Genomic DNA, 72,089 nt, shown 5'->3' on the forward strand with positions numbered 1-72,089 from the left:
ACCCTTTCAGGTATTTATTTTATGTTATTTATTTATTAATTTTTCCCCTTAATCACAATTAATTGTTAAAATAAACCCTTTAATTCACCCACCATGGCACGCGCATTCGCGCTAAACACACATTTTTTTTTAATTAAAATAAACCAGCCGTTCACTTAGCACGCGCTACGTGCGCTACAGAGGCACTCTAAAATTTTAATTAAAATCAACCAGCCGTCACATGAGCACGCGCTGGCAAAAAAGCGCTCCACATCACCTTAAATTATAATCAATGAATTGCATTTAGAGACCCAATCGGGAATCGAAGTCCGGAAATCGCATAAAAGCACTGGTTTAACCTAATAATTGGTAAATAAATTTATAATAAGGAACCGCAGTTTTCTTGCTAAGGTTTATCACCTAATAAAAATTCACCCATTTTTAATAATTGATTAAAATCAACCCTTCATTAAATTAATTACCCCCTCACTGCACTTAATTCCCCTTTTTAATGAACCGTTTCGTAGGATGGGTATACGCAGTTCTTAGTGTTATTTTCCATGGTCCAGTCTTGGTTCTATCACAGATGTCGTATTGATATGTGTCGGATATGGTATGGTTTTGGTTTCCTGTCTTAGTTACGGTTACGGGTACGGTATGCAGTTTTTTTTCTTTTATTACCTGATACGGGGTTTAGGGTGTTTGTTTGATGCATCGCATGAAGCTTTCGGTCGCATTTTTCTCGAGGTCATGTCAAATTTTTTCTAGGATGTGGTTTGCTTGGGGTTAGTAGGTCGGGTCACGTCTTATTTGGTAATTCTCTTATCCTTGGTTTTTGTCTGTTGCTTTGCAAGCATTCACCTTGATTGTCTGTGTTTGTGGTGTGTGTGTAACCATCTGAATGGCGCATTCTCATGCTCCTCCCCCTATCCAGTACGTCCCACTAGTTAGTAGGGATTACTCGTCCCTACTTACTTTTGAGCCCCTCACGAAGGCAGGACTTGCTGCTTTTGTGGCCACTCCTTTTCCATTACTTCCAGAGGATCCGTCCGTATGTGATGAGTTCCTGGCCTCTTACAGCAAGAAGACAGGAGTAGTCCAAGGCATGTCTATGACATTGACGTCTCGAGGCTTAGGGAAGGCTCTGTCTTTACCCTTCAAAGGAGAACCTTTTGTGACCACTCGCCAGCTCTTCTCTAATGAAGAGATTCTCAAGCTGTTGCAGAAGCAGACAATGGAAGTCCTTGATGTTAAGAAGGTGATAAACTCTTCAGGAGTTTCGTTTTCTATGATCACTGATCCCGTCTGGAAGACGATGTGTCAGTTCCTTCAGGACAGGTTCATGCCTGCCAAAACGCCATCCCACTATTTGTCCAAAGAGCTTTTCACAGCTTCCAGGATGGTGCTAAAAGGAGTTGCCATTGATTGGAGCATATACCTCCTTACTAAGATGGATCAGCATTTTGTTAAAGTCACGAGGGGTAATGTTACCAATGTTACCTACGGATCATATTTGTCTGCCTTCTTGACCTATTCAGGTTTACAGAAGACTGTGCCTCCACCTCCTCCATCAGATCCAGTACCTCCTCCTCCACCTTCAGAAGAGTCCGCACCTATTGACATTGAGGATGATGATTCTCCGCCTCCCCTGATCATACAGCGCAAACGCTTGAAGAGGGTAGCGGACAAAGCCCCTGCTGTACTTCCCTCAGTGTCTATCCCTGCTACTTCTGGCAGTGAACTCCCTGGGTATCTCACTTGCAATAACCTGTTCCGAGCACATAGAGAAGGATCCTTGGAGATCTCAGTTCCTTCCCTGAACAGTCTCGTCTCAGGAGATGCCATTCCTTTCCTCTGCAAGGATATTCAAAGTTCCATTGAGTTGTCAGTGACAGCCTGTGTTCAACAGCTGTATGTATCTTTCTATGAGAAGCTCATGCAGTCCAAAGACCAGTTGCATAAGGCAACATCTGAGTTAGCATCTGCTAAGGATACCCTAGCGGATCTATTTAAGCAAATGGAACAGCAAACCCAACTGGTTGCCACCCAAAGCGATGAGATTTCTTCATTGAAGACCCAGTTATTCGAGGCTCAGTCACAGGTTACTAGCCTTTCAGCAGAGAAGGAGAGGATGTCCAGTGAAGCGAAAGAATTCCAAGTTCTTTTAGATGACAAGCTTTCAGCTTTACAGACTGCTAATGACACAATGGCCAACCAAGCCTCCCAAATCCAGCAGTTGCAAGATCAGCTTGCAAAGTCCCGCTCTGTTCCTCCAAGCCCTCTTGTTCCATTAATTTCCTCTTTTTCACAACAGGACTTGGCTGCCTTACAGAGACAGGCTACTTTGTGCCCTCTATTCCAAGACAAAGTGGAAAGATTGTAGTCCAGAATGGACTTGTTATGGTCTACCTTTGAACAATTTCAGGACTTTGTCTTACCAGACCATTCTTTCTTTGTCCACTACCACTTGCAGAAGCTGGTCTTTTACATAAAGCTTTCCACGATGGATTTACCTTTTCCAGAGGATGGCTGGAGTGGGGCTTGGTCTGCTGAGTTGTTGACAGAGGTTATAAGCTGGGGTCGTGGTGGATGGATTCTTTGTGAAAAGATATTGAATATCAAAGTGAAGCTTTTCAATGAACTTGTATTCCCTTTTTCCTGGGTCGCGAGGACGCTTCCTTATTAAGTGTGGGGATATGTTGAGTATTGAAATGACTTGTTTTTTGGCTGATTTTTGTTGTTTTTGAGAGCTGAATGGTTGATTTTGTGGGATGATTGATTGGTTTGGAAGTGGATTGAGAGTGTTTTGGATGGTAATGATGGTGTTTTGGAAGATCGTGATGTTTATTGGTGGTTCTGTGATGTTCTGATAGGTTCTGATTGGTTCTGTATACCTTCTGTTTCGCTCTGTTTTGGTCTGTTTTGTTCTGATTGTCTTCTGTAAGGAGGGATGGAGTATTGATTGATGAAGAATGAGATATTGTGAAAGCTTATTGAATGGTTTGTGAGAGTTTTGAATAGTTTGAGTATAAGTTATGTGGTTTTGATGACCTTCTGTAACCTTCTGTAGGTCTTCTGTAGAGCTTCTGCTTCTGTTCTGTTTCTGTTCTGTACTGTAGCTGTTCTGGTACTGTTCTGTAGACTGTTCTGTATGCTTCTGTAAGTGTTCTGTGGAATGTATGTGTGATTTTGGGAAAGCTTTCTAACCTTGAAAAGAGGTGAATACAAGTGCAAAAGAGCTGAAAGAAGTGGAAGAAGTAGTTGCTGAAGACTCAAGAGAAGACTAGAGTGAAGTGACAGTAGTGAGCTGTGAAGAGACACTGTAGTGGCTCTGGTGACCCTTCATATCAGACATACCTCTTGGGAGGGGTGTCCACGACCTAAGAGTGATTATTGAGAGTGATTTTTGAGAGATTGTAGTGAGGATATGATGTATTATTGATGGAGTGTATGAGAGAAAGTCAGAGATAGCCAATTCTATTGAAACAGAGTGATTGTATATGAGAGATTGAGAGAGAAGACTATGAAGATATTGAAGATGAATACTATGTGATGTATTTCCATTCAAAGATGGTGTACTTCTTTGATTTCTTTATTCTATTGATGGATTTTGTGAAGATGTTGAAGAATATGGTTGATTCTATTAAAAACCGTGGGAGATTTACATGATGTTGCATGAAGATTTGTTGTGCCTGGTGTTCTTTTCTTCATTGTGATAATATGAAACATGATAAACAAGCTTGTTGATGTTACAAGATAGATTTTCTTGCAAGAGAATTCTCTTTTCCTTGGTGTTCCTCTCGGGGCTCCACATTCGCTTGAGGGTAGTACAGTAAGGATTTTCGGTGGATGATCAGAAACATGGAAAAGAGGTGAGTGATCACTTCATTGATGAAGTGCATGCTCTGATCACCAACAAGTTCCACAAGGTAGCCGAATCGTGAGATGACTTGCTCCTAAAGGAACTTAGTTGTGGTCCGAGTGTTTCCTCATAGCTCGTACTTCCGCCCATTTTGTGAGATAGTTGTGGCAACAATTATGTACTTGGCTTGTGAGTACTGTGCTGTTGTGGGACTAATAGGCCCAATGAAGTCAACCCCCCACTTCTCGAACAACTATCTTGTAATAATTGAGCTTAACTCCATTTTGTCCTTACAAATAGGTACCTTGGTCCATTGTCACTCGTCGTAGTGCTTTACGAATCATGCTACATCTCGAAAAAGGGTAGGCCACCATAGTTGAGACTGCAGCACCTTGCGGGCTATCATGTCTCTGTTGAAGTGTCCTCTTGCAATTCCCTCGTGTGCCTCTACAAGTATGTCATTCATTTCATGCTCACACATACATCTTCACAGCAACCCGTCTTGCCCTAACCTGTAGACTTGGCCTGCTATCAATCGATAGGGTTGGACTTTAAGACAAAGTCACCTAAGTTGGGCTTTTTCGATGGGTCTTTTAGGCAGTCCATGTTCAAGCACTTGGACTATGTTGTCTGCCCAATATGGAGTCAAGTCATCTCTAAACAAATCTTGTTCACTAGACATGTTAAACAAATGTGCATTTGAAAACTTGTCTGTAATACCGTGTCCATTAGCTTCTCCTGTGGGTATGCGAGACATATGGTCAGCCATGTAATGTTGCTTCCCTTTGTGTACAACCACAGAGAAGTTGAATTCTAAGAGCAGCAATAACCATCGAGCAATGTGTCCTTATCTGTAGCGCGCGCACGGTTTATTCACGAGATAAAGCAATGCTTGATGGTCAACAAAGAAGGAAAAAGGCGTAGCCAACAGATAATGTTGAAATTTCTTTACAACAAACACCATGGCTAAACCCTATCTCTCTATCATCACTCGAGTAGTTCATTTCCGTATCCATGAGTTGCATGCTAGCAAAGCTCGCTGGATAGTCTAGATTGTGTTCACCAGGCTGGCACAACACAGCTCCCACAGCAAACTTCGAAGCGTCAATGTGAATGTGGAAGGTTTTAGTCCAGTCAAGGGCTTGTAGGATTGGTGTTGTGGTTAGAGTCTTCTTCAATTTCTCATATGTGCGTTGGCATTCCTCGGTCCATTCGAATATTATCAACAACCTGTATAGAGATCTAGCAATCAATGCATAGTTCATTACAAATCTCCAAACCGTAGGCCTCTTTACCAGCTACTCACTCGAGCATATGCTCAGTGTACGGCAATGAATAATTGTCTCTCTTGGTAGCTGCGTTGACTTTCTTGTAGTTAACGCACACTCTGATCTTTCCGTTTTTCTTCAGTATGATCACTATGGGTGAGACCCAGTCTGTGTGCTCAATCTTGTAAATGAATCTTGCTCTCAACAGTTTATTGATTTCTTATTTGATTGTGTGAGCATGCTTGGGATTCATAGAATACGGTCACTGCTTGACTAGTGTTGCATCGGGGGTCATGGGTATATTATGAGTCACCACACTTAGATCTACCCCTTTTAGCTCATTGAGAGACCAAGAAATGGCGTCTAGGTGCTCACGTAAGAGAGCAATGAGGTTGGCTTCCTCCTCACTCAAGTCATTGGCTATAAAGACAGGTCAAGGTGTCTCCCCTTCCTTAGCTAGATTAACCTCCTTGACCTTGGTTGGCCCTTCTATTGGTTCACTATTCTGCCCATGTCATTTGGCTCCTAGCAAGATCACTACCCTATCGCCCTTCTTAAACTTCGTGATTCATTTTGGTAGGTCTTGTAGTATTCTTTGCTCCTCAGCTTCTTGTGGTTCCTTGGACCATCCCCTTCGTTCCTCCTTCAACCTTCGGTGCCTTAGGTGGACTAGTAGATCCCCCTTGGTACATCTGGTCTTAGGCAGATGAGGTATCTCACCATCGCTATCTAAGCCTTACTTCCGACTTAGAATCGAATTCTCTGTTTTCGCTAGAAGAGGGAGTCTCTCCTAGTGGTCGAAGCTTAGATGGTGACTCTATCTTGAATATGAGACGGCACTTGGTTGGGGGCTAGGCATGCTTGCTCATAGTCAATTGTACCTATGTGCTCTAACCATGTGCGATCACAGTCCATGCGCATGACTCCTCTCTTGATTCTAAAAGTGTTCTTCTTTTTAGGTTTGGAGTATACCTGTATTTGCTCAATTTCATGTCCCTCAGTGTCGTATTCTATCGTGTCCATTTCCCTTTCAGGTTTCTCCCTGGTAGAATAGCAATCTTCGTACTCATCATCCGAACTATTTTCCTCTGGCTGCTCATCATCTCCTAGGCTCTCGTCTCTAGCATCACTCTCATCGGTGAGACTATGGCCCAATTATACATCAAGTTTAGGTCGTGCACCTTAGTCCACTTCCACTTAGGTTCATTCATGAGGTCCTTGAGAGGTTTCAAGTTAGCGGCAAGTTTGCCGGCTAAGTTGCCCGTCATGTACTCCAAGACCTCGTGGAGTTCAATCCTATTGCTAGGGACATGGAGTGTGATAGATTTGGATCAGCTGTAAGAACCTCTGGCCATCATGCAAAGTGGCGCTATAGGATCCCTATTGGGCACTTTCACTTAGGGTCCTCAATTACCTGTCCAAGTTTCAAAGTCTTTTACTACTGGTGGGTTCATTCAGTTTCTTAGGTGTGAGTGAGTTCCTTGTTATTTGCGGACAATCCTCAATTTACCATCACTCTATGTGTGTATGTGTGTATGTGTGTGTGTGTGTGTGCGCACCCGCGCGTGCGCGCATTCTTTTTCATGCACTATGCGAAATCAGGCTTTCAGCTTTTCTTCAGATGCACTTCCAGTGTCGAAAAATCATGTGGGGTGCAATGCAGAATGGTGAATTTAGCTTCAACACTCCCGTCTACGTTCTCAGCCTAATAGGGCTTTAAGGACTGCTCTTGCTAGTCTCTAGGGTCTGTGTTGCATCCTTTCGCTCAATCAAGGTCTAATTGAGGGTCTATGGCTCAATTTGGTGCTCTTAGCGGGGTGGATAGCTGGCAACTTGGCTAGCATCGTTGCTAGATCTGCAATTCACTAGTTCTCTTGGTTCTTGCGCTAGAAAGGTCATTTGTTCATCTGTATCGCTCTCAAGGGTTCGTACGACTATGGTCAAGGTCAGTCAGGATCTACAGATGTCAAATCTAACAGATTCTAGATTCGGCCTAGCTGGTCCGAATTATAGGGTCTGAGTGTTAGATTCAGCCCGTCTAAGTAGCTGAAGGCTGAATCCAAGGGCCGAGTGTTCGAGGGCCAAACGTAGAGCTGTTTGAATGCCACCTGGCAAGGTGGGCTGAATGGCCGATCATCCGAATCGGTTGGGCCAAATATTGTGGTCTGAGTGGTTAGGGCTGAGTGGACCAAAGTTGGGCCAAATCGGCCAAGCCAAATGACCGAGTGAAAAGATTCGAGTCGAGTTGGGCCGAGTGGGCCGAATGTGAGCGACCGAGGACCGATTTTGAGGCTCAACTCGAAGTGGCCATCCAAATCTGGGCCGAATGTGAGCGACCGAGGGCCGATTTTGAGGCTCAACCCGAAGTGGCCATCCAAATCTGGGGGTGTCCAAACTCTAGGAATCGGTTGCAAGAATTGGACCCCTATGAATCGCGTCCAATTCTGTCGGCACGCAAACAACAGCAACAAAAAATCAATTCATGGCAACGATTTTTGCCACACCCACAAGCAAGGTTCTCTAAAATCCAAGGATAGATACACATGAAGGTTTCTACATACCTGATTCAAGCGGAAAACTCTTGGAAACATGGATTGATTCGCCAGAAGCTCAAAGTCTTGCTCTCACTCTTAAACTCTTTCTCTCTGTACTGCAAAACCGAAGATGAGCCTTCCAACCCCCTTTCCTTGGGTCTTAAGCCCTTGTCCTAATGTCCAAGTTCTACCCCGTTAATGCTCATGCCTTGTCAACAGATTGCAAGCCCATTTTTTCCCTGATTTTACCTTGTTTTGTCTTGTTTTACGATGAATATCCTAAAGCTTTTTCCTTCGATTTCTTAATCTCATCCTACTCTAAATGTAGCAAAAATCAAAACACATACTAAAATGAATCCTTCTACTTGTAACCCAAATCTCCTACCTATCTCAAGCTTCGATTCAGGGATGAAACCCTTACTTCGTCGCTCAATTTGAGGCACGCAAGTGCTCAAGCTTGAATCCGTTTATCCCAATAACAACGAAACCAAAATGTAATGGGAGCTCGCGCTCAACCACCAAGACCCACACACCTCTTATTCTTTCAACCATTTCAAGTGAGCACAAATGGCTATCTTCCACATAGTCGACACGCCTTGGATTCTACGAGAATGTAGCGAGCTTAGCTTGATGCCCAAACGAGTAGCCTCCTTCCTCAAGTAGCCCAGTAGCTCCACAATTCTAGATGCGAGCTCAAGCAACCTCAAGCCTCCACCTTCAAGCTCCATCCTCTATAACTGCTTGCGAGACGAGAAGAGAATAAGAGAGGAGACGATGGAAAGCTTCTTCTTCTCAATCCCTCACCCTCACACGCTCCCTCTCTCAAGCACACACAAGCAAGCAAGAAGGAGAATATAAGAAAAGAAGAGAAGAAGAATAAGAAGAATAAGAAGAATAAAAAGAAAAAGAGATCACATTTGCTACACACCAAAGAATGAGCTTCTCATTCACTTTTTGAGTTTCTATACAAAACCCTAATCACTTATAGGCGGTCATTCTCTTTTTTACATGGCCAACCATGGCCTAGGCCCACTTTCCTATTGTTCTCTATCTTCTTAGCTTCCTTTCTACCACCCTTCTATCCTTACAATTTGCACAGGAAGGAGCCTGGCACTCTCTTACAAAAGTTTCAAGGGCGCCTTGCATTTAAAAATACACTTTTGCCTTTGACTTAGCTTTTGAGGCTGCCCTTGTGCGCTTTCGGCTGTTTCCCTTCCTGCTTCTTCTTTTGTGTCTGATTTCTTCTGGGCCACCTCTTCCAACTATCGACTTGCGCTTTTTCACTTATTCTACTTTTTCTTGTGTTGAAAGCTTGGCAACATTGTTCTTTTCACACTTCCATCATTAATAGTGATTTTGATCACTCTGACATTACCTTTGAAATCTATTGTAGATCTATAAGTTCCCAAGGAAGCTCAAAATTTACCCAACAACATTAAGTCCAATATCAAGATCTTCAAGACATAGTATCTATTGATACTCAACTAGTGCTTCTTGGCACTTAGGGTTTCTAGCTTACTCAAGAGTAACTCCTCTTATGATTTCATTTCAACTGCTTCAAAGCCTATTTTTAGTTTGTAATGATTTGAAATTTTATTGATCCAATTCCTTGTAAGTCTCAATCTCATTGCAAAAAAGGCTTTCACACCTGGAAGGAGAAAACTATATACCATCTCATGAGGAAAGACCTCTGGGATCTCTTTAAGGAAGATGATGTAGATGTTTGCAAAGATGAAGCATAGACAAGTTGTGGTGAGCTCTTAATGAGAAGATATTAAGATAATTAATTTTACAAATTGCCATAAATATGTTGCATAATTTCATTGTGTATTGGTGGTTGTGGTGTCCTTATCAAAAAGATAGTCATTTGTATGATTGGAGAATAATTACCAATGCTAGAAAATTGATTCATTTTATTTATCATAATGGTGATGATAAAGATAGCATGAAAAGCAAGACATTGAAGTCTGCTCCCTCGTCGATCAAGGCGTTGAAAAGTGCATGTTTGTTTTGTCGTGACCGTAATATGGAGGTATGCGGTTTCTACGGCTTCCTCGTCCTCATCATCAACCTCCTGATTGTGGCCACTTGTATCTTAACAGGCAGTTCTAGCATCGGGGGCTCGTGCAAAGGATGGGTGGGGGGGCAGTACTTCTTGATACGACTGTTGTTGAAGAAGCCTATGCCCTCACCATCTAAGATCTCAAGCTCGACATTGCCTATGCGGTTGATCACACGAACCTTGAAAGGTCCAAGACCTCTAAATTTCATTTTCTGCTTGTGCCCCTTAACTGAGTAGAGGAGCACTAAGTCGTCATGTTCGAAGTCGCCCTGCTTGACATGCTTGTCAAACCAAATTTTGCATCGGGCCTTCTCACATATAAGCGCATGGGTGGCTAGAAGAAGGCGAGTCTCTGAGAGGCGCTCGAGTTCGACCAGGCATTGCGTCCATGCCTCCTTCCCTTCCCATCATTCTTGGAGTGCTATTCTCAGGCTAGGAATGAAGATTTCTAATGGTAGAACTGCTTCAGTTCCATAGGTCAGCCTGAAGGGGGTTTGACTGACAGTCGTTTTATAAGCTGTGTGGTAAGCCCACAGAGATGCCATCAGCTTGTTGTCCCAATCGCTGCGTGAGACTGAGACCACCTTGGTCAAGACATTGATAAGAATCTTATTTGTGGATTTCGCTTGGCCGTTCGCCTGAGGGTAGTATGGCGAGGATTTGTGATGGATGATGAGAAAGGTGGACAGGAGATGTGCTACCACTTCGTTGATGCAGTGTGTGCCTTGATCACTGACCAGTTCGATGGGGAAGCCGAATTGTGAGATCACCTGCTCCCATAAGAACTTGGCAGTCGTCCTAGCATCATTTTTTCGTGTCGCTCTTGCATCTGCCCATTTCGTGAGATAGTCCATGGCCACAACACCTATATATATGTAGATTGTGAACAATATGATATAGCTCACCCTATTTAGATTAGGTCTCACCTATATATATGTAGATGTAGATTGTGATCAATATGATAGTCTTTGAGAGTGTATATAGTGTGTCTCTTCTCTCTATCGTGTCTCTATATATCTTCTCTCTCTACATTTCAACATGACTTAGTAATCAAGTTGGTTTTCGCCACCTTCTTCGTAAACTCTCTTTTTTGAGACTAGCAAACAATTTAATTGATTTTCCTATTGAGGGCATCCTACATAATGATCTTATGTTGATCCACTTGGAAATGGGCCTGTCTTTGAAAATGAGGATTGAATGCAAATATCATGTATTACAAAACTTAGATTCTGTGTGTGTGTGTGTGTGTGTGTGTGTGTGTGTGTGTGTGTGTGTGTGTGTGTGTGTGTGATCTCTATTGATTTGTCCATTGAGAGTGTCCTATGTAGTAAACTTGTGTTGGACCACTGGAAAATGAGCCTCTTGCTCAAAATGAGGATCAACTAGGAATATCATGAACATATGGGTGTGTCCTATGTAGTGATCTTGTGTTGTGCCAATGGAAAATGAACCTCTTGCTCAAAATAAGGATTGACTAGGAATATCATGAACATAGGTGTGTTATCACAATGAGCTTATCCATTGAGAATGCTTGACTTCAGACAAAGTGACACATTATATTAATATTTGTTATATTTTTATTACAAAAAGTGCCACATTGTATTCATACTTTTGTTGCCCATGTTCAAAGGAGTAAAAAATATTTCTAAAAAGTAACATGATGTCTTATTTTGCTAGTACTTTAAACATTGACTTGCACCGGATGAGAAACATTTTCCTCCAAGTACAATTCAATGTGTACAAAAGTAGCTTTTATTTAAAAAGATTTATACATTACCCATTATAAAAAATTCTTGTTTACAATAATACTTATATATGATGATAAATAGGTAATTTGATGAAGGTACATAAGGATAAAAAATTGCAATTTAGATGGAGGATCTATATTTACTAGACACTCAAAGTGAGTGTAACTAAGCCATAAAAGAGTTTTTTTCTCTCACAAGGAATACACCAAGGAAAAGTGAGATAGAAGGGATGACATTAGTGGTTAAAAGTCAACTCCTAGCCAAATTGCTAAAATCGAAGTTGTTAAGGTAGGCTCACTACAAAACTTTTGATATACACTTGCCTCAAGGTAAGGGGTTGAGGTAATGGAAGAAGCAACTATAGAGAAAGCATGTAAGGTCCTTTGTCTTAGAATATATCCAAACCCTTAGATAGTCAATCAAATCCATTGTATTGTAGGGCTTTCAATGTATTTCAAAAGGCATAAGGAAGGAGAAACAAAGAGAGGAGGGTGTTTTTTTGGAGGGAAAAGAGACACAATATCCATATGTGCATATATAAGACACATATAACCTAAGTGCATTCATTTTGGGTCACACACACATAAGTGGATACAAATTCACAAGAACATGTCTATATTGTATGTAGCATTAGATGCATGCATGCAAGTAACTTATGTATGCATGTACATCTCCATATCATTTAGTGTGGAACTTTGTGATATACATAATGTATGCATGCATAGATCTATACCACCATTAGACCTTTGTGATTACATGACATTGTCATTAATACATTGGCTTGTCAAGGGAAAACTTTCCAAGAAATGTAAACACATGCTTTTCAAAGTTGATGCTAGGGTTGATAAATACAAATAACATTCAAGTATTGGGCTATGCTTTGTGTCACATCATAGAGTACAACATTCACAACTTGTTATAGAGTTTTGGGACTAATGAAAAAAAGATGAACCTCATACATATATGTACGCACAAAGAGATGCACATCCACACATACAATGAGTGGATGAATGCAAATCAATTACATGAACATTCAATGAAGAGACAAGGTCTAGGCTAGCTCTTGGAGTGCCTTAACTTTTTCACATGTATTACCTAGGTTCCATTCTTGCTTTTGATTCCTATGACTAGATGACCATATAGATGTATGAATGAAATGTAGGTATTGCCTAGATGAAAGACTAATTATTTGCAAATCTCATAAAATACTTAAACACATCCTCATAAGTGTTAAATTATGTACTCAAAATACACCATAGGCATAGACAAGATAACTTCTCAACTCTTATCTATCAAAGGACTTATTCAAAGGTTCGACACAATCAAAATAATGGGTTTTAATTGTAGATATGCTTAGAGTATCATACTCTATGGTGCCTTCCTTTTCAATTGACCATATTGAATTTCATGACACGTTCTTTCAAGCTATAACGTGGACTAAAGAAGACTTAAAGTATGGTATTTAAAGAGTACTTGGTTGTTCCTAAATAAGCCAAATAAATTATGTAGTGTAGGACAAGTGAGGAGTATTTCCAATAGTTACAAGGGTTGAAGGTATAACATGTCTAACCTATCAAACAAAGAATTTGGCCTTGGAGCTTATGATTGTTGGATAGAGTAATAGTAGTGTGTATAACTTGTTTGTCAAATTTTCCCATCAAATTATTTATAAGCTAATTGAGAGATGATGCACACCTTTAAAATAGCAATTTAAATATTTTTGAGAGAGATTATGGCTACACGCGATTAATGCTTGAAATCAAAACAAAGGATTTTAAGGCGAAAAATGTTCTTCCTTGTCTATTTTTCCATCTCGGACCTTGGGGTCAAAAATGAATTAAGGGTTAGAGCTATAAGTTAATGAAAATTAAGTTTGTGAGCCATTCTACAAACAAATGAGAACCTAATGTAACAATTTGTTCACTGTCATGCAACACAATACAATATGTAGATGAGCTAATGAAAAATCAAAGGAGATTATTCTTGGAAGACAATTGTATACAAACCACAAAGTACCAAAAGCTAAGGATAATATGTATACAAAGAGAGAGAGCCCCACAATGACCCTACCACTAATTCTCTAAATAGCAATGCACAAAGTAAAAAGGATATATTGAATGTTTATTACAAGCTAGACCAATGAGGATTTTGTTTTTCTTTCTTGAAATTTAGAAAAGAAAATCATCCGCCCCATATCCACCACTAAAGCTAGGGTCGTACAAGCCAAAAAAACATATATACATAAGATGTTGGAACATGCACTTGCACATAGACACACAAGTGATGGTTGAGAGAGAGAGAGAGAGAGAGAGAGAGAGAACATAGATCAAATATGGCATAGTATAAATACTAAGAATATTCAACTTACTGTACTCTATTGATGTGTGTGTGTGTGTGTGTGTGTGTGTGTGTGTGTGTGTGTGTGTGTGTGTTAGCATTCAACTTATTTGGTTCCTCCTTTTGTACTCTCTACTTATCTAATGTTTGTATGTGTGTGTGCGCATGTGCACACGCACGTGCACACACGTACATAATCTCTATTGATTAGTTAAGGAGAGGTGGGGGGCAAGTGCCACGTGGCAGCCCCCCACCTCCCCCACAAAAAAGAAAGAGAACGCGGGGGCGGGTGCCACACGTCCAGCACCTGCCCCCCCCCCCCCCCCCCCCCCGCGCAAAAATCGCGCCCGCCCTTCGCCGGGGCGAGTATAGGCGCAGAGCGCCTAGTAATCTCTATTGACTTGTCCATTGAGGGTGTCCTATGTAGTGATCTTGTGTTGGGCCACTGTGAAAAGAGCCTCTCTCTCTCAAAAGGAGGATTGACTAGGAATCCATGAACGCGCGTGCGTGTGTGTGTCTGCATGTGCGTGTGAGAGAACGTCTGAGTTTAATAAACCATGATATTCCCATTCAATCCTCATTTTGAGACACAAAGGCCATTCCCCAGTTGTGAGGCCCAACAACGATACTCTCCATGGATAAATCAACAACAATTTTTGCTACGGCAAGCCAAAATTAGTCTGACAAGAGTAGAAAAGGAGGGGCCAAATAAATTAGATATTCTTAATCTGAGCCAATAACATCATGCCACGTACACACAGACTTATGCTAGGTCTCAAACCCAACCTTCATGACTTCGGCTCGTATACAGAGGTCTGGTGCGTCTCACGCGGGACCAAACTTTCAGAAGGGAATGTGAGATCCCAAGCCATTATGGTTTTTGTTACAGGGGTAAAGTTTTCGTTACACGAGCGAGTTCACTTTTACAGAAATGCGAGGGTACATAGAGCTCACCTTCCAATCCCTGACGGGCTGCCTGACACCCTCTGATGGTTCATTATACTCCTCGGCCAGTCCCCCCCCGTATCAGATGAGTTCCCTGCAATGCAACTCGCAAGGCACAAGCTTTGCAGATTTGAAAAGCATCACTGTGGGCCTTGGAAAAAGAGCTTAAGCATCAGGCGAAGTTCTTTTGAAGATAGCACATAGCCTCGAGGGCTTGAAAATCTGCACCAAGTAGAATCTCTCACACAGTAAGTTCAAAGAAAACAGAACTCGCAGCACAAGCCTCAAGGTCTTCGAATTCTGCAGATAAGTAGTATCTAGCCATTAAGTAAGAAGTACCAGAAGAACAGAAGTAACAGCAGAGGATGGACAGCTCACAGAAGTAAGACCAAAAAGAGGGCATATTAGGCCATGTCAAGCCAGATATTTCCAATCAGAACACTGGCAAACAAATGCTCCACATCAAGCAGTCCCCCTTAAAATTAATCTTGAGGTTCCTGGCCTGGCAGGACTCTCCTACAGAAAGAGAAAGGTCGCCCTCTTAATAACCGGCAGGTGAAGTATAGCCTAGACAATGATGTAGCTGTGCATGTCATGCCTAGATATAACAATTTTCCTTATAGAAGGCCTAGAAGAAGTCCAGAGATGCACAGATTTGATAGAAAACCTGTCCCCGTGCTACACCTTGAATCCTCAGACGAGAGCCCCTGGACCAGGAAAGGACCCAAACCTTTTAAAAACTAAGAATTGGAGTGACCGCAATAAGAAACCTCCTGGAGATGGCAAAGAGACACACATAGCAAACAGCACGAGGTAAGTATAAGTGCCCTGGGAAAAAGGGACTTGAGCGACCTCATGGTTATGAGCCCAAGTCCTAGGCTAGCAATTTGGGGACGGTTTATATAGCACATCTTCTACATCAGATGATATGCAGGTCTTGGGTTTCCAATCTCTTTAAAATGAAAAGGCGAGTTGCTCTCAGGCCTTCCAAATGAAAAGTTGAGCAACCCGTCAAAATTGGCCTGAAAGTGCAACTGGTGTGTATGGATTTGCAAGTAACTCCAGGCTTACTCAGGTTCAACAATCAATGTGCTTCTCAAACCTCTCCATTTCACCATGTTGTCTGTCTCTGAAAATTGACGACTTTGGACACCGAAATGCCAGACAAAATATGAACAGCCTTGCAATTAAAAATTGGTTGACACCAGGGTGGAGGTTCTGATAAGTGGTATAACAGATTAGATTCCTTCAAATTAGTTCCCAAAATTATATTACTTCCAATAATACTCAGAAACTGTAAGTGCCTACAGTGTATCCCATCTTGAGTTGAACAGCTCCATGATGATTAACTTGCAAATTGAAAAGCATCCATCGACATTCATTTATTGCCCGGATTAATTAACAACTTACTGCTTAAGACTAAAACATAACAGGGGAACCATGATAAGGGTTGAAACTTACTTTGGCCTGAAACATGAAATTTGGAGGAACATTGATGATGGCATAATCGGGATTGCCAAAATACTTCTCGAACTCCTAACATGAAGCCCAAACAAGGCATGTCACAACTCAATCAAATCAACAATGAATCCACTAAGCTGCATGAAACAAGCCAGATGTAAAGTTGAGACTGAACAGTTGTCAAAGTTGAATGGTGGTACACTCTAGATCAAACAGTTTTGTATCTACAAAAAGTTTTCAAGTCCCCACTTCTCATGGATAAAATCCTGGTGACACTCCTGCAAATTCATGTGATGTAGCACCACTACCTTGAATATTGTGCACCATTCAAGGACAGAAAGACACATTTGACCACATTATTAAGCTACCTCGAATTAGTTCGGAGAAACATTTATTCAATCAAAACAACAGACGGGACTTTTCAGTAGGAAACTAGCTCAGAATGTTTCTACAAAAGGGGGGCTCAGTTGCACTGCCACTTTCATTCCTTCATCCCAGCTTCAGTGCCAGCTCTCTCCTACTCCATCGTCATCTGCATCATCTTCTCCTCCTCCCAGCTGCTGCCCTGCCAAGGGAAGATGCCACCCCCCTGCTGCAAACTGATGCCCATCACTTGGTTCCTGCCGCCCTACCTGCCTCCATCCCTCCTGTGAGTGCATAAGTGTAAGCAATGAACGTGTGAACACACACAAAGAGAATGAACACAAAAAAGAAGGAACCAAACTAATCTGAATCTGAACAATGGCAGCATGCAAGAGAGAAGATCTTGCACATGGAAGGAAATCCACATCAGTGAGGCCTGAGGGCACCATTTTGCTGTGGCAGGATGAAGAGAAGGATAGGCAATAGTGACAAGAAATGATGACAAAAAACATGGAAAAAGACAATGTGATGCATGCTGGAGGGGCTGCCATAAATAGGCATGAATCTACAGAAGAAATCGGCCAACCTGCCATGAAGATGGCCAACTTGCTGCCCGATCTGCATAAAGGCAAAATGACTGCCACCAAAAATGCAATGCAAGGCATCATAAATGCTAAAATGGTCAATGCTAAGGCAGGGAATGCATCAAACTGAAAATACATGCACTGATGACAGAGTTAAAGCTCTAAGTTTCCCTTTCAAGCTCTGAATAGGGCTCACAAACAGGAGATGACCAGCAGAAATACTGTATACAATCAATGCTAATACCCCCTCTCAGATCCTGGCGATTCTTAGGAGAGGCTAAAGAGCTAGAAGATGCATGTGATGAATGATCAAAGGCAAAGGAAGAGCCTTTGTGAAGACATCTGCAGCATTGACCTTTGTAGGACAATAGATCAGCTCTAGCTCTCCATCCAGCATATGCTCTCAAACAAATGGTACTACACCCAATGTCCACTAACATCGTTTGAAGCCAGCCTACCTCCTGAGCTAAAGAGCACACTGCATGGTGTAAAGAAATATTCAAACACAAAAGATAAACACAAGGGTATGACAACACACAAAGTAATAGCCAAGTAGAACTTGGAGGTGGAGAGTAACTTAGAGATAATGAAGAATGAATGAATGAATAATACTAGAAGCTGTAAACACACTATGCAAGAGTGAATACAAAACCGCATCTCACAATGGACCGGGGCAGGGATAAACTGGAGAGAGTGCCGTATTATGAACAGATCCCAAAACATAGGAGGTAGCTCCGGAAGACAAGCAGCAGGCAAAAGAGGGGCAAGATGATGCAAGCGGCAACTAAAAATGCAGCCTATTGTACCCTCTGTGAATGCTAGCAACAAATGGCATGCTAATGTCATTTGCCTTGGGATGGCTTGCTGATCAGGAAGCCCTTTAAGAGTGAAGGAAACACAACAGTATCTGATGTGGGGCTGATAAAGAGGGTGTAACTTGCTGTAGGGGGCCTGAATCTGCTGCAAAAACAGCCTCCATAAAGTGGCTGATGGCTAGGAACTGTCGCCTGGGTGCTAGGGTGTCAACAAGAGCTGCAAACACACTATGATGATCATGATGATGATCTGTTGTACCAGTCTAGAGAGGAGTGAAACCAGCAAACATAACAGTGAAAATGATGAAGAATAGGTCACTAGGTGTTGTGAACTCAAAACACAGCAATGTGGAGTGTCCAAACCTGATGGTGATGTGAAGAAGACCTCCAAAATGAAATCACCTTGCTGGTATGGCCTTGTGATCAGTTGGACAATACCACAAACTGAAGTATCTACCAAGGTAGAATGAAATCGCCTCGCTGGTATGGCATCACGATCAGCTGGACAATACCACAGACGGAGATATCTGCCATAGTAGGGGTGTGGACAATAGTGGTAGAGGGCTAGGCTTGAAGGTGTGATGGAAGAATGATGGAGAAGAATGAATGAGAGTAAGTGTGGAGTGAAGATGGATGCCCATGCATGGCCCATACCCATTTTCGGACCCTGAGTGTGGAGTGAAGATGGATGCCCATACATGGCCCATACCCATTTTCAGATCCACTATGCACACACCCCGAAAGCATGGTGGGCACTCTGGGGATAATTTCCAAGTGTACTCCACTCCCCCACCCTACCCACCTACCTATTCTATTCCTCATTTAGACACTCTTGTTGCTATGGCCAAAAATGCCTTCACGAGGAAGACTCGTTTCAATGGGTCGAATTTAACCACTTGGTCAAATCTAATGCAACAAGTGCTTGAATCTCAGGGTCTTTGGGACCTAGTAGTTGGTTTAGAGCCTATTTGAATCCTCGATTGGCCCACCCTCACCACATTCATCAATGGGGAGCTCACAATGCTATAGCAAATGTCAAGTTAATGCAAGGGTTACTTCCTGAGTTCCATTCCCAATTACAGTACTTTCCCTTAGCATCCAATCATCGTAGTCATCTCCTTAACCACTATGTGGCCCAAGATCGAACCCAACATATCAATCTCCATTATGAGCTACATAAATTTTCTATTAAGAAAGGGGATTGGTTTGAAAGTCAAGTCGGTTGAATATACGTGGTTACTCGCCAAGTTCCTAGCCACTACTAGCTCACCAAAGTCAAATGACGATCAGGTTACATTTTTCTCAAACAAGCTACCTTCATTAAACTTCCAATGTATGCAACATATCATTTCATTGCCCCGATTGCCAACTTTCTATGAGTTTGAATGCAAATTCTTGCATTATGCGAGGTTGCATAACCAAGTCCACAAGAAGACCCCATTTTCCTATTCAAAGGGGGCTTTGGTATCCACTTCTATGCAAGAAGACTCCAGCTGGGAAGGCAAGTCAAACCAAGGGTGACACCCCTTCTTTAGACGAAACTAAAGACACTAAAGAAACCAAACCTGTCTGGCAATAGCTCCCTAAAAAAAAAATAGGTTTTGCACACATTGCCAGAGATCGGTCCATGTAGACGAGGAGTGTCATATTAAGGCCTAAGGTCTCCCAGCTAAGAAGCCACAGTAGGCTATGACTACCTTGACTCCCCCTAGACAGTCAAATGGGGCTACGCCTCCCACAACTGCCCCATTTGATCCTCCTGGCACACACGCCACTAGACACATGGCACACAACAAGCCTCATCCACCCCCGTCTTACAGTACTCCTAAAGGTTTGGGTGACTAGTCTACTAACACCACTCCATTTGCACTCTGCGCATCCATTCTGGGGTCTCCTCTTGCACCCCCACCTAGGACCATTTTCCCGCCTTCACATGAGTTCCATTGGCACAAGCTTGTCGATGGTAGTGCATGATCACCAATGGTGGCCACACACTTTGGCTAGCACCCTTAGGGTACACCGAACTTGTCAATGGCAGTGCGTGATCGCCGATGGTGGCCACACACTTAGGCTAGCACCCTTAGGTTACACCACACTAGTCTCACATTACTTAGTACTCTAGTTCCTTAAGCTAATGACTCAAGACTCATGCCTATAGGCTACTTTGTCCTTAAGCTACTTAGGCTTTAGAATTTCCTTCCTTTGTGTTTTGCTACATTCACACTCACTCATTCGTACATATCTTTTCTTCATTCATTTTAGCTTTATTTTTTGTTTTGTTTTGCTTTGAAACATCTCACTATGAAGCTCTTGTTTTTGCAGACTCTAATCTCTTTTGCAAGGTTTTGTATTCAAGTCTAGGACTAATATGCAAGCTTGCACTGATACTTCCTAAACTAGAGACATGAGAAGTCCACCACTCCTTTGTGGATTCATCTTCTCAGGAGACTCACTCTTCTACTAGCATGGAGGCTTCCCCTCTGGAGATAGATCTTGCAACATCTCTTAATACTATCATAGCAATAGCTTCTCCCTGGCTCCTCTAGCTGCCATACTTCATCGACATCCTTCTTCATGGTTCTCGGCACTACACCAAGATCAATATCAGATTCCTATTCCTCCTTCACCATTGACATCCATGGTTGAGATGGGGTTCCTACCCTTTCTTAGTATTCTACAAGTTTCAGCATTTGTCTTTGACATTGACCTCCCTTCCCTGTTATACCTACCCTTTGCATTGCATGGTCATCATCATCTTTGTCAAAGGGCACTTCGGCAGGTAGACAATTTCCTGTGAGGGACATTGTCCAAGTGACACCTACTGCATGCGCATTCTCATCATGTAGTATCACTCTTTGTATCTCATTGTGCAAAGCACCCCTAAGCGAACCCTAGGCTATTTCCACCAGCCGATTCTTTCACCACCTTACCACCACACCTCCATGTGCCTTGGATTTTGCATTTTGTATTTTGTGTTTTTGCATTATTGTGACAATTATTGTGTTTTAGTCATGTTCCTACATTCTATGTTTTCTCAGTGCAAACCCTAGCATACCTTCACAACCACACCCTCTCCGGCCCCAAGCGCCTGGTCTACAACTGCCACCCTGCTCACCGGCAGCTCCATACAGATACATTTTCAATGTCTGTGTTGAGATCATCTGCTGCACCACATCTGCCACCTCATCAGCCTATGTTTTCAGCTCCTCTTGCCAAGAGGAGAAGATTGGATGCTTCCCTAACCGCCACACATGCTGCAAATGCATTCTCCATAGCTGGAACTCAGAAAACCAGCAGCAAAACTGAATGAACAGCCAAGAGGCTAGGCAGGGGACTGGCAAAAGGAAAGAGAGAGGGCTGAAATGGCAACACATGCCTTTCTAATTGCACTTTTCCTCTAGAATTCCGTTAAATTGTGAAAGGGCTGCTTGGCTTTTAATAGGTGCTCATTGAATGAAACTTTCAAATGTAACCTAACTCTCTGAGGTCCAAACTTTCAATTTAAAGGAAGTTTCAATCTTAACCTTGTTTCTTTTACTTTGCCCTTGTTTCACATAGCCCATACACTTGTCTACTATATGCCCAATGTCAAATCCTTCACCGTCAGTGCAATGGTCACCATGCCTAGAGTTAGGGGTATCAAAATTAGAATTCATTTTTATTAAAGATATTAGCTGAGGTTTAATTGACACATTTGACATCCTTTCACATTGGTCATGCTTGTGGCATACTTCCCCCCCCTCTTGAAACATTGCAAGCAAGCCCCAATTGCATGTAGTTAAGATCCAGCACAACATACTAGTAGACCAATACCTGTGACTAAGTAACAAAGTAATGCTAGCGTTACTACATGTACAACCAACGTATAGTTATGGCTCTCATACAAGCTTGAAATACCCCTCTGCTCCAAACCACGACTCTACTTTGCTCTAGTGTAAAGAACACTCCATTTGATTCAATATATTCCACAATAGTATTGACCATCAAGCCCTCAATCAAGCATACAAGCTTTTTAACAAAACAATGAAGTCTTAAACTGCATTGATTCTAACCTTGTTCATTCACTAAGCAGGGAATTGTTGATGTGGATAGATATTTATCTCAAATCATGGAGCATCAACATGGAAAAAGAATCAAACTTCAAGCCAATCTTGAGCTACAATGCATTAGCTTCATTGAAACAACCCCAAAACATTATTAATTAATGAATTACACCTTTGAATAAAAAGATATGTGTTCCTAAAGTGTGTGTGTGTGTGTGTGTGTGTGTGTGTGTCCAATAAGCACAAACCCTAATTGGAAGGAGCCAAACTTTCTATAAAAAGGCATGTTGCCCTCCATTCAACTACAATCTCATTTTTGCAATTTACAAGTGCTAGAGCTTTGTTGTTTACACCCTATACATAGAAGATATCTCAACTGAAGTTTTCCACCATGGTCTTCTACCATTTGGTGCCTACTTCTGAGCCATCCATCGAAAAGTCGGACTGTTTCCAACCATCTCTTGTTAGCCTACCATTCTATTCTGTCAGTCCATCATCTCCTAGTTGTGAGCTCCGTCAGAGCCTAACATAGACATTAGAGCACCGACTATGTTTTCCATTCAGTTTTGTGTGCATTTCTTTTCCCAGTCAATGTCAGGTCTGTTCACACACTATCTACAGCCATTTCTTATGTCTTGCCAGAGGTTGTGCAGCCTGTTTATCAGCGATTGGCTCCAGATGGTTGCGATCAGCCCCAAACTTGCCACTCAGTATTTTGCACTACATTAAATGCAGTTGGCCAAGTAACAATCAACCAGTTTCAGCATATTGTGGCTGTTTATCAGCCATTGTCAAGCAAGGACAAGTCGCACTTTTTTGTCTTTTGTAAGTGCTCTCAGATTGCAACATTCTTCTCCATCTCCATCAAGGATTGCTGGCTGCACTCTGTCTCCATCACTGTCACTACCTCCAATGCTGTCATCATTTTCCAACCTGATCCGGTGCCCTCACTGACACTTTGGGCTATGTGCAAGACTGATCAATCTGCCATTGTACTCGGCATTCCTTACAGATTCGATGCAGATTTCTCTTCTCTTCCTGCTGCCTATTCTCGTCTCCTTTTCTCTCCATGTTCGTATTCCTCTTCTCTTGCACATTCTCACATCTCCACCCTGCTAGCCAACCAGGCAGCTTCTGTCTACATCTGATATTTGTGTTCAATGCTGTTCATCGTCAGAAATCTAGTGTTTCAACCAGATCTGCAGCTTCCCACTGTTGGTGATGGCTTGGACAGCTGCGTTTTGCACATAATGCTGCTGCCCAGACCCCCAAGAGCTGCATTTGCTGCATTCTACTGCCACCCAACCTGTCCACAACCTCCTGGTGCTGCGTTTTGCTGATTCAGGTCATCTACAGCTACCACATCATCATCTCCTTGCTGCATTTGCAGTTTCCAGCCTATTTTTTGCCTGCTGTCTAACTATAATCTGACATCCTACTACTCTATTTGCTGCTGCTAGACACATTCGGAGGCTGCCTTGCTGCATTTCAAGATCCATCAGAGTACAACACACTCTAGCTCATACTCTCTACCTCGATCCTCAAGACAAGGAGTTCAAGGGTCAGTATTCTTCACTACGTGATTTGTTTGCTGCATTGATTACTATATTCTATTCAAGATTCATTCATTATCTTTCATTGTGTTCATTGTCTCTCAATTACCCTAACCCTATGTTCATTTATCAGTCTTTGCACTTATCATACGGTTGTGTTGTGTTTTTTGTGGTAGAGCATTTCTTTAACAGCCAAGAGCATGGGAAGTAAAGAATCCAATCAAATGGCACAAAATCTGAATGCAATTGCTAGTTTTGGATGATCAACGCAATTCACTAGAATGTTGTTGTTGTTGCATACAGTAACAACAATTTTGGATGCTCAACAAAACTCATAATCCATCCATGGACTATTTCAAAGGGAAGGCTGCAAGTTTTGGGACTATTGGTAGCTCATGATAATACATATCACTATACTACTTATGACATTGCCAAGAATGTGTTTTGGTCTACAAAATGGCTCTTGAAAATATATGCTAAGGATCAAGCTTCCTTGCTCCAAAAGCCAATTCTAACTACTTTGTAACTTTTTTCTTTTTACTTATTACAGATAATTTAAAGTTTTCCCTTTTTTAAAAAACCAAAACAAAACAAATCCCAACCTATTTCTTGCTTTTCCTCCAAGAAACCTGCCTTTTACAACCCTTGTGGCTAGTTGCCCACTTACTCCATAGATCCTAGGTCTACACTCTTGCTTTTTTCACCAAGGAACCATCAAACACTTAATATTTATGAGTTTGCATCTCTAAGCACCAATCCTAGTGTTGAAACCACTATGTGTTTTCCCTTCCCTTCCTCAACACCCCACGCAAGCCCTTGCTTTTATTGCAAGATACCTTGCCTTTATGTCTCCTTGCTATGTCCCCCCCTTCCTCCATCCATCCCCAAGCTAAACCCTATTAGCAGATTATCCAACACATGAGTGAGTCAATACATGTGGATTTGGGGGCTAGGCATAGGAGCATATTTTATACATTTTTTTTGTGCTTATTTTTGTGATTTTATGTCATTATTTTATGACCAACTAGCATTTTATGATTATTTTATTGCTGGTCAACCTAATCCAAATTTAGGTATATTTTTGCCTATTTATTGCTAGGCTCCCTCCTCCACATTCATTCATCATTTGCAATTTTCCAGAGCAAGTCCTTTTGGAGAGAGGGAGCCGATGCCAATGCGCACACAACAAATGACTCAAGGTTGTATACGACTATCTCATGTTTGGTATATGGATTCCATTTTCCAAGCATATCTCTAAGTTCTCTCTTTGCAATGTTCCTCTGATTTTGTGTTTTCTCTTTTCTCCCTCTTCTCTCTTGTGTTGTGCAATCTATTACAACAAGCTTCTATGCTTCCATCACTGCACCCACTTCTAACAAGGTATCAAACGTTCGTGTTAGGTCTTGGAGTGTTGTTTTCTGTTGTTGCAGGTCTATCCACTACTGCTATTGATTTTCCCTGACTGCTACAAATCCCAAAAAGCACGCAAATTTCAAATGTAGGGCCGTCCAAACCATGAGATTTCCATAATCTTCATTACTACCAAGGCATCCTTTGAATCTGCTTTCATGAGAGACTGCCCCCAAAGCCCCTCTAATTGCCCCAATAGCCCTCAATGCTCCAAATTGCCCCAAATACCCAAAATTGCCTCAATTACCCAAATAGCTCAAAATTGCCCCAATTACCCCAACTTCCCTTGAAATTAAGCAATATAAATGTGTGATTACCTTGGAATTGAGCATCGTGAGCTCTCCTAGCAACCAACATATCATCCATATAAAGTACCAAGATAATAAGGTCGCCATCTTAAGCCTTCTATGTGTAGGGCTTAAATCAAATTGCGATTTGCAAGAGTTGATACATTGAATGTGAACCCTACATGGACTCGTGATTGGCTTATGACTTATCTTGATGCTTTGAGTCTTCACATAGAAAGAGAGAGAGAGAGATGCGTGAATATTTTTTTTAAGAGAGATACATGCACACTAGGCAATGGAGACAAATGAACATGTGACACGAGTGTGAGTCGTGACACAAATGAGAAGAAAAACACAAAAAAAACATCAAATTTTGGCCAACAAGCTTGGAACAACCATTCCAAACATGGAATGGCAGGGGGAACAACAAGAAACCGGCTTGAGACCTATAGGTCGAAACGGCCGTTCCCTGTTTCTATGGTTTTTGCATTCATTTCCTGTTCAACTTGTCTCTACACTATTTGGGAACTCTTGGTAAGTGCAGTTTGAGTTGTATTTTGGCTATTCTCTCTCTCTCAAATTCTCTTCTTTGCCTTCTCTTCTCTTCCTATCCGAATGGCATCTCCCTACTACTCTATTGTTAATAAAATTCATGGCCCTAATTATCTCACATGAACTGCTATCATGAAAGCATGGTTTGTGCAAAAGCAATTATGATATGTTATTTTAGGAGCTATTGACTTGCCCCAACATCCTACCATGAAGAAAATTATGGAGTAGCTGCTAGGTTTTGCACTAAGGAAACATTAAGTGAACGACCACAACAAAAACACAACAATACAAACACAAACATGTAAAACTCAAACCCTAAAAGCAAAACTCAAAACTCAAACATAGAAAGAAATACAAGCTGAAGGAGAGAGAAGGAAAACAACTCTGAAGTGAATGAATACTATAAATGAATGTAAGAGTATACAGAGTCCCCAAGGTAGTGTCAAAGAGTGACGTCCACCAGAGACAGATCCCAAGTATTATGACCACCAATCAGAGTGTCAGAGTGAGAAAAACAATCAAACGCAGATGCAAGTTGTTGCAACAACTGAAGTCAACAATAGAGATATTGGAGGAGGCAATCAACACCGGAAAGCTGCAAACACAAGCTTGGGAGGAGTCAACTGCTGATATGGAAGGTCAACCCACTATCGCCTAGGGCAAATGATGCCAAAGGCAAGGAGTAGAGGCTCGCTAGATGGAGGAGGGGCACAATAGACTAACACCCAGTTAAGGAGCATCAAACGCAAGCAACAAAAGATTATTTGAAGGCTGGCGATGGCTGAAACTACCAAATACAGCAATGATGGAGGCCGCAAACAAAGGGTGGCAACACTAAAAGAAGTCACCAACAAAACCGGAGCACCTGGAGATGGAGTGGCAACAATCGCAAAGGCTAGACAACCGTGTGGAGGAAGGCTAATGGCTGAAAATCAATGCACAAGGGTCAAAAAATCTGCACAAGGAATGATGACTAAATGGGGGCAGCTTATCTATTTATAGATGACGATGGATCCTCCCAAATCAAGGTTTTGCAAAAACTCCCTCGAACCACGCCTTGTTTTAGGGTTTTTCATTAGATAAGCATGTTTTAGGGCTATCTAATTGCCTAATCAGCATGTAATGCATTTTTTAGCTCAACATCCCCTCTCAAGCCCAAAACAGGACTAGAAAGGAAGACCAACCCAATTTTGCCGAAGGCGTCCCATCCCAAAACAATCAGAGCATCAAACAAAGAGTACATGATGGCTGCCCAATGGCCTATCAAGACTATAGAGGCGATGGTTATCTCACCAAGGGAGTCTAAGACTCCAAGTAGTCATCCCATAGAGGACAGAGCATTGGACAAAGGGTACTCGTCGGTTGCGCAATGGCCTACCAGAGGGTGTTGATGACAAGGAAAGGGTGATGAAGTAATGGTGGTGAGGTGTGCAAATCACCAATAGAAACAGCTTAGGATACATCTAGTGATGCTCTACACAATGAGTATGATACATGCTGTAAATTGCTCATACAACATGTCCCACTTAGATAGTGTTCCTCATGGGGAACTTGTTCACTTGCCCATGTTGTGAGTGCACGGATAGAGGAAGCATGAAGATTTGCAGCAAGAGTGTGCAAGTGCGATCTGATTTGGGTGTACCAACAAATGTGTTGATATACAAAGAATAAAATGTATTTATACTTAGGGCATGTAAGTGTGCATTCACATATACAACATAAAAATACACGTATACAATACATGGAGGTGAATAAAGGACCTTTACATTCCAACAACCTTCCACTTAAAGGTCCGAAGTGAACCTTTAACCAACACCCACTAGTCGATGCAATGCTCATGCTGAGCCTTGCTTAAACTTTTAGTGAGAACATCTACAAGGTTGTCTTGTGTTTTGATCTTGGTCAATGTGATTAGACCATCTTCCGGAATCTATCTGATAAAGTGATATCGCACATCTATATGATTTCTGCGTGAATGATACATGCCATTCTTAGCCACATACACAGCACTCTAGCTATCACATCCCAACACTGGAGTACTCATAGACATGCCGAGATCCTCTCCAAGTCTACTCAACCATATAGCTTCCTAAGAAGTTTTAGTAGCTGATATGTATTCAGCTTCAATAGTACTCAGTGCTACGATGTTTTGCAACCTAGAGCACCAAGAAACGGCCCCACCAACAACTGTAAAGATATACCTACTAGTGGACCTACGAGTGTCCAAGTCGCCTGCCATGTCTGCATCATAATAACCCTACAGACTAAGTGCACCCTGCCCATAACAAATACACTTTCTTTGTGTACCCTTTAGATGTCAAAGAATACACTTGACAGCCTCCCAATGTGGTTTGCCAGGATTTGACATAAACCTGCTGACAACTCCCACTGCATGAGCAGCGTCTGAACGAGTAGCGACCATAGCATACATAAGAGAGCCACAAGCTGATGCATAAGGAACTCCCTTGATAGCATTGGCTTCCATGTCATCTTTTGGGTTGTTGGCTTTACTAAGCTTAAGATATGGAGGTAAGGGCACCCCAAGAGGCTTAGCTTCAGCCATGTTAAATCTCTCCAGTACCTTTTCAATGTACTTCTCTTGAGATAAGAACAGCAATTTCTACGTTCTATCCCTGCGAATTCTCATGCCCAATATATGCTCTGCATTCCCCAAATCTTTCATGGAGAAAGCTGATTTCAACTGATCTTTGAGAGCATCCAAGCTAGTATTTCTTTTCCTAGCTAGTAGCATATCATCCACATACAAAACAAGTATGATGGGGTTGCCATCTGTATCCTTTTTCATGTACAAACAATGATCTGCATGGCTGCGTGTAAACCCATGAGAGAACCCATGAGAGAGTATAAAAGTGTCAAACTTTTTGTACCACTGCCGTGGTGCTTGCTTCAACTCATACAAGCTACGTTTTAGTTTACACACCAGCTGCTCTTTTCCAAGAACTACAAATCCCTCGAGCTGTTTCGTGTAGATTTCCTCATCAATGTCACCATGCAAAAAAGTTGTTTTCACATCCATTTGGCTCTAAATCCAATACAGCAGTGAGAGCAAAAAGCACACGTAGAGTGGTCATCTTCACAACAGGTGAGAAGACTTCTTGGAAGTCAATCTCTTCCTTCTGTGCATATCCTTTGGCAACCAATCTTGCCTTGTACTTGGTTTTCCCATCAATTGTCTTTACTTTATAAACCCATTTGTTTGAAAGAGGCTTTCTTCCTTTAGGCAATGACACAAGATCCCAAATATCATTAACGTACAGAGATTTAATTTCTTCCTGCATAGCTAGCTCCCACTTATTGCTGAATTTGCATGACTTGACCTCTTTATATGTAAGAGACTCACCCTCATCTGTAAGCATCACATAGTGCAAAGGGGGGTCATACCTATATGGCTGCCTTCTTAAGCGTGTAGACCTGCGTACCCAATGATCTACATTCTTAGGAATCGGGTCTACATCAGAATGTATATAATTTTCAACATTTATTGGCTGCTGTAAGACATTTTCAACATGCTGTTCATGCTGTACAGCACCTTCATTTTCATTTCCGGCACCTAAATTTCCATAATCAACAAGTCTATCTTGTTGTTCATGACCTCCTTGTGCTTCTATTTGTTGTCCATCATCATCTGGCTCAAAAATAACCGGCTAATCATCAGTTTCAGCCTGAGGTACAGCATCATGAGGCTCGTGATTTGAAGTGATAGGTGGCTGCAAATTCTGAAATTTGACCTTTTTCATGTCTTCATCAAAGGCTAAAGTACTTTTCAGCAACTTTGCCTCATTAAACACGACATTACGGCTATAAACAATTTTCCTGGATTGCGGTAACCACACTCTATAGCCAAATTCACCCTCATCACCATAGCCCATGAGAATGCCTTTGGTGGATTTCGGGTCAAGTTTACTCCTTAGCTCGTCTCTAGCATCCACAAAAGCATCACAACCGAATATCTGTAAATGGTCATATGATGCCGATTTGCCAGACCAAACCTCCTCAAGGATGCCATTATTTAAGAACCTATTTGGAGAGTGGTTGCAAATGTGAACCGCCGTTTTAAGTGCCTCTCCCCAAAATTTATGAGGGAGATTAGCAGTGGACAGCATGTACTGAACTCTCTCACATAAAGTCCTATTGTATCTTTCAGCCACACCATTTGAAGAACGGTTGTAAGGAGTTGTAAGCTCCCTCTTGATTCCATGCAAGTCACAAAAAGACTTAAACTCAGTAGATGTGAACTCACCCCCATTATCAGTTCTCAAGCATTTCAACTTTCTACCTATTTGAGTGGTCACAAATGCATGAAAAGTTATAAAAACAGCAAACACTCCACTTTTTCTTTTCAACAAATAAACCCAAATCTTACTGGAACATTCATCAATAAAAGAGACAAAATATGTAGCACCACCCAACAATTTCACGGGCATACTACATATATCAGAATGCACTAAGTCCAAGACATTGGACTTACAGGAGACACCAAAGTAAAAGGAATTTTTCATTTGCTTTCCAAACTAACAGTCATTACAAAAATCAAGTTCCATCAACCCTCTTCGAAGAGTTAAGGACATATGGCCTAATCTCTTGTGCCACAACTCCAAATGACAGCCAATTTCAGCAACTACAAGAAACTTGTCATTCAAAGATTTATCGTGAAAACAATACAAAGTGCCCTTCTTGGTTCCTTTTGCAATCAGCATGGAACCCTTTTTCAATTCCACACACCACCACCAAACAATGTAGTGTAACCATGCAAGTCAAGCTAACCAACAGATAGTAAACTCTTCTTGATGCTAGGCAAATATTTGACATCTTTTAACACAAGCTCTTGCCCATTATCCAAAGACAAGTGTACAATGCCTATCCCATCAATGTTGCAAGCATGGTTATTTCCAAGATATACTTTTCCATAATTGCTTGCATTGAACATAGCAAAGCACTCCAAGCAAGGAGTTACATGGAAAGAGGCACCAAAGTCTACAATCAAGTCTGAGTGACACCATCATCAACTGACAAAAGTGCATCAATCACATCAGCCTTGGTAATCTGCATATCCTACATGTGATATACAAGGACATCATAATCTACTGCACATAGTACATCAACCTCTGCATCTGAGAGCTCCTCTATGACTACACTGGAGGCCACATTGGCCTTTTCCTTGCCCTTGGCTGCCTCAAATACATCTGTCTTATCTTCTTTCTTCTTTTTGTCTCCTACATCCTTCTTTCTCTCTTGTTCCTTCTTGTACTACCTGCAATCAGGCTTCTTGTGGCCCTTCCGACCACAATGATAGCAAGTAATATCACTCTTCTCCTTCCCTTAGCTCTTGCTTCTACTTCTCTGTCCAGCATTTGCATTTTTCTTTTCAGCCTTGCCTCTAACATTGTAAGCTGAGTTACTACCTTCTCCACTAGACTTATGTCTAATTTCCAGCCGCATATTCACCAACTTGCTCATTAAATGCACCTAATTAACAGGTGTGGTAATCTCATAGGTAGTTTTCAACTTCTCCCATATTGCATGACCAGTATCTAAGCCCTTAATATCAATCAAAATGTCATCAGTGACACCCATCTTTATATAAGCCACAACCTTTTTGTTAACTCTAGCCCAATTCCTGCAAAGCATCCTCACAATCTTTTAAGAACAATATGCCTTGCATACGGTCTTTCCAAAGGTCAAAGCCCTAACCATCAAACCCATTTGATTTCCATCAAACTCTTAATGTCAAGACTGAAAGAAGTTGCAATCATTTTTATCACAAACCCAAGTGTAAATGCACTGAATTGCAAGATTATAAGCTAAACCAGTAAATACACTGTTGTTCTTGCCCAACCAGCAATAAACCTCTACTGTTTTTACATAAACCAGTCACCACACGGGAAAATACTGCAGAAATTTACCAAAATCTGTCCAAAATCCCAAATTTCCAAGTCCAACAGTGCGTAAATGTAAGCCAATCTAACCTTGCTGAGCAAAATTTCATCAATACATGAAAAGCCCCAATGACCTGCCCTCCCGTCGTGTCAGTCATGCAACGTGGCCTGTCGCCACGTACAGCCTCCTCTGTCGCCTGTCTCGTCCCATTGGTCTGCCGCGTGCGCCTGCATCCTGCGTCTCCTATCGCCTGATCCCCGCTGGACCCCATCGCCCAGTTCGTCTGCCCGTCTTCTGCTCGTTGGTTCTCTGCACGACCTGTTCATTGGTTGCCTGCATGTCACCTATCAGTGTGCAGCCTGGTTGGCAGCTTCTCGTCTATCGAGCTTGCAACTGGCGACTAATGCCTGTGGCCTACGTGAACTAACCTGACTCTGATACTAGTTGTTGTGAGTGCACGGATAGAGGAAGCGTGAAGATTTGCAACAGGAGTGTGCACGTGAGTGAGAGCGAGAGAGAGAGAGTACGATCTGATTTGGGTGTACCAACAAATGTGTTGGTACAAAAATAATAAAATGTATTTATACTTAGGATACATAAGGGTACATTCACATGTACAACATAATAATACACTTTTACAATACTCGGAGGTGAATAAAGGACCTTTACATCCCAACAGCCCAAGCACCCTTTTGCAAATATGATGAAATCATGCAATGCAAAAGCAGGAGATATAACAAGGTGGGAAAGGCTGATGTCGAAGACAAGCGCTGAAACCTGTCGAATACCAAGAAGGATAGCAACTACCTCTCAACCTTGGATGTCGATACTGAAGGAGGAAGAGAAGCCAAATGTTGGTCTTCGTGTAGTGCCGAGAACCATGATGTGAGGAAGCATCCCAACTAGAAAAACAAGATAAAAGTCACCACCATGATAGCATCAAGAGACATACAACACAATCCGCCTTAAGGAAACATCCATATTGGTAGAAGAACAAAACTCCTAGGATGATGAAACCATAAACAAAATAGTGCAAATCCCACATCTCCATCCCAAGTAGAACTAGTGCAAACCTACATGTTAGTCCTACACTGAAAACAAAACCTTGCAAAAGAAATAAAGATCTGAAAGCAGCACAGAGGTCAATAGTGAGATGCTCCAGAAAACAAAACAATATTGAAATGAAAAGCTAACTGAATGAACAGTGCAACGATGCAAATGTGTGTGTCTGTGTGTAACTGCAGTAGAAGACTTAAGGATGAAAATCTAAGGGCTAAATCTTATCGGCCCAACTCAATAACCTAAAGACCTAAGAGTACGAAGATTAAGCTAATTTGAGAAAGTGGCCACCATGCGTACACCCACTAACAAAGCTCTGCCAATGAAACGCCTAACGAGATGGTGAGATAGTCCTAGATGGAGGTGGATGTGAAGTGGATGCGTAAAGTGCAATGAGATCAGTACTCATAGACCAATCAGATAACCCCTCCGGAGTAGAGAAAGATAGCCATTGAGACTTTCCGTGTGCCACATGTCCAGCACATGCTAAGGGCAAAGGAGTAAATGGGGCAATAGTGGGAGGCATAGCCCCACTAGACTATCCAACAAGAGTGGAGGCAGTCCCAGCAGTCTAGTGAGGTTTCTTAGGAGAAAGACCTTGGGCCTTGGAACAATGCTCCTTGTTCACATGGCCCAATATCTGGCAATGTGTGCAAAACCTATTTTCCTTAGGGAGTTATTGCCAAATGGGTTTTGTTTCTTTGGTTCCGTCTAAAGAAGAGGAGTCACCCTTGGTTTGGCCATAGTTGTCAAGTACGAAAAGTACGATACGATACGGTACGATAAAATACGGTACTAAATGGTACCTTAAGACTTTATAAGGTATGGTACGATATTAGTATGAAAAAAAAAATTAACTTCATTATTTTGAACTATAGATGATAGAACAGATGTTTAAAGTCTAAATAGCAATGCTATTGGAGTATATAAGATGAATACCTAAGGATAACACGCCAAAACCTCTATGGCATATGCCGCATGCGCAACATGCGCTACAACTTACAAGTACATACATAGGAGTGGATACATCATACATGAATGATCATACAAATAAGAGGCATGTATGCTTGAGAGAGAGAAGGTTGAGAGAGAGAGAGAGAGAGAGATGAAATGACATGAGATGCTTATTAACGTCTACAAGAGGCCAAAATGACCTGTGAGACCAACAGTTACCAAACAAACCACCAAAGGTTTTGGTAAAAGATTTATGAATTTTGTTATGGTTTTGTTTGACATTGTTAAGGCTAAAGTAGCTACCGATGGTACATTCACTAATTCGTGTACTCTCAGAAGGTACATTAGACCAAGCTATCCTCTGGCCTAGTTTTATTACCAATGTGTACTAATGCTTTGGGTTGGGTAGTGCAAAATCAGCTGTGAACAAAGGTAAAATCAATAGGATTAAGCTACTTGATGATTCTCAAATGGTGCTGAATTTATTTATTGATGACACTAATATATTGTGAAAAATGATGGGACATCAATTAGAAACATTTGGAACTGCTTGAATACCTTATATATGGCCTTTGACTCTAGGATAAATCATAACAAAACATATATGAGGAGTCTAATCAAGCTTCCACCCCCTTTCTTGGTTGATCGATCAAGGCTACAAAATCACCACCATCAACACAACAACAACAGTCAACAACCCAAACCACCACCAACAACAACAACCACGCAAAAAAAAAAAAACAACAACAACAACAATAACTTGTTTTTTGATACGAATTCGTACGGTACGAACCGTATAGTACGAACCATTTCGTACTACGTACGAGTGCAACTATGGGTTTGGCTTACCTTCGCATCTTGCGAGTTCTTGCTACTATTGGTTTTACCTTGCGAAGAAGATGCAACCAGCCTCCTCTCTGATTAAGTATACATGGAAGATTTCTTGAAGACTTGGTTCTGCAACCTTGCGTAACGCAAGAACTAGCACTCAAACTCATAAAGATCGGCAATCTAGATAGTGAGATAATATACTAGATAGAATAGAAATATTTTTCGAGCTACTTTTTCAAGAAAAACGTGACCTAATCATCATCTGGCTTCATGGAGCCAATAGTGGCAAACTCCACGAGTAACCGTCGATATTCAACCAACTTGACTTTCAAACCATCTCCTTCTTTAATGAAAAACTCCTAAAGCTCAAAATCGAGATTGATACATCGAGTCCAATCTCTTGCCACATTGTGGTCAATTAGATGACTCCAACGCTCAGATGCTAGGGCAAAAGATTGTAACTAAGAGAGGAACTCAAGAAGCAATCCCCGCATTAACTCGACATTGGCTATAGCATTGCGGGCTCTCCATTGACAGATGTAATCAAGGTGAGCAAATCAAGGGTCCGACATAGGCTCTAGACCAATAACAAGGTCCCAAAGTCCCTGAGATTTAAGCACTTGTTACATGAAGTTCGACCAAGTGGTAAAATTCAACCCGTTAACTTAAACACGTCTTATCCGTAAAGGCATTCTTGGCCATTGCAACAGGAGTGGTAGTGCTAGGAGATGGATAAGGTGGTTAATAAGGGTAGGGTCGATAGGGTGGGGAAGTGAAGTCACTAGGAAAATTAATCCTAGAGTGCCCACCATGCATGCGGAAAATGTACACAATGGATCCAAATGTGGGCATGGTAACTACATGAGGAGCCCATGGAGGAGGGATAGAGACACGTGGAACAAAGGCATGTGGCACACTTGTAGAGTTGCAAGTAGTAGTTATTTACACCATCATTAGAAGTTGCAAGAAGGGAGTTTGAAGAAGATGGATGCGACCTAGATTATATTATTATTTTTTATCCATAAGAACAGCTACTAATACAAGAGTCTTGAATATAGTAAGTGGTAGGAAAGTGTGAGTATGGAATGGAGAATGAGAATGTGCTAGGAACAAAAACGGAGGTTCCAACTCCCAATGTGGGGGATGTGGATATGGAGTGTAATCCAAGGTTTTAGAATGAAAGGGAGATGGCTTCAAGAAAAGAGGATGCAATGGGAGAGAGTGAAGAAGAGTAAACTTGCTCAAAAGAAACAAAAGGTGTAGATATACCTGATGACGGATATCTACTAGTACATCCCCCTCTTTTAAGGTTTACATACATGAAACCATCCTCATCCTACACGCCAAGAGGCAAAACAGGAGATGATTTTGATTTGAATGACTCAAAAGGATTGTACGAACCTCACATAGGACCTGGCCAAGGTGATGGAGATGAATCGCCAAGCGTCCTAAATGTCGTATTAACTCCATGATCCAAAAGGTGGCCAGCCTCAGCAACCGGTCCAGAAGAAGTAGCAAAGCTGGAAGGGGTGTCATTTGAACCATACTTATTGTGTAGGTACTCTTCAAATTGCTCCTCTTTGAGATTAATGAAATCTGGAATATATGCCATGGGTGTAAACACAAAACGTGAAGGTAAAGGTGAAGGTGAAGGTGGGATGTCATCTTCTTTGTTAAGTCCATAATGCCTTCTCAAGGCCTCCACTGATGGAAGGCCTAATAAGACATCATCGGGTCCCAAGAAGGTGTCTTCGACATTATGCTTTGATTTCAAGTTGTTCATGTGCCTCATGTAGAAACTAGCACTCCACAATATCTGCACGATACTCTTTAAAAGAGCACCAGCTCTAATACAATGTGAAGAAAACTGTGGGGTAGTTCCTAAGGTTTATACTAAGAAAACACTAAGTGTACGACCACAACAAAAACACAACAATATAGACAGATATGCAAAACTCAAACTCTAGACGCAAAACTCAAACACAAGCAAAAGGAGAGAGAAAGAGAATAACTCTAAAGTGGATGAATATTGTAAATGAATGTAAGAGTGTACAAAGTCCCCAAGGGCAAAGTAGTAGTATCGGGCAATGATGTCCACCGAAGATGGATCCCAAGTACTGTGACCACCAATCGAAGTGTCGGAGTGAGAAAAACTGTCAAATGCAAATGCCAAAGGCTGCTACAATACTTGACATCAATAGTAGAGATGGTAGAGGAGGCAAGCAGCACCAGCAAGCTACAAATGCAAGCTAGGGAGGAGTAGCCAACTAATGTGAAAGATCAGCTCATAGTCGCCTAGGGTAGATGATGCCAAACACAAGGAGCATGTAGTTGGGCACAGAGATCGAGACAGACAGCCGTTATGTGCAACGAGAGACAGAGAGAGTGAGATAGAGCAGAGTAGAGAGTGAGCACATTTTTAGGTACAATGACGAGTCAGTACCTTTAGGTTTTTAGATAGATATATGTGTGTAAGTACAAGTGCTAAGGGTGTGTTCATACCTGAGCACATTTAAAGGCATAAGGCCTTTATTCCCAACAACCTCCCACCTAAAGGCAATGTGCCTGAAGAGGAGAAAAGAATTAGCTAAGTCTAGATATGTACAAAGCTGAAATACATATATCTATCCAACTCCCATCATCTGTCGACAATGAGGAAACCTCTCTGCTGGAAGACCCTTCGTGAGAAGATTTGCAAGATTATCATCTGTGTACACTTTGACAAGCTCAATGCTCTTGCTGTCAAGTACATCTCTAATGAAGTGGTACTTCACCTGTATGTGCTTTGTCTTTGCATGAAAGATAGGATTCTGTGCTACCATGATAGCACTCTGACTATCACAATGGAGAACGGGTAACTCTTGAGATGCCAAGCTCTCCCACCAGATGCGAAAGCCATAAAGTCTCCTTGCATGCCTCAGTGGCAGTCACATACTCTGCCTCTGTAATAGACAATGCACCTTGCTTTTGTAGCCTGGAGATCCAAGAGACTGCTCCTCCTATGAAAGTAAACACATACCCAGAAGTGGACTTCCCGAAATCCACATGACTAGCATAGTCTGTATCTGTAAAGCCAACAACATATGCCTTCTACTTTCCAAAGTAGATGCACAACTCCTTTGTGCCTTTGAGGTATCTCATAATACCTTTCACTGCATCCCAATGCTTCTTGCCAAGGGTTGCCATGTATCTGCTAACCACTCCCACTGCAAAGGCAATGTCAGGACGTATAGCAACCATAGCATACATCAAACTGCCAATAGCTGAAGCATATGGTATCTTGGCCATTTCAGCCTTCTCATCATCAGATGTAGGATTGTCCTCTGCACTGAGTTTCACATATGGAGGCAATGGAACCCCAATTGGTTCCCCCCCCCCCCCCTCCATATTGAAACGTTGCAAAACTTTGGAGATATACTCCTGCTGAGATAGATAGAGTAAGCCTTTCGATCTATCTCTGAGTATTCACATGCCAAGAATGTGATTTGCATCGCCAAGATCCTTCATGTCAAATCTGCCATGAAGACTTTGCTTCAATGAATCCAAGGCATGAGTATCCCTACCAGCAATCAGCATGTCATCGACATACAAAACCAAGATAATCAGGATGCCATCTGCTGCCTTCTTGGTGTACAAGCAGTGATCCACTTGTCTTCTATGAAAACCTTGGGACTGCATGAATGTATCAAACTTATGATACCATTCTCTTGGTGCTTGTTTCAGCCCATACAAACTCCTTTTGAGTTTACATACCATTTTTTCTTTCCCTTGTTCAACAAACCCTTAAGGCCGCTACATATAGATGTCATCATGCAGATCACCATGTAAAAACGCAGTCTTTACATCCATCAGTATGAGCTCCATATCCTCAACTGCAACCAAGCCCAAAATGGTTCTCAATGTAGTCATCTTGACTACAGGAGAGAAAATCTCATCAAAGTCAATTCCATGCTCCTGCTTCTATCCCCTTTGCAACCAATCTTGCTTTGTACTTTGGTGAGGAACCAGAAATGACTTTCATCTTGTAAACCCATTTGCATGGAAGTGTTTTTTGCCCCTTAGGCAGCTGCACCAAGTCCCAAGTGCCATTTTTCTCAAGAGATTCCATCTCTGACAACATAGCTTTATACCATTTCTTCTTGTCCTGTCTGTCCATTGCTTCCTTGAAGCAAGACGGTTCACCACAATCTATCAACATGACATAATCAGCCACATTGTTTGCACCAGCAACAAATCGGTCAAGTTGTCTAGTAGCCCTAGACGATCTCCTAACCCAATGGTCATTGTTTGCTGACTGTTCCTGCAAATTTCCATTTTCAGCATGCTGTCCTGGCATTTCGCCTACAAATCAGCATTAATAACTTCTTGTCCCGGCTGTTCTTGCACATGTAGTGGCTCATTATCATGGGCAATAGCTGGCTAATCGTTTCCAGCATCATTTCCTGCATTTACAGGTTCATTTGCAGCAGGTATTTGCTGCTGTACAGCGGGCACATTTTGTTGTCCAAAAGGTATTCCTTCCCGGAATACAACCCTATGAACCTCCTCAGTCTTTTCGGGCTATTTGTGCATGCAATCTTCCCGGAAGATAACGTCATTGCTGCGTACTACTTTCCTTTTCTCGGGATCCCACAATTTATATTCCATTTCACCCTCGTCACCATATCCTAGGAAAATGCATTTACAAGACTTTGGCTCAAGTTTGCTGCGTTTCTCTTTACGAATGTGCACAAAAGCCTCGCAGCCAAACACTTTCACATAAGCATATAAAGGTGGTTTGCCCGACTACGCTTCTTGGGGAACTCCCCCCTCCCCAAAGACCTGTTTGGTGACCGATTAATTAAGTGAACGGCTGTCATAACTGTTAGCAGTCATGTTTGTCATGCCTTGTCATCTCCTGCCTGTGAGCCTCAGTCTGAGTCAGATGAGGACTTTAGGAGCTCTGACTTGTCTATCACTTGTTTTGACGGAGGAGGTAGCTCATTCTAGAGCACTCAGTTTATTGCATTTCAGTGCATTTTCTCCTCCAATCGGGATTTTATGTGCATTTCCCGGGGCAGTTTCTGCATTCTTCAGCCTGCCTCACCTGCCGGACATTGTCCACCCTTTCCAAGATTTTTTTGGGCATTCCTGGCATTTTTACCAGCATTAAATGCTGGTCGGATCAGCATTAAATGCTGGTCGGACATATTTATGGCCTCAAATTTCAGGTCGGCCAGTTTTTGGGTTTTTTGGCTATTTATAGCCATTTCCCACTTGGCAGTCAATTGTATTATCATCTTCCCTCCTTCTTTGGCAGGTGCACACTCCGACTCCGTCATCTTCCTCCGTCTTCGGTGCTGCCGTCATCATCAGCCTGATCTGGTGCCCTCACTGATGCTTCAGGCTGCATGCAGGGACTGATCAGTCCATTTCAGTGTATTCAGCATTCATTACAGTCAGTGCAGATTTTCTTCCTTCATTTTCTGTTGTCTCTCTCTCCTCTTCTGTATTCGTGTTCTTCCGTTGCGCACTCTCACATGGTATCAGAGCCTAACTGAGAGCACGGAGGACCTAACCTTGTGGAGAGATACCTCACCCCTCTTCTACTTCTGTCGCCTCATCTCCAACTGCCCAGACGGCCCCTCCAGGTGGCCATTCTTCTTGCGTTTGCTGCAGACGACTTCTCCAAAGGCTGCCACGTCATCAAACGACCCCTCCTGCTTGCGTTTACCATCAGGTGGCCCCTCCTTCAGCTGGGCAACACATCATCAGGCTGCGTTTTCCTGATCTAGTGGTCGTTTCCACTCCTGCAGCTCATCTCCTGCTGGCAACCCACTCCCAGGCTGCGTTTTGGTGCTGGCGGTTTCTGTTCTGGTGATCTTCATCAGATACCCTTGCGTTTTGCAACTCCAGGTGTTTGTAGGCTATCACAGCCTGCGTCTTGGTGGTTGGTGACCAGACTGCTGGTCCTACTTCGGCTTCGGCACAATTTTCTTTGGTGTTTGGTGTTTTGCAAATTGGAAGATGTCTTCTCATCAGTTTACGGGCTTTGATGACTCAGATGACGAGCTTTTGTCTCGACACTCATCTGAACGAAGGCGTGATTTCTATCACGAGGACCGTCGTCCGGAGTCTATTCCTCTTTCCCGTCCCCCTTCTATTCATGTATCTCGGCGAGCCCCTTCCAGTGGGCCGAAGATGCAGCCTTTGGTACCCCCTGTACAGGTACCCGCTCTTCCTCAGATGCCCAAAGAGGACCGGTTGGATGGCTCCAACTTTTCTCTATGGTCCTGCAAGGTGGAGTGTATCTTGGACTCCTTCGATCTTTGGGAGCTTGTTTCTATTCCTATTACCCGGCCTAAGGTGGATCCCGCAGATGGGACATCTATGGATCGTGTAGCCTTATGGGATCGGCTTAATTCTAGAGCCAGATCTTTCCTCTTTCTGAGTTTGCAGGATTCTGTCCTTGTTCATGTTCATAGGTTGAAGACTGCAGCAGACGTGTAGAGAAAGCTCGCGTCTCTCTATCAACAGAAGACGTTTGCCCACCGGATATCTCTCGAAAAGAAGTTGCGGATGCTCACTATTGATGATAGTCCTTCCATGAAGAACCACATCAACAGATTACAAGATATGAGGGATGAGCTTGCATCCCTCGGTCGGACGATATCTTCTGAAGACATGGCTATGACTCTTTGGACTCAGCTGCCATCGCCTCGGTTTGATGTCTTCTACACCAGCCTTCTTACATCGAAGACCCGTGAGAAGCTTCTATGGGAGGAGCTATCCCCGCTTGTCTTGGAGCATGACGAGCGACTCAGAGAGGTCAGTGCTAGTGGATCCGACTCCACTAGAGCCTTTGTTGCAGGTTTGGGAGGACAGAAGAAGAAGAAGACGAAGTCAAAGGCTAAGAAGCAGGACAATTCTTCAGGCTCTGACTCAGATTCAGAGAGACCGAAGTGCCCACACTGTGGGAAAGGGACACATCCCGAGGAGAAATGCTGGAAGAAGTACCCTCACCTTCGTCCGGGAGCGAAGGGTGGCGGAGCCTTCTTCTACCTCTACACTAGCTGTTACCCATGAGTCAGTGTTCCTTCATATCCATGCTTTGGAGGAGGATCCTTCTTCCGTGGCTGCAGTGTCTTCTGCGCAGCCTTGGTTAGTGGACAGTGGTGCTTCGAGTCATATGACTCCCCGAGGTGATTTGTTACAGGAACTCCGTCCATCAGAGGGTTCAGTCACTGTTGGTGACATTTTATCGGTGCCTATTAGTGGTGTTGGCACATTGCCTTTGTTTACCGACCGACCTTCGAGCTCCTTTTCACAGGCCCTACATATTCCGGATTTGGGCCTTCCCCTCCTCTCAGTTTATGGTCTTACAAGGCTTGGCACACGAGTGATCTTCACCGAGCATGCCGTTGTTATTGAGGATTCTTTTACAGGAGCTGTCTTATCTACAGGTTGGCACGAGAGCGAGCTTTACAGGCTCCATTCCCCTTCTTTGATGCAGGGTCCTCCGAGGCAGCCTATTGCTACACCCGTTCCCGCTTGTGCACCTTCTATTCCACAGGTTCCTTCCCATCCCCCACCCTCTCCTCCGGTGGTTCCCTCGTACCTCCCATCCCTTTCAGAGGGGGACGATCTCGGTAATGCGGCTGTGGATTCCCTGGCCCCTAGTGTTTTAGAGGGGATTCCCAGGATCGTGAGGAGCTCCTTCAACAGCAGTCTACATCGACGGACTTCATCGACCTTGGCATTCCTCTTGCCACCCCAGGATCCGTTTCTCCCTCGGCCTTCAGCCACATCCAGGATATGAGAGGGGGTGTTAGCAGTCATGTTTGTCATGCCTTGTCATCTCCTGCCTGTGAGCCTCAATCTAAGTCAGATGAGGACTTTAGGAGCTCTGACTTGTCTCTCACTTGTTTTGACGGAGGAGGTAGCTCATTCTAGAGCACTCAGTTTATTGCATTTCAGTGCATTTTCTCCTCTAGTCGGGATTTTATGTGCATTTCTCGAGGCAGTTTCTGCATTCTTCAACCTGCCTCACCTGCCGGACATTGTCCACCCTTTCTGGGATTTTTCTGAGCATTCCTGGCATTTTTACCAGCATTAAATGCTGGTCGGAGCAGCATTAAATGCTGGTCGGACATATTTATGGCCTCAAATTTCAGGTCGGCCAGTTTTTGGGTTTTTTGGCTATTTATAGCCATTTCCCACTTGGCAGTCAGTTGTATTATCATCTTCCCTCCTTCTTTGGCAGGTGCACACTCCGACTCCGTCATCTTCCTCCGTCTTCGGTGCTGCCGTCATCATCAGCCTGATCTGGTGCCCTCACTGACGCTTCGAGCTGCGTGCACGGACTGATCAGTCCATTTCAGTGTATTCAGCATTCATTACAATCAGTGCAGATTTTCTTCCTTCATTTTTTGCTGTCTCTCTCTCCTCCTCTGTGTTCGTGTTCTTCTTCCGTTGCGCACTCTCACAATAACAGCCTTTGCCCAAAAACCACGAGGTAATGCAGCATGAGACAACATCGCACAGACCTTATCCTGTATGGTCCGATTCATACGCTCTGCAACTCCATTTTGGGGTGGATTATGATGGGCAATGAGCTCCCTCTTTATCCCTTTGCTGTCACAAAATGCCTGAAAGGCCTTGGACACATATTCCCCACCATTGTCAGAGCGAAGACACTTAAATGTCTTGTCTGTCTGATTTTCAGCCAATGCCAAGAATTTTTTAAACTTGTCAAGCACTTCATCCTTGCTACGAATAGGGTAAACCCATACCTTGTATGTAGCATCATCGACAAAGGTGACAAAATATTGCTTTTTCCCTAAAGATAATCCTAGCATTTGACATACATCCGAATGTACTAACTCTAGAGGAGAAGATTTCAAAGAAAGAGACTTTTTATGAGACGTCTATGCATATTTGCCATAAATACAATGATCACAGTGCTCAAAATCAGCATAACGAAGACAAGGCAAGTAATCCAAACGAGAAAGCACTTTCATTCATGTTTGACTCATGTGTCCCAACCGGCCATGCCACAAAGAAACGCTTGGCTGCTCAGTCACGGCAACAACATGGTCACGCACACTAGATACATGAAGTGGATACAAGGTATCACTCTTGCAACCTCTGGCAATAACCCTAGATCCCTTACAGATCTTCCATTTTCCATCACCAAAGGTGGTATGAAAACCATCATCATCTAGCTGCCCTGTGCTAATCAAGCTCTTCTTGAGCTGAGGTACATGTCGTACATGAAGTATAAAGATAGAGCCATGCTGAAACTGTAGCTGCACACTGCCAATACCTGAAATGTCACATGCATAGTTGTCCCCAAGATGGACAACACCATGTCGACCCCCTGTATAGGCGGAGAACCACTCACAATGAGGGGTGACATGAAAGGAAGCACCTGAATCGAAAATCCAGATATGCATGTCATCATCAGTATCTGCAAGTAAAGCATATGCACCAAAGTGTGAAGAGACAAAGAGTACATCACTCCCACTATCACTGTCATGAGTGACTACATTCACCTCTTCAATTTTTACATTGCTCCTCTTAGGCTAACTGTCCTTCTTTTCTTCCTTGCTATCATCTGTCTTCTTGCATTTTCATTTCTCTTTCTTCCATTTGTAGCAATTACGTTTAAAGTGACCCTTCTTGCCACAATGATGGCATTCAACATCTTTGCCACGTGATTTACTGCGTCCCTTGCTATCATATTTGTCCTTTTGTTGTGATCTGCCCCTAGTATGCAAAGCACTGGAAGACTTACTAGATGCATTGTTTTGCTGATTCATTTCTTCCATAAGTAAAGCACTCTCTACATCAGCATACAAAAGGATCATATTAGAATTGCTCATAGCAGTCCTAAATGTATCCCAACTCTCTGGTAGATTGCAAAGCAAGAAAGTAGCCTTAAATTCCTCATCAATCATGAACTTCAAGGCAACCAACTGGCTGAAAATGGAGTTAAACTCACTCAAGTGAGTAGACATTGTTGTACCCTCTTTCATACGCAAATCCATAAGCTTTTTCAGCCAATACACTTTGCTTGCAGCAGTCTTTTATGCATACGGTTCTTCCAGTCTAGTCCATATAGCATATGCAGAATCCAAACCTTCAATGTTGAACAGCAAGGCATCAGAAATCAATAGCTCTATGGTTGAGCGTGCAAGCTCATTTAACTCATCCCAATCGTCCTGTTCCATGTCCGCGGGCTTTGCCCCTTTGGTTTTGATCGGCTTTGCTTGCTTCTTTTGCAACAGGATATTGTAGCACTGCTTTTGCCAAACTGCAAAGTTATGTGCGCCTTCAAGCTTCTTTATGTGCATCAGATTACTACTGTCATTGCTGCCATCCATGATTTTCAGCCCAAATGTGACCAAAAAACAGCAAATGCAGGCTCAAAACGGTCACCCAAGTGACCAAGGTACAAACAAGTACCAATCAGCAATAAATGACCACGCAGAAGCACAGATTTCAGATCTGTAATTAGATTTTCAGAAGCACCAAACCATGTGCTACAACATTCCACAACTGATTACAGCTGTTCCAAGGGCATATCCATCAGATTACATGAGAAATCCCAATTTTTAGCTGCAATTTCTGTTGTGCATGTACCCACGGGCATAAAATTTGACACTAACGGTCAAAAGCCCCAAAAATTTGTGCTCAAAGCATCAACCACACATCTGCATTTTCTCTGTCATGCATAGAACAGGCCAATTTTGCCAAAATAGAGCAATTTTAGCAAAACCCCCAAATGTTACCAAGTGTTGATGTCCAAATTGTGTGGAATTCAACCTGCATGTACATAAAATGACCAAATGTTGCACAGATTTTGCCCAAACTGCAAATGTGCATCAATGTCGAGAAATTGGGTAAATTTCAGCCCAATTTGTGCATGTACATGAAAAGCCCCAAATGTCGGGGACACAATGTCACAAATTCCTGCAATTTCTGAGATAGATGTCACTGTTGCATCTTGCTCGCACCAAATCTGGACAAATCCCCAAATTTTCAAAGTCCTGTGTGCACTAATTCAAGTGAAATTGAATTTCACTAAAATGTGAAAAGCCCCAAAATTCCAGGGCAAATGTGCACCGACTTTGCAATTTTTGAGTCAGATTGTCCAACTCTGCGTTGAGATCCCCAAATTCGAGAAAAGCCCCAAATTTTTGGGCTTGATTTGCACGGAAATTTGTGTTGTGCCTCCACGCGTGAACCCTCGGTAGGGAAACTTCAAAAAAAAGAAATTTTGAAGGAAAAAAAATGTTGAACGACAGGTCAACGGACCCGCCGTGCAGGTCGCCACCTAGTACTTGCTGTCGTGTCGTGTGTGGAGGTCAATTGTTCCGTCGCGTGTGCAACTCACCAGCTGCTGCCCAATACCCTGTCCTGTCTGCTGGAGTCACCCGTTGGAGCCGTTCATCAATTCCAGTCGCCGTCAGCTGTGCTCCACCACTACTGCCTGTTGGTCCGCGTTGGACCAGACACTTGGTCCTGCCCGTCTCGCTGGTCACCTGAGATTGTTTCCTTTGCTCACGAGCCTGCCTGCCGCAACCGACTGCTTGACTATGACAACTCCTGCTCGTCGAGTCCACCTGAGACTCCTGCAACACCTGAGCTGTCTCTTGCCAGCTGAGCTCTCTCTTGCCAGCTCTGATACCTATTTGTAGTGACAGGTTGGGCACGGAGATCGAGACAGACAATCGTTACGCGCAGCGAGAGACAGAGAGAGTGAGTAGAGTGGAGAGTGAGCATGTTTTTAGATGACCCTCTATGGACAACTAAAACTAGCCTGCCTTCTTAGAGAGGGTGGTAATGACCTGATTAGTCAACAATTACAACAACTAATTAATCACATAAAACTAAAATGCACAATTTACCACATAATCTTGGACAATGGATTCGTCCCAAAACTGACACCCATCACAATATTTTTCTAACTTGTATTGCAATCTAGATAGAATATATTGAGATTTCTCGAATCTTCTTTGCTCTCCAATTGCCTCTTGCTATCAAGAATGAGCAACAAGCCTTCAAACAAATTTGCCCCTTGGTTTGCTCAAAAATTGGCCTTCAATTGTGCTCCTTGGCTAACAAATTCAGCCCCAAATGTTTGCTGGCTGAAAGGCGACTTGGATCTCTCGAAATTACCCCAATTTCAATGCCTAAAATTCAAGTCTGTCAAACCCTAATTTCTATAGTAAATTAGGGTTTATAGCAGAGATTAGTCAAAATCCCAACATCCAATGGCTGATGTTGCTGGAAATTGCTAGAAGAATGGGGATAGGTTGGAGAATGAGAGAGAATGCTGAGAAGAGAGGTCACGAGAAACTAGAGAAAATCAATTGCTACCCTATTTAGACAGCCATGGAAGCTATCATAGACTACCAAGATCTCCCAAAACTACTGTCATCTAGAGCTAGATGTTGTTGCCTGCATCCATAGGGCCTTGGGTTGCAGCCACCTGGTCCAAAAGCCTCCTTGATGGTGGCTGCAAATGGTCTCCAACAGCATGTGACCTAATCACACATGTTCTCTCCAGTTGGTACACTATAGAATGAATCTCTCTCTCTCTCTCTTTTTTTCCGTAAAATCTCTCTTTTTTTTCGTAAATTCTCTCTCTCTCTCTCTTTCTCTCTCTCTCTCTCCAAAAACATTTTTCGCACTTGCATGGGCAAGTTTTGCCAAGTGGCAGCCTTCCAAAAACTATTTCCATTATTATCCAATTCATTAAATTAATTTTTAAAATATTAATTTTGAAATTTAATTTAATGATTATTTATAGCTCAAAAAAATAATCTAACTAGCCAACAATTAAATTGCCAATTTATAGCTCAAAAAAAATCTAACTAGCCATTATTAACCAAGTGATCTAAGCACTTATTAGCCCAAAACTAGTTAATTAATTAATTAATGCCAATTCTCTAGTATCACCATTAACATTTAGGGTAGTTAAATGGTCTAGGCCAAATTCCAACACCACGTACTACCTAGTACCTCTCTAGTATAACTTGTTATAATTTTGCCTTTGGCACCTACTAATATCTCAAGGTTTCAGGTCCCACATTGTGAAATAACTAGCCTACACTTCATATGTGCAAGTCATACTTGCACATTTGATTAACTTTTAATCAAATACTAAGCAAAGCATCAAAATTTCACGTCCTCGTGACAAACCTTCTCCTTGAAATCCTTGCAATGGCCCTCAATTGCACAGCAATGTGCCAAAGCAAAACATACTACACTAGAATTTTTCTAAAAGGCATCACAGTGAAAACAACATTGGCCACTACTACTTAACCATGCTAATGCCAAACATTTGCTGAAAATTTCCAGCGAGCAAAAACCATAACACAGAGCTCATAAAGAATCCAAGACTACTGCCAGAAACCCATAGAATGCATTTCTCATTAGCATATCTCAATTGTTCTAGCTAGACAACAATAACAAAGTTGAAACTGAGCATAAACCATGGCTGAACTTTCAATGGTGTTTTTAAAACACACTCTTGTTCACAAAACCAGCTAAATATCACTAATGACTAATGATCATAGACTAAAAACCAACAAGTGATAATCAATCTTTAATCATCATACACTGATGCAAAGAGACGTATACTTATGCAAATGTATAGTTTCAAAGCTACATGTGAATTATCATACCATGAACATACAAAACTGCAATGACTAGTATACTAAATAGTGATCTCATGGCAAATGTACTGCCAACACAATACCTTGGATGCATGCTAAATACATCCAAGATCCACTATACACAAGAGTTATCCATCAAAGGAGAAGTGGAAGTGCTACCTTCCCCTTGAGCATAAGGCAATGCTCTAGACCTCTACTTTGCCGAACCTAACTAAGCTTGATCCAAAGTCAAGCCTAATTGAAAAGCCTCAAGGTCAAGCTCCAACAATTGAGGATGGTTTGCCAAGCATAGTTATGCAAAACTGCCTAAAACAGCACTGAAGAAGGGGCAAAATGCCAAAATAGAGTAAAAATCTCCTAACACGTGTTTGCTAGACCGAAACATTTCGTAATCCCAAAACGACACCACGTGGCATTTCATATCAAACGCGAAACGTTTGAAAAATGTTTTGAGACATAAATAGTCTGCATGGAATAGGATGCAATGTTTATGGTCAAAATTTGAAACCTTTAAAGAAAACATAATCTATTTTAGGCCACAAATGTGCCTTTTTTAGTGTTGATCATGTGAAATTACATCAACCATTTCAATATAATATGTTACGAGTAAACAAGGATCCCCCTTGGCACCTTTGCTGCACACTCTTCATCTCCTCACCATCACCATCACAAGTGCTATCATCACTATTCAGCCTAATCCGGTGCCCTCACTAATGCCTTGGGCTACATACAAGGACTTATCAATCCTCAATGTATTCAGCTTTTTTCTTTGTTCAATGCACATCATTCTTCTCTTCTTGCTTTCTCTTCTCTCCTTTTGTCTATGTGTTTGTGATTCTCTTCCATTGCACACCCTCACATGGTATCATCGCCTTCGTGAGGACACGGAGTTTCCAGCCCAAGAGGAGACCACACTATTGCTGAAAACTTGAATTTCAGCCTATTGTTCGCTGCTGTAAATGCAAATTTTTTGTGTTTTACAAGTGATATTCGACAAAAGGGGGCTATCCACAACTAGGTGCTTCTGAATTTTCCTTTGTTCGGGCTCTCCTATGGCAAAATGCAGCAGCCCTTGTGTGTGTGCAGGTTATACAAAGATGTCTAATCCCCGGTTCCAAGGCTTTGATAACTCAAACGAGGAGGTCTCCTACCACTCATCTGAATGATGGCATGATTATTTTGAAGAACGAAGATCATTGAGCCCTTTAGTACAATCTCATCATTCAAAGCAGCCTTCTCCTCCCACCTCTCTCCATGTTTCTCACAATGCTCGTTCTACTGGTTTTTAGAATGCCTAGCATGGCACCACCTACCCACGTGCCGGTGGCTCAATGGTTCTAACTATTCGATTTAGTCATGTAAGGTGGAATGCATTCAAATGGGAAAACTGACTTACTACATTCAATGCAGCCACAAAAATGTTCCCATGGCACTCGGGCAATCCAGAAAATATTGCAAGCACTCTAGGACTCGAAATCATCTAGCAAAGCAGCACAACTGACAAAGAGACAAATTTGAGAAAAAAAAACACAATCAAAGGTCCAAATTTTCCATGTCAAACTTTGACTAAGGTTCACAAGCAAGAGATGACAGACTGACAAAATAGGGTAGGCTAGCACCCCCTCTCAGATCCTAGGAGAGTTTGAAGACCCAACAATCTCATGTGATGAAGCATAGAAGACTTGACAAATACTTCATAAAGAGATCTAAGGCATTGTTTGCCATAGGACAATAGACCACGAGAGCTAAGGCCCTCTGGTTATCCACACGTAACTGAGTGGGACTTGTCTGCAAAAAGCCAATCTCTGGCAACAACCAAACGGAGCCAAACCGCCTCCATAGCTATGGAAGAAAGGGAAGAAAGTGCCATAGTGGACCTCTTCTTAGTGCTCCATGAGATAGCTCCTAATCCAAGGGAGAAAGCATAACCACTAATGGATCATCTTGAATCCACCACCTCCCAAATTTGAGCCACTCCATCCAAAGAGAGTGGTCCCCCTCTCCATACATGATCTTGCACGATCAAGTCTCCTATAAATGCACAGAATGCGCAAAGCGGATGTCTAGTGAACCTGAGTAGGAGTCTTCATAAAAGAAGACGGTAATGCCACCACAAAATTAATGTCTGACCGTGTATGAATAAGCCAGATCAACGAACCAACAAGGCACTTGTAATGAGTAGCATCTGGAAGGAGATCACCGGCCATACTCTAGGTCCATGAGCCAAGACGAGCCAAGCTAGCTCGAATACTAGACATTCAAGCTGTGGGTGTGAAGATCTTTGAGTAATTCAAACATGCCCTTTGGCCAAATCCCTTGGCAACAAGCCTAGCCTTATGCTTGTCCAAGGATCCATCTACAAGGCACCTAGTTTTGTAGACCCACTTCACACCAATCACCTTCTACTTCTTTGGGCGTGGAAGTTGGAACCAACTTTCAAGTCTAGTTGCGCTTGATAGAATCGATCTCCTCCTGCATAGCTCGAGGCCAAACATCTAATGTAAGAGTCTCATCAACTATAGAAGGCTCACGATCTTAAAGAATCTAACGTAAGAGCATAGTTTACACAAAGTGAACTATTCCACTAGGCCTACAATCTAGCTAATCTACGTGGACCTATAGGGGATAGCAAGAAAGTGGAAAACACATGAGTCCTACATAAGCTGCCAATACCACCTCAAAATGGTGATCAGCTCATCCTCCTACAATGGAGATTGAGTTCTGTTTCACACTTTCACACCATTCACATAGCATTCATTGGTTAATAATTTTGAAACTTCGCCAAATACCTTCTAGAAACTTTACCTCTAATCTTTCTCTCTTTATGTACAAAGATATGCTCGCATATCAATATCTCATGTAGCTTCTCAATCTCTAGCTAAATTTCAACATATACATCCTCAAGCACATCTTGTGGGGACTATACTCTATAAGCTCCCTCTGGAGTTTGATGGAGTAGCCAATGTTTAGCAAGCCCAAACCTCATCGATGCTAGTCAATTTCACACATATGTCCTCAATGCTACTTGAGCTTGAGACATCATTGAGATTACAAGGAAGACTTCCATCTCGGTATGGTGGCCATAATGAAGCATTTGAAACTTCAGATAGAGGTGACAAGAAGTAGTAGTCAAAGGCCCAATGCTATGGTAAAAAGGGACATTCGCACAAGGACTTTAAGGAGTTAGTAGCTTCGAGGAAGAAGGACGAGAAGAAGAACCAAGAGATGGACTCTTATAATGAGTCATCCTTATCCTCCTCTAAATCCAAACTCTGACATGGATCCTCCGACCAAGGCCATAGCCACAGCGCGAAAGGGATCATCTTCTTCAAAGAACCGGAAGGGGCTGGTTTTCCCTCCTTATGTTGCTTTCTAGCATAGGTAATGCAGTCGACCCTCATGACTCTCCAGTGCCAAAGAGGACGTGTGAGAGGGTGGTAAGGTGGGATAGGTGAGTCTCATCTATACAAGTATACAAGTGCATAGGATCTAGAGAGGGACTTCCTTGATGCATGGATCAAAGTCTTGCAATTAGAAATTCTGGAGCTAGGATTGGCATCCAAGACTCAAGTTCATGAAGGGTTATTTTATGACAATTGGCCCCTAGTCCAAGCTCGCATGAAGGGACACTTTGGCAATCTAATTGAAGGTGGGAAATACATGGTCATGTATGCTTAGCGAAATTGCTGACTGAATGGTCCTATATGCTATTGCAAGACATTGTTGACAAACATAGGAAGCTGCTATGATTCTTCTCTGTTTTTAGAAGCTGGTATGATCAACATCGACAGCAAGTCCTCTTTGAGACTGAAGGCACTTTTGTGGTAGACTGGCCGCTCACTACTAGGTATCTGTGATTCTATTCATATGGTCATTGTATTCTAAATCATTATCATCATGTATTATGTTGTACCAGATCACACATGACCTGAGAGAGTGTGTTAGCAGATTAGTCAACTCACAAGTGAGTTTATGCATGTGGATTTGTGGGCTAGGCATAATAGCACATTTTATACATTTTTTCAAAGCTAATTTTGTGGTTTTATGCCATTATTTTGTGATTGACTAGCATTTTATGATTATTTTATAGCTAGCCCACATGATCCGGATTTAGGCATAAATTTGCCTACTTATTGCTAGGCTCCTTTTTCCACATTCATTCATCACTTGCAATCTTCCAAAGCAAGTCTTGTTGAGAGAGGGAGCCAATGCCAGTGCCCACACATTCAATGACTTACTATTGTTTGTAATTGTCTCATGTTTGATACATGGATTCCATTTTTCAAGCATATCTTTGAGTTCTCTCTTGCAATGTTCCTTTGTTTTTGCGTTTTCTCTTTTCTCTCTCTTCCATCTTGTGTTGTGCACTCAAATACAACAATCTCCTAGCTTCCATCACTACATCCACTTCTAACAAGCCCTTATTATTTTCACCAAGTAACCATCACGCACTTAAGGGTAAAGGAGCCAATAAAATGACACTTAAATTATCAAGTATTACTCAACAAATTGATGCATTGATTTGCAAAGATTTTTCTTTAGTCAATTGCGAATTATGTTCTCTTTGGGGATGTAAATAAATAGAAGATTCATGAAGGATATGCTTTGATGGAAACACTTTATTTCATTGGTGTGTTTTTTTTTAAGTTATTAAAAGAGTTACAAACTAGCAACTCTCAAAAATCCTTAATAGCACCAATAATAAATTGATATTGAACTCTTGTCAAATGGCTTCCACTTCAAGACATATCACGCTAACCACGAGGGGAATAGTTTATTTGTGTCAATTATTGTTGGTCTGAGTTTGTTATATTATAAGGCCCCACTGGTACCCATAAAAGTGTTACATGATTGGTACCCATTTTTTGTTTGGCTCCTCTATTCCAATATTCAATGGTTTTTCATCTCTAAGAGCCAACTCTAGTGCTCCATCTCTTCATAAACAACATCAAAAGAGTGTCAACAAAACTAACTCATCTCATGAAAGTGACCAAAAAGTCTTGTGCATCCTCATAATATCATCACATCAATTTGTGTCGAGGTTAAAACCAAAAAGCAAACCATATGCAATATACAAAGTTTGTGCGATACATATGAAACACAATTCATGTGCATCCTAGCTAGTCATCAACACAATAGCAACATTCTTGATGATTCTTGGTTCCTGAATTGTCTTACAAAAGGGGTGCTTGATTTCCTTGGACTGATCATTTGGAGTAGAAAGTACCTTCATTTTTGTGCAACTTGAACATTTGTTTCCATATATTGAGCTTGGATCAAGAATTTTGACGTTGTAAAAACTCCTCAAAGTATGATCATGAGATCATGCGAGTTTTGATACACATGTTTCGGCAGAGGCATTGAATATTAGGTTTACTTCTCAGTTCTCGTTCAATGAGTGGGGTAGATCAGGATTGTAAAATATCCTATCTACTTCTAACGTTTTTCTGTTTTGAGATACTGATTCGAAACGCACTTGCACTATCAATACGTAATCTACATATGCAATTTTAGGCAACAAGTCTGCAACATAAATTGAGATTTGGTTCAAGTGTCTGTGCTTGTGTAAGGTCTCCAGTAGAATAGCCAATGCGATAAAAGTGTGGATTGCGAGACCTACTTGAGGCATGCCATGTTTGGTGGTTACACTCCATGGTACAGGCTGAAAGAGTTCTCCGATAAATTCATACTCAGTTCCTTCGGACGAATTGGACTGCTGAACGACTTGTTGAGACACCTGCACGCCAGCACGCAAGCCCTTGATGTCAAAAGGGAGAAGCCATTTCATTTGCTGAATCAAACTTGTGCAGTGGCGTTCGTCCCAAATGAAGAGCATAGAACAAAACCACACATAAGATGCACGACACATAAGGCATTTGTATCTGGGAAACAGTACCTGACTTCTGAAGGCAGCAGAATTCAACAAGCTGTGAAGCTTCTCTTCACACTGTCAATGGGAAAATGCGAAATGAGAAGTCGAACAAAGAGTAGGCTAGACGATACAATGGCCATACATACCTCTGGCTTGAGCTCGAAAGATGCGTCATATGACTGCACTTCCTTCAATCCCATGCGCACGGGCAATAGACAGAGACGCCCGTTCTTCGTCTCATTATGGATAGAGACGGAGGGAAGGAAGACTGTTAGAGGTCTGGCATTGGGACGAGGAGAGAGCACAGGGAGGAGATGATGATGGAGGTGGAAGCGAGTAGTATCGATCAGGCGCGGGTTCTGCTGCAGCAAAGCCATCTTCTCTTTCCGCTACGCGTTCACTCGCAGAGCGTTAAAAGTTTGCGGGGCTGTATTTCTTAGCAGCAGAATTTGTCGATGATGTTTCCGGCATCGATGCTCATGACTTCCTCGCTTTGCCTGTGTAACCGGGGATTCTGCATTGCTTTTTAGCTGGTTGCCTCATCTCATCTCGTCTCAGTCATTTTACCATGCCTCGAAATATCTTCTATTTTATGTATATACCTACTACCTCTTTTGTTGGAGAAGACACAAAATCGATATTATTAAAAGTAAAGTAAATATTCACCACTAGTGTTCCGTGCGCACGGAATGTTAGGTCATTTCGCGGACACGATAACTTCGTTCAACAATCTATTTTTTTTTTTCTCCTTTTTTTTGTTTCTACTTTTTTAATTTACTATCTCTCTCTCCCTCCCAATTTCCTATATATAATTTTCTCTCTCTCTTTGTCTTCTATTTTAGTTTATTTTTTCTCCTCTCTTGGTTCTCTCTCTCTCTCTTTTTTCTCCCCACTTCTCTTCTCTCTCTCCTTTTATTCTCCCCTTCTCTCCTCTCTTTTCCTTATCTCTCCCTCTTTTCTTTTCTTTTCTTTTCTCTCTCTTTTTTTCTTTTTTTCCTTTTTTTTCTCTCTCTCTCTCTCTGCACTTTTCTTCTCTCTCTCCTCTTTCCTTCTCTCTTTCTCCTCTATTTTTTATTCTCTCTCTCTCTCTCTTCTTCTTTCACTTTCTTCCCCTCCCCCCAGTCTCTCTTAAAGTAAGTAAATTTTATATTTTTACTATATATAATTCTCTCTTTATGTTTATACTCTCTCTCTCTCTCTCTCTCTCTCTCTCTCTTCTTCTCCCCTTTCTCCTAATTTTCCTTTTTTTTCTCTCCCTCTCTCTCTTTTAAATTTTATATTTTTCTTCTCTCCCTCTCTCTCTGTTAAATTTTATCTTCTCTCTCTCTCTCTCTCTCTCTCTCTCTCTCTCTCTCTCTCTCTCTCTCTCTCAAAATATTTAAATTTAAAAGAAATTTTTCTCTTTTCTCTTTTTCCCCATCTCTCTTCCTCTTTTCCTCTTTCTTATTCTTATTCTTATTCTCTCTCTCTCTCTCTCTCTCTCTCTCTCTCTCTCTCTCTCTCTCTCTTTTCTTTCTCTCCTCTTTTTTCCTTTTTTCTTCTTCTCTCTTTAATTTTTTTCTTTTCTCTTTCTTTTAACTTCTCTCTGTCTCTCTCCCCTTCTCTCCTCCCTTTTTCTCTCTCTCTCTTTTAAATTTTATATTTTCTCTCTATAATTATTTCCTTATGTCCCCCTCTCTCTCTCTCTCTCTCTCTCTCTCTCTCTCTCTCTCTCTCTCTCATTATTTAAATTAAACATTTATTCAAATCAATACACAATATTTCTTTGTAATACATCAGTTGAAAGTGTGTTTACACATATGTACCTTTGTATAATCCAATTTCACAATGTATTGTGACAGAGTTGCATCTTTTTTGTGCCCTATTACCTTGGAGCTATTGGCAACCGATGTCCTTGAGCCCACTACTCACATAATCGCTATCAACTAGTACCTGCTTATTACAAATACACATTCTTAGAAAAGAAGCCAAGAACCATTGTAGGCCAAGAATAAGAAGAGCACATAGACTAAATACCCATTGATTTTCATCACTTTCAAGCAAATGCAAGGACCATAAAGGGATTGGGCCACCTTGGATTCTTGTGGCACTAATGTTTCATGTTGTCCCATATTTGCTATGTCAAATCTTTACATTATTAGCCGCCTTTACTCTTCAATCAGCCATTACTCTTGCTCATAGGTCTTGGCCTCTGCTTCAAGACTTTCAAGGATCTCCTCACCAATCGTCCATTTTGCATCTTCAACCGCAACGTCAACCAGGAGATGCAAATCTACATCGTCCACTGCCCAGCCTCACTAAACTAGGCCAAGGTAGTGCAGCTAGGGCTACACCTCTATACTCTGTCTCTATCCTAGAGAGAGCAACTGTAGGCTGCTTTTTACTACTCCAACTTATCATATTGCTTCCAAGGCTGACAGCATACACACTCGTCAATTGTCCGTCATATGAACAACCACCCCAATCCAAATTAATATATCCTATCAACTCGAGGTTTTCTAAATTCATAAAATAGCTCATGCTCATATGTATCCTTAGCATACTGCATAAACCTCCTGATTGCATCTAAGTGAGGTTTGCATGGCTTCTATTGTATAAACTGACTAATCAACCCCACTCAATAACTAAGGTCAGGACACATAATGGTAATATAGATAAGGTTGCCCGCCATCTACTTATACATTGTAACATTCTCTATCTCACTGCCAACACCAACTCCAAGCTTTACATTCTAGTCTAATGGGGTTGCATGGGCTTACAATCTAGCATGCTATATTTGATCAATATATCATGTGCATATTGCTTCTATAGTAGCCAAATCCCTTGAGGTGTAGTCACTACCTCAATGCCCATACAATATTTCAACATTCCCAAGTCTTTCACTTTAAATTCAACCTATAGCATGGATTTAATTTTAGCAATACTAAAGTCATCATCGCTAGTGATGATCAAGTCATCTACATAAATGACCAAGAATATATAACATGTCTCTGTCTTCTTAGTAAACAAACTATGATTTGCATTTCCCATCCAAAATCCAAGTTATTGTAAATACGAGCTAATCTAAGCATTCCATGCTCTTGGTATCTACTTCAAACCATAAAGTGTTTGTTTTAGCCTACACACATAATTAGGGTAATCAAGATGTATATAACCCTCAAGTTGTTCCATGTACACTTCCTCAATCAAATCCCCATTCAGAAATGTATTTTTGATATCCATCAACAAAAGTTTCCATCCCCTTAGATGCTGCCAAAGCAATGATAATTCTCACTATTGCCATTTTAGCAACTAGGCTAAAAGTGTCCTCATTATCAATTCCATACTGCTGCACATAAACTTTAGCAACCAAGTATACTTTGTATCTCTCCAAAGATCCATGTGCTTTGCATTTCACTTTGTAAACCCATTTGCAATCAATGGATGTTTTTCTTTTAGGCAATCTAACCAAATCCCGAGTGTCATTTTTAGCCAATGCAATGTACTCTTCATCTGTAGATGTGCACCAATTTTCATCAACACCTTCTTTAGTAATCTTTGTCAGCTCTTTATGACCCATTACTTTTGTCATGTGAGCAAAGTGTTTGGCTAAATATCCATTGTAAGTCAACCTATCAATAGGCTTTCTGACTCTCTCTGACCTTCTCAATTGTGGTGCACTATGAGATTCCCTCTCATGAGATGGCACATAGCTATTTTTCCTAACTCTATGTGCATTAATTGACGATATACCAAGTTCATTGTCTAAGATGTCACTCCTAGGTGACTCATAACTAGAAGTAAGTAGCCCAGTAATATCTTCAAAAAATTTATCTTTTTCTTTATCTAATCTCCCCCTCACTAACATATCCATGTCAATGGACATAGAACCATGACTATGTAAGCAACCTATCCATAGACCACAGACCACAGAAGACATATCATCTATAGGTCCACTCACAATAGTACTAGTAGAAGGATAATCCCAACATGAGCATTATTGGCTGGTCCATAAAAAATAACCACTTTTGGACCCCCACACCATGAACCTAACTCATTGAACACAACATCTCTACTAACCAATGTCTCATGGGTAGATGGATTGCAACATTTGTATGCTTTCCTGTCTTTTACATAGCCAACAAATACAGACTTGACTACCTTCGAATCTAACTTTTTTCTTTTATTATCTGATGCATGCACATAGATAATACATCCAAAGACTTTTAAATGGATAATATCAAGTTTATGTCCATATAGTTTCTCATAAGGAATAATGTCATGAATACCAGATGTAGGAGTCCTATTCAGAACATACACTACTATCACAACTACTTCAGCCTGATAATAGTTTGGCAAATTCTTCTCATTTAGCATAACTCTATTTTTTCTCTCTACTAAACCATTTTGTTGCGACGTACAATTGTATGTAAGCTGCCTTTTGATTCCATGCTTAGCCAAATACTTGTCAAATTCATGAGAGACATATTCATCTCCTCCATTTAATCTCAAGCATGAGATATAACACCTAAACTCCTTTTTAGCATGGTTTTCAAAATCTTTAAAAACATTTAGTACTTCATCCTTGTGCTCCAAAATATACAATCATGCATCTGCTGTGCTGAAATGATCAATAAAGGAGACATAATATCTTGCACTACTAAATGACACATTATGTGCTAGACCTTGAACATCTGAATGTACTAATTGTAATGGTCTAATGCTATTCTTGACATGTCTAACAAATGCAAATCTCCCTTGCTTTCCAAATTGACAAGCTGAGCATACATGTCCTAAGTCCCTATAATTAAAGCTTGGAAAACCAAGTACGATATCTTTCTACTGTATAGGTTTTTAGCCGTTATATATTAACATGCCCAATGTGCTTATGTCGTATTTCCACATATCTAATTGCTCCAGTCTCATGAGTAAATATGGATGCCTTTAGTTGAGGAATAGTAGCATCCAAGGTAAACGTCCTACTATCCCTTTTTCCTTTTGCAATCATCTTGCAACCATTTCCATATTCTTCAATAAACAGATGTCTCCATTGAATCTGACATGTAGATTGTGCTCAACCATTTGTACAAGAGAACAAATTTTTCGTGATAGACCATACATGTAAAACATCATAGAGACTATTTTTCTTTCCATCATGCATAACTAACAGTACAACACCTGTATGCTTAATGTCATGTTGCGGCTCATCACCTACACATACATTGCCATGAGAGCCTACAATCATTTCATCAAATCACTCTCTTTGTAGGATCAAATTATTTGAGGCACCTAAGTCAATGTCCACTTTTCATCAACCTTGCCTTGCTTAGTAATATCCTTCAATACATGTGTCATGGCAAACAATCTATTTAACTAGTCATCAGTAGCATTACCAAATGATGCATAGTTACCATGTTATTTATCCTTAGCTTTCATGTCAACCTACTTTTTATGTTTTGCTATATGTCCATACCTACCACAATAATGACAGTCTTTGTCTCTATTTGACTAATCATTAGACTTTCAAGAACCACCTTTGCCTCTAGGTGATCTCCCCTTGCCTCTAAAAGATCCCGATGCTCTATGACCTTGTGCATTTTGATTGTTCCAAGCATTTTGTTGATGATGCCCATAGTTATTTCAAGTGTCACCACAACCTTGATAGGCTCCTTGAGCCCTATCACCTCTAGGTCTCCTACTAGAGTCAAAGACGGTATCTCTCCTCTAAGTGGTACTCGAACTTGTTTTCAATCCAAGTTTGACTTTTTCATGCAACAACAATGCAAGCAACTCATCCCAATGAGGGGGTCTGGTCTTATAGAAATAGATGTGACAAAGGCTTTGTACTCTTTATCCAAACCATTAAAGGTAATTGCAACCATATCATCATCCTCAACCTTCAATCCAATAGAAGCAAGATGATCATCAATGGTTTTGATTTTAGTGGTGTAAGCTTGTATGCTTCTTCTATTTCTAGTCATGTTATTAAAATATTGTTTAAGTTGAATTTTCCTTGCATGTGTTACATTATCATAATTTTTCATAAGAGTCTCTCGTGCATTCTTTGAAGATCGACAATCTGCATGGCCATAGCACCTAATATGCATAATGAAAACCAATGTAGGACTTTGCTTGCTCTTTCCATCCATCGTCTATGAGTTCTCTATTGCTCACGAGTCCTAATCTCTACCTAGCAGTTTTGGTTTAGCTTCATCTCTAGTACATAAATCCCAATAACCTCTTCCAATCAGGAAGTTTTGCATTCTAAACTTCCACATTGAAAATTTATTATTGTCCAAGTTCTCCCCCACAATATAGATAATATTGTTTGTACTACCTATTGCGTTTGCCATAATACTACAATCAACTATTCAGAGTAATAAAGTGGATGTCTACTTAGACAATATCAATGCCTTCAACACTCTGCAAAGAGATGTCATAGCTTACTAACTATAGCTGAAAACATTTCACAACTAAGATTCCAACAAGCATTAGTTGTTCGAGAAATATAAGATCAAGTAAGCTAGCTATAGTTTAGTTGCACTCCACTATGAGCATGCATTTACTGCTTAGAATGGCATAAGCCAGAGGTATTTATCATAGCCAATAGTAATGTAATCAAGCTCCAAAATATCAAATGCAACTCAGATTTACAGCTGAAAGCATTCCATAAATATCCCTATATACATACATGACAACCAAGGTATCAATACATCTAATGGACGTACTTGAATGTCACAAAGCTTCTTTATGCATGACCTATCCCAGATAAGTGCTAGTTGTATACTATATTACAATAGTAAAATGACGCTTAAAATTGAGCAAAATGCAAGCTCGAATCAGCCCAAAAACATCTTAAGACATCACCATAGCATCCCAACTTCAACACATGTCCATATAAGCATCAATAGTTGAATAGATCTTATGCAAACATGAAGGAGTTCCTTGCCAAGAATAATAACCAGCATAAGGACTGCTATAACTAGTAGTAAACTAGCTCTAAATTGAGTAAACCATGCTCAAGGCATCAAACATTGCAATGTGAAAGCATTCAAAGTATGTAAAGAATAAATTTTGCAGTCACTGTCAAGTATAAATCAATGTGCTCAACCCTCAACTAGTGAGATACAAGAATAAAATATCACCCAAAAGCTCCAATACATCAATATTCACCATCCATAAGTATTCTTAAGCATTTTCCAAACATTTTACTAAGATCTCAAGCCAAAATGAGAGTATTATTCATTGCATGAAACAACCAATCTGCACAGGTCTGTGTTGAATATCTCAAAATCTGTGCAAAATTTGACAAAATCGCACTTGCATCTTTGAATTTTAAAAAGGTTGCAAAATTTATATTAACTCATCATGTAAATCCAGGAGCCAGGCATGATCTCGTGCAATTTGTAACATTAGAGTAGGCTCTTGAGGTAAAATGGCAAATGTCCTTGTTCGTTCTTACCATAGGAAAAGAATGCAATAAGAGGTGACTAGTCTTGAGGCCTCAAAAATGGGCTGGATGCCCAAGAGGGATGGGAAAACCCTAACCCTGAAATCATGTATAAAAAGGATGAGAATGAATAGAACAAGCGATTCATGTGTGTACAAACATTATGCACTTGCCTTCATACTTTCAGATGAGTGAGTGACAGTGAGAGTGAGAGATTGAGAGCAAGAGAGGCAAGAGAGTGAGGGTGAGGGACCAAGAGGGTGAAGCTCTTCTCATCTTCTCACCAAGTACTCTCTCTTGCCATGCCCATACTTCTCTTTTGCATGTGGAGGTCATAGATGGTTGAGAGATGAAAGAGCACTAACTTTGATCATGGAGGAGTGTGCAAAGTGCATCCTTTAAAATAGGGTCTAAGGTTTTAGATAAAAGGTCAAGTGCTTAGGGTATTTAGCAAAAAGGTTAGGGATGAGGGTTGAGGGTTTAGGGTACATGGCAATGTTGGATTAGGCTAGAAAGATTTACCTAGGCAATTATGTTCTTATGATGGCTAGGTAGATTTAGCATCTAGGAAATAAGTTTTTGAGTTTAGTTTGATTACCAAAGGCAAACTAGAGTTTAGGGTGTATAAGATTTAGGGCTTTAGGGTCCAAGGTTTAGGGCTAAGGGTTGAGGGTTTAGGCTATAGGGCCATGTTGGATTAGGCTAGGAATATTTGAAACCTAGCAATTGTGTTCTTATGATGGCTAAGTAGATTTAGCATTTAGAAAATAAGTTGTTGAGTTTAGTTTAGTGACCAGGGTATAGGATTTAGGGGTTTAGGGTTTAAGGTTGAGGGTTGAGGATTTAGGATAAAGTACCATATTGGATTAGGTTTTGAATATTTTAGACTTAGGAAATTGTGTTTTTGTGATGGCTAGGTAGATTTAGCATCTAGAAAATAAGCTTTTGAGTTTAGTTTGGCGATCCTTACAGTGAAGAGTCAAATTTAAATCTCTTCCAATGGATGGTATAAATTTTACATGAATGGTTATATGCATTTTTGTCTTACTTGAGATTGTTTATAAAAATATCTTGAGATGTGTACCCCAAAATTACAAGGCCTCTAGGATGATATACCATTTCAAGCCCATCATGTAAAAATCTCAAGAACACTAGTAGTGAAAAAATAGACCACACTCACAAATTATTCTAATATCTCCTAAGATTGCAAAGTATAACCCACACATACTTAAGCTATTCCAAATTACAATATCTTTCTTCCAACCAATTCATTGAATCTAGTGGAAGAATTATTCAAAACTTATGTGTCTTTTACTTTTACAATCTTATTAAAAATCTCAAGCAAACTAGTAATGAAAAATTAGACTATACTCATAAATGACTCTAAAGTCTCCTAAGATTGCACAACTATGACCCACATATGCTTAAACACTTTCAAATTACAATATTTTTTCTCCAACCAATGTATTGAATCTACTCGAAGAATTATTCAAGACATATGTGTCTTTTCCTTTCATGATCTTATATACACGCTTTGAAGCACATATGATTCTAAAGTTTCCTAAGCTTGCACAACTAATGACCCACATATACTTAAACACTTTCAAATTACAATATCTTTTCTCCAACCAACACATTAAATCTAGTTGAAGAATTATTCAAAATACACGTGTCTTTTACTTTTGGGATCTTATATATGGGCTTTGAAATGCACATTTTTACTCAAATGTCCACATGTCTTTAAACAGACTTTTGATATGCACAAATATTTGAGCCTACCATCATTTAATTTCAATTTTCACTTTTGAGTTGTTCATTGATGTAGAAAAAATGTGTTTATAAGGCCACAAAAAATCATGTTTATACATCGTAAAATAAGTGTGATCTGGATGTGGGGCTTCTCATATTAATGCTTCAAGAGGGTCTTCTACAAGCCTAACCCCTTGTAGTGAGATACCAAAGCTCAAAGCTCTTAAGACTATTAAACATAAAAGAAAATGATGAATCACACCATAATCAAAAGCTCCGTGCTCCATGAAGGAAGCCTTTCTTATTTTGCAACCCTAAACTTTTTTTAACCACTCACTTAGAGCACACATTATTATGTGAGTGGTGATCGAGGACAAGCCTCACTCACAACCCGATAACGAGACGTTAAGGAGTGTCGGTTGGGAAATTTCACTTTTTCGGATGCACAACACAACACAAAAAAAATTCAATATTTCGACAAACACCACATGAACCACACATAAAAACAAAATAACACACAATGTCTCTCGTAGCTCAAAACAACTTAACACCCAAAAGCGGGTAGAGCATCACTCCAACACAATTTTCAAAAGCACCAATAATTTGAAAAACAAAACCAAGTGAATAATATTCTCATACCTTGACAACCTTTGGTTGACACTCGGCGCTTCAACTTCCAAGTTCTCTGACTTCACAAGTTAGCACAACAAGAGTCTGCTCTTGCATGCGACCCTCCTCTCTCCTCTCACATGATACAATTGGTTTTGGGGGGGAATGCCTCTAGCTCTTCTCTTCCTCATCCTTATATAGTTTTCACAAGTTCTCTCACATAGATTAGGCTTTTTGCTTTCAGCTTTTGGCTTTTGCTTTTCTACTTATTTTCACTATTTTCGTTTTTTTTGCCCTATGCTTGTTTGTAACTTCTTTGGATCGTAACTTCGTCATATGAACTTTGAATATAGTCATTTGAGTACTCAAAATGATCGGAATGCATCTACTCGAAAAGCTTAACGTGGGCAGACTTGTGAAAATCCATCAAAAATGGGCAAAAATATCTATTTTCTTAAATTGCATCATTTTTCTCCATCTTTTGTCTTGGACGACTTATTCCCTTCCTTGGTCTATTGTTCTTGTAATTGCACACACTTTCAGCAAATGTGTCCTCTTTTTCTTCAAGAAATACTTGCTAGCGTTGTAAAACTTACGACATTTTCCTTTGATCCTTGAGTCTTCAAAATAAACATTCTCTGGATATGAACTTGTTTTTTATGCAGTGTGCCCTAGCAAGAATATGGTTTTTTGAAATGAACTCTATGCCCAATCATTCATGATTTGAAAAAATATGCAATGTTGGATCGTGGTATGCAACCATTCAATCGATGTTACACACAAAAAATGTGGATGCACTAAATAACTTTGCCTAGCCTATCTACAAGTGCTTTTGCATCATGCATAATGTAAACAAAGTTCCTTGATTATTTAAATCCTTAACCTCACCTCTCAACACTTCATCAAGGAAATATCAATCTCCGCTCTACCCACCCAAATTCTCACAATTACTCAAGAAAAAGATGGTCCTCAACATGTTGACTAGATAAGAATAACCCATCTCACAATTGGCGGCGTCCTTCATGACCCTCTAACTCACCCAACCACCTTACACACTCAACCAGAGATTCCTAACTTTGTGATGAGCATCCCAAATATTGTGCGTGCTAGAAATCTGCGTGATCCCAACCCATGGCATGGAAGTATCTGAAGAATTTAGGAGATGACTCCCAAGTGCAGTGCATCTGACAAGTGCAACATGAAGTGCTCGTGAATCCATAATCCTCGTGATGTGCAAGTGTCTCGGCAAGAAAACATACCTTGTTCCATAATGTTCGACAGCTATTGACAAACTCTAGCTCCAACTTGTCCAAAAAAATACCAAGCTCGACCAAGGCTATTAAGTTTCACACTCAATAAACCAAACAAAATGACAAAAACAAACCTTAAGCTAGACAAACACAAGAAATCCAATTACGAAATGACAACACAAATTTTCAGACAAACAACTAAGATAGCAAGAATCAAACCTATCTACAGTTTGACTAGGGGGTTTTTAGTTTTCAGAAAAACGCTTGACATATTTAGCCCTCCCCTTAATCTGCAAACATTCATGTGCAATAGTTGTTCATAAAATGGTGCAACATTTATGAGCCAATAAAAAATCAGATCCAATGATCTATCCACAATCTTCTCAACAAACACAAATGGCACATCTCTCTCAAACAACTCCTTTACAGGCAAAGAAAACTCATCCCTGAAATTCTCATGAAAATCCTTGGGACAATTCTCATCATTTAAGGACAATACATCATCCTCCAAATTCCTCAAATCCCAACCATAATCCAATATCTCCAAATCCCTCAAATCGCAACCACACTTAAAATTTTTCAAATCCCACCCATCCTCCCTAAGAAAAACCATGCTACTTTTAGAGTCTCTAAATAAAGTTTTGACCCTTTCTTTATTGCCAATCTCAAATTCATCCATTGATTTATCTATGCAATCATGAATAACTTCTCCCAAAGATCCTATGCAAGGATCTCTGAACTCAATCTCGAAATCAAACACAACATCAAAAGAAGTCAACTCGGGACTCACAACACCATAAGAACCAACAACATCAACACATGGGGTCACTCCAGGACACCCAACCACATCTCTCAACTCATCAACAATACAAGACTCCATCAAGTCTTTCACATGCAAAGAGTGGCAAACACCTTCCATCGTATCCTTATAAGGGACCTCACGAGAAACATCATCATTACAAACAACATTTTCACAATACAACAATTTTGGGTCAATAACCTCAACCAAAGACTCCTCAACTACCAAATCCCCAACTACCTCCTCACAAACCCCTTCCAACTCTATTTCCTTGGTTTTAAACCTCTCCTCCCTCAAATTCTCAATTCTTTTCAAAGCCTTACTCAAATTCTCTCTTACATCCTCATCAATGTAACTCTCGGGGTTCTCAAAACCCCAATCAAAATTTTCATAAACTTCAGGATACCTCAAAGAAACCATAAGACTATTAAATGAAGTTTTCTCTTCGACATTGTTGCCAAAATGAACCAAACAATTATCCACACAACTATCAAGAAGCATGAGGTTAGGTCTACTCAAAACATCATCGACACCACAAACAAAAGCCTCTCCAAGGCTACTCAAACCATCACCAACCAACTCATTAGACTCATTAGAGTCAACAACACCAACACCAAAATCACAACAAGAGTCAGAACCCAAAACCTCGATACTTTCTTGATCAACAAACTCACAACAATTATCAACAAAATCATCAAGCAACAAATTCAAACCCTCAACTTCATCTTGAAAACTTACAATTTCTAAGCCCTCCCCCTTTTGGTCTTCTAATAAACTCAAAAATTCATCCTCTATTCTCTCTTCATCTTTCAAGCAATCAGATCCATCTATACTATCACCAAGGCAAATAAGCTCACTCTCTAAATTGTCTTTACTCTCTTCAACACTTCCAAGACTATTAGAACTTTCATCACACCTTTCCTCATCAGAAATAACAAAACTTTCTTGACTCTCATCCTCTCCCAAAGAACATGACAACTCTTGGTTCTTAAAACAATCTGAACTCTCTTTTTCTTCCTTACAACTCAGATCCATCTCTCGCTCACCTTTATAGTCCTCAAGCTCCAAAGTATCATCAGTCAATCCCTTGTCTTTAGTTAAATCACTAATCACTGGACTAGAAGTATCCATGGTCAATGGATATGAACTCACACTCCTAGATTTTTCACTCCAATTAGTCAAACAAGTATTTTTCTCCTCAACCACCCTAGGTAATTTCTCCTCACAAACTTCAATTGATTTCTCACAAGTCAACTCATCTTTCCTAAAGAGAGAATATAGTATACCTCTCTCAGGATAGGCATAACTAACCCTCTTCTCCTCAAAAACTTTTCTCTCAACTCATCTTGAACTCAACCTCTCCCTTTGTTCATCAAACCCTAACTATTTTTTTCTTTGGGTTTTCCTCTCTTGATATTTAGCTATCTTCACCCCTTCCTCAAAAGTCTTAGGGATCTTAACCTCTAATTTCACTCTCCAATCTTCTAATTTAAACCCATTTACAAAATGCATTATGTTCAACATAACTAGGGCTATCTTACCTTCTGACAATGTCAAAACTCCATTGATTCCACAATCTTTCAAATTCCCTAGCAAGGTCCTCAACACATTGATCCTCTTTTTGAACACAGGTTTCTATTTTTGCCCAAATCTCATTCTGACTTTCTCTTTTTTTAAACCTAGATAGAATTGCATTCTTAATGGTCTCATAGTCCAATTTCTGTCTCCTAAATTTCAAGCTTCTTCCAAAGTCAACTAACAAGTTGCCTGATTCTCCCTACAATTGATACCTAAGAATCTGGAGTTTAGCCTCAGGATCCGTTACTCTTTGTATCAAACAACACAGCTCTATTTTTTCTAAAAATCTTTTGGGATCTTTTATACGATTACCATGGAACTCAGGGAAATCATCAGTCATTTTCAATAATGACAATAAATCAAAACTAGGTAATATAGAGGTAAAACAACCAAGACAAAGTCAATTTTGGCACTCCTTGGCGGGGGCACCAAAAAAGAGATGTTACGCGAGCGGTGATCGAGAACAAGCCTCACTCACAACCCGATAACGATACGTTAAGGAGTGTCGATTGGGGAAATTGACTTTGTCGGATGGACAACACAACAAAAAAAAAAAAAAAAATTGACAAACACCACACGAACCACACACAAAAACAAAATAACACGCAATGCCTCTCGTAGCTCAAAACAACTTAAAATCCAAAAGCGGATAGAGCATCACTCCAACACAAATTTCAAAAGCACCAATAATTTGAAAACAAAACCAAGTGAATAGTAATCTCATACCTTGACAACTTTTCGCCGACACTCGGCGCTTCAACTTCCAAGTTCTCTGACTTCACAAGTTAGCACAACAAGAGTTTGCTCTTGCATGCAACCCTCCTCTCTCCTCTCACATGATACAATTGGTTTTGGGAGGGAATGCCCCTAGCTCTTCTCTTCCTCATCCTTATATAGTTTTCACAAGTTCTCTCACATAGATTAGGCTTTTTGTTTTCAGCTTTTGGCTTTTGCTTTTCTACTTCTTTTCACTATTTTTGTTTTTTTTGCCCTATGCTTGTTTACAACTTGTTTGGATCGTAACTTCATCATATGAACTCTGAATATAGTTGTTCGAGTATTCAAAATGATCGGAATGCATCTAGTCTCCAATCTTAGCATGGGCAAAGTTGTGAAAATCCATCAAAAAAGTGCAAAAATATCTATTTTCTTCAATTGCATCATTTTTCTCCATCTTTTATCTTGGATGACTTATTCCCTTCCTTGGCCTATTGTTCTTGTAATTAGACATAGTTTCAGCATAGTTGTCCTCTTTCTCCTCAAGAAATACTCGCTGACATTGTAAAACTTACGACATTTTCCTTTGATCCTTGAGTCTTCAAAATAAACATTCTCTGGATATGAACTTGTTTTTTATGCAGTGTGCCCTAGCAAGAATATGGTTTTTTGAAATGAACTCTATGCCCAATCATTCATGATTTGAAAAAATATGCAATGTTGGATCGTGGTATGCAACCATTCAATCGATGTTACACACAAAAAATGTGGATGCACTAAATAACTTTGCCTAGCCTATCTACAAGTGCTTTTGCATCATGCATAATGTAAACAAAGTTCCTTGATTATTTAAATCCTTAACCTCACCTCTCAAAACTTCATCAAGAAAATATCAATCTCCACTCTACCCACCCAAATTCTCACAATTGCTCAAGGAAAAGATGATCCTCAAGAAGTTGACCAGATAAGAACAACCCATCTCAGAATTGGCGGTGTCCTTCACGACCCTCTAACTCACCCAACCACCTTACACAGTCAACCAGAGATTCTTAACTTTGTGATGAGCATCCCATGCTAGAAATGTGCGTGATCCCAACCCATGGCATGGAAGTATTTGAACAATTCAGGAGATGACTCCTAAGTGCAGTGCATCAGACAAGTGCAATGTGAAGTGCTCGTGAATCCATAATTCCTGTGATGTGCAAGAGTCTCGGTAATAAAACATAACTTATTCCATAATGTTCGACAACTATTGACAAACTCTAGCTCCAATCTATCCAAATAAATACCAAGCTCGACCAAGGCTATCAAGTTTCACACTCAACGAACCAAAAAAAATGACAGAAACAAACCCTAAGCTAGACAAACACAAGAAATCCAATTACGAAACGACAACACTAATTGTCGCACAAACAACTAAGATAGCGAGAATCAGAACTATCTACAGTTTGATTAGGGGGGTTTTTAGTTTTCAAAAAAACGCTTGATATATTTAGCCCTTCCCCTACTCTGCAAACAGTGGCAAACACCTTCCATTGTACCCTTACAAGGAACCTCACGAGAAACATCATCATTACAAACAACATTTTCACAATACACCAATTTTGGATCAATAACCTCAACCAAAGACTCCTCAACTACCAAATCCCCAACTACCTCCTCACAAACCCCTTCCAACTCTATTTCCTTGGTTTTAAACCTCTCCTCCCCCAATTTCTCAATTCTTTTCAAAGCCTTACTCAAATTCTCTCTTAGATCCTCATCAATGTCATTCTCAGGGTCGTCAAAACTCCAATTAGAATCTTCACAAACTTCAGGACTCAAAGAAACCATAAGACTATCAAATGAAGTTTTCTCTTCGACATTGTTGCCAAAATGAACCAAACAATTATCCACACAACTATCAATAAGCGTGAGGTTAGGTCTACTCAAAACAACGTCATCAACACCACAAACAGAAGCCTCTCCAAGGCTACTCAAACCATCACCAACCAACTCATTAACACCAAAATCACAACAAGAGTCAGAACCCAAAACCTCAATACTTTCTTGATCAACAAACTCACAGCAATGATCAACAAACTCATCAAGCAACAAATTTGAACCCTCAACTTCATCTTGAAAACTTACAATTTCTAAGCCCTCCCCCTTTTGGTCTTCTAACAAACTCAAAAATTCATCCTCTATTCTCTCTTCATCTTTCAAGCAATCAGATCCATCTATACTATCACCAAGGCAAACAAGCTCACTCTCTAAATTGTCTTTACTCTCTTCAACACTTCCAAGACTATTAGAACTTTCATCACACCTTTCCCCACATTAGAAATATCAAAACTTTCTTGACTCTCATCCTCTCCAAAAAAACATGACAACTCTTGGTTCTTAAAACAATCTGGGCTCTCGTTTTCTTCCTTACAACTCAAATCCATCTCTCGCTCATCTTTATAGTCCTCAAGCTCCAAAGTATCATTAGTCGATCCCTCTTTTTCTTGTTCTTTTTTCCTTGTTTGTTTGTTTGTTTGTTTTTTTGAACTTGCCTGAGTACAACCATTGCAATATGTTGAGGCTATCAGCCTTTCAATGGGTTGGGAAATGTCAAGCTTCGAAGGCTTAGGAAATGGATATTACAGTGATGATTGTGCCCTAGCCTCGTTGTTAGAGAAGCAGTTGTTGAGATGGGGAGATACACTCGAGATATTGCAACCCTCTTTGGAACATGCGATGTGGGTATAATTGAGGTAACAACTGTCATGAGTGCCCGGCGTAGAGTGTAACCCAGAAAGAGGAAGTGGTTAAGATCATGCTTTGGGCCATGTGACGTTGGCACTCGCAAGGGTGATTTTCACTTTCGGCAGCATGGCTTTGTCGTGGCTCTTTGTGAGGTTGGTGGTCTTGCGGTGACTTGGGCATTGAACATGTTCGCACGAAGACCTGCGTCGTCCTACATCTACTTGTCACTTCATGAGAGTATATGCAAGTCGCATGCATCAAGTACAATGAACATATACAATCATGTCAAGATATTACTTTATCAAAATCCTATGATAGTGATTGTGATGCATATTAGCAATAGGTAAGGAAAGTGTATACAGGTGGGGAGCCCTGCCCCTTTAACCAATTTACGACCAAAATTTATGGCAGGATGGCCTTTGTTAAGCTGCTTATATATCATAGGGGCTACTCTATTTGCATGAGGTGGGGCGATTCTGAGTGGTTAGGCGGCTGAGGCTGTGCCGATGAGGGGCTCTTGTGAGACTGGGTGGGGAAGTTGTTGGCTGGGACCCGGATGGTGTAGTCCCTGGCCGCAACTGTTTCCAGAATGCTTTTAAAAAATGCGTCAAATTTCTGCTTGTCTCGAGCTACCCTCTCCTCTTTCAAGCACCTGGTGCCTGAGCGTCTGGTGGGAGCCTGCAGGGCTAGTGTTACCACACCCCATGTGCTCCCTTGAGTCCTCATCCTCTTGGCTTGGGGGTTTTCAGCCTGTGTCCTGGGCGGTGTCATTTGGGGGCTCTTTTTGACGCATACCTCTTTAGAGTAGGCACATAGCGTTCTGGTGGGGGCGCTAGTGCCTTATGCTCTTTCTGACGGCGGAGAGCTTCCTTGCATGCCAGCTGCACTATGTGGTCCATGACTGCTACCATAGGGGGACCTGCAAAATGCGAACCAAGGATTAGGCCCTGAGGTAGGATAAAACTATTTGCATGGAAGGGATTATACAGTGGGTTATCAAGCGCATATGATGAGAAGGGGAGAGGTGAGGCATGTAGTGTTTATTGTAGAGGGATAGCCCCCATGATGATGTTCATTTTGCCTCCAGCCATTAGCTGATCTTGGCTTATGCTTAGTTGCGTGGACTGGTTGTCATGGAGTGGGGCAG

At 41.1% G+C, this 72,089-nt stretch overlaps 1 protein-coding gene across 4 annotated transcripts; it reads right to left on the reverse strand.

Annotated features, from left to right (window-relative positions):
• Positions 1-14,458: 14,458 nt before the first annotated feature.
• LOC148032440 (uncharacterized) lies at positions 14,459-54,654 on the reverse strand. 4 transcript variants are annotated; one of them, XM_087683109.1, is made up of 6 exons: positions 54,228-54,654; positions 54,106-54,156; positions 53,830-53,946; positions 32,509-32,603; positions 16,197-16,271; positions 14,459-14,957 (listed from the first exon to the last, which is right to left on the reverse strand). In XM_087683109.1, exons 1-6 carry the CDS (start codon positions 54,456-54,458, stop codon positions 14,876-14,878), a joined length of 651 nt encoding a protein of 216 aa, XP_087539235.1. In that variant the 5' UTR covers positions 54,459-54,654; the 3' UTR covers positions 14,459-14,875. The 4 variants fall into 4 exon arrangements, with proteins under 4 accessions (XP_087539235.1, XP_087539236.1, XP_087539238.1 ...); XM_087683111.1 differs by having other exon boundaries at positions 14,909-15,035; XM_087683110.1 differs by lacking the exon at positions 32,509-32,603 and having other exon boundaries at positions 14,459-15,035.
• Between the last annotated feature and the right edge of the window lie 17,435 nt (positions 54,655-72,089).

This window comes from Lygodium microphyllum, chromosome 8 (genome assembly GCF_053477565.2).
Source record: "Lygodium microphyllum isolate KBCC chromosome 8, Lygodium_microphyllum_v1.1.10, whole genome shotgun sequence".
NCBI lineage: Eukaryota > Viridiplantae > Streptophyta > Polypodiopsida > Schizaeales > Lygodiaceae > Lygodium > Lygodium microphyllum.

Bases quoted from the DNA above. Each gene is read 5' to 3' on its own strand.
- LOC148032440 (XM_087683109.1), bottom strand. From the start codon at position 54,458: ATGGCTTTGCTGCAGCAGAACCCGCGCCTGATCGATACTACTCGCTTC. The intron at 32,604-53,829 runs GTAGGTCTCGCA...TTGTTTTTCTAG, and splicing joins CCAAACATGGCATGCCTCAA to TTGGGATGCTTCCTCACATC. The intron at 14,958-16,196 runs GTAAGTTTCAAC...TACTTGGTGCAG, and splicing joins ATTTCATGTTTCAGGCCAAA to ATTTTCAAGCCCTCGAGGCT.